This window comes from Gobio gobio (genome assembly GCF_949357685.1).
Source record: "Gobio gobio genome assembly, chromosome: 24".
Lineage (NCBI taxonomy): Eukaryota > Metazoa > Chordata > Actinopteri > Cypriniformes > Gobionidae > Gobio > Gobio gobio.
The window spans coordinates 10596632-10668720 of record NC_137120.1 but is presented as its reverse complement, the minus strand read 5'-3'; the positions used below and the strand labels follow the sequence as shown (position 1 = coordinate 10668720).

At 40.3% G+C, this 72089-nt stretch overlaps 2 protein-coding genes and 1 long non-coding RNA gene across 3 annotated transcripts in view; all 3 read right to left on the bottom strand.

Annotated features, from left to right (window-relative positions):
- The window catches only part of LOC307120150 (CD48 antigen-like), a gene marked incomplete at both ends in the record, with an annotated part of 4280 nt that extends 1070 nt beyond the window's left edge, over positions 1-3210 (bottom strand). The window contains 5 exons of the mRNA XM_079807038.1: positions 196-257; positions 393-545; positions 602-895; positions 1192-1512; positions 3204-3210. Of these exons, the coding sequence (XP_079663164.1) occupies positions 196-257; positions 393-545; positions 602-895; positions 1192-1512; positions 3204-3210 (837 nt within the window). The remainder of the gene's footprint in view (positions 1-195; positions 258-392; positions 546-601; positions 896-1191; positions 1513-3203) is intronic.
- Positions 3211-40477: 37267 nt separating this feature from the next.
- LOC307121186 lies at positions 40478-46516 on the bottom strand. The gene is made up of 6 exons (XR_013815937.1): positions 45478-46516; positions 45066-45290; positions 44572-44853; positions 44346-44471; positions 43357-43424; positions 40478-42740 (listed from the first exon to the last, which is right to left on the bottom strand). It is a non-coding gene; the product is annotated as an uncharacterized lncRNA (long non-coding RNA).
- A 3060-nt stretch (positions 46517-49576) lies between these two features.
- LOC307120562 (CD48 antigen-like) lies at positions 49577-56409 on the bottom strand. The gene is made up of 6 exons (XM_079807661.1): positions 56343-56409; positions 54974-55291; positions 54388-54756; positions 54161-54289; positions 53514-53590; positions 49577-51556 (listed from the first exon to the last, which is right to left on the bottom strand). Exons 1-6 carry the CDS (start codon positions 56386-56388, stop codon positions 51503-51505), a joined length of 993 nt encoding a protein of 330 aa, XP_079663787.1. The 5' UTR covers positions 56389-56409; the 3' UTR covers positions 49577-51502.
- Between the last annotated feature and the right edge of the window lie 15680 nt (positions 56410-72089).

The following is a 72089-nucleotide window of genomic DNA, read 5'->3' as shown; positions in this document are numbered from 1 at the left end:
GAACATTTAATTGTAACGTAAAATTTTAACAGCGCAAGTTTTTCAGAAAAACATGCTTTTTCGAGTCGTTCCCTACTGAAGGTAATTATCAAGGTTGACCATCCACATCTGTTCACTGGCTGTCTGATGAATATACAAAAATTCAAACAGACTGACTGCAACAACTTCTTTGAACACATTTATAAATGATCTTACCTTTTTTCGTGTTTTTGGTTTACTCAATGCTGAATCAGTTCTGTCTTTCTCCTGTGTCTGGGCTGCATTAACAATAACATAACGCAAACATGTTAAAACTACAAAGTTTTCAATCATATATTGAAATTGGTGCCTTATAAAAGATAAATACTTTAACATATGCATTAATTGTTTGATATCCTGACCTAATTTTTTACGTTTCCTGCAGATGCAGAAGATCCCAATGACTGCACCTACAATCAGCAGAGATCCAGCGGCAACAGCAGAGATCAACACTATCAGAGAGTGTGAAGGAAACTGTGTGTCTAGCTCTGTGAATATAAAGAAAGAAGTGACTGCATCAGTCTGATCTACAACAGAAGACAGAGATCAGGTCAGTAAATAATCATCAGCCGTGCTGTCGTACCTGCACATGTGTGACAGAGTTGAGTGATGTCCAGATGTTGAGTCTGGTTGCTGATGGGATTGTTGAGCACACAGCTGTAGGTGTTTTTATCCTGATATTCCACCTCCAGAGGTAGAGAGAGACTGATGCTGAGATCAGACACACTGATGCTGGACAATAAACTGTTTCCTTTGTACCAGGAGAGAGTCACATGACCCACATTCACCGCTGAACACACCAGTGAACAATTTGATGATGATGATGATGATGAACATTGTGAAGAGTTTCTGCTGATGACAGGAACAGGCAGTCGAGCTGCAGAACACGAGAGAATAAAGAGAAAAACTGATAAATACAAAGTTTTGTCATGAAACTCTAGATGGCTCACATTGTTATCTGCAGTGAAGCTGAGCGGTTGCTGTGGCATCAGCATGACAGAAATCTAATGTAAAATGCTTGGTTTATTGCAATGAGTGAAAGTTCACTATAATGACAGTAAGTGTGTTTGTCATCTCACACACTGAAATCTTAAATCATTTAAAAATGTAAATAGTTCTAGTAAAATAAAAAAAGATTATGTGAATGTTTGGACAAATGACGTGTTTACTCACCATAGACAGAAACACTGAATGTTTTTGATGTCAGTTTTGATGCCCTTATCCACAGTTGATAATCTCCAGCATGTTCAGTTGTTATGTTTGTGATGGTCAGAGATCCAGTTTGATGATCCAGCTTCAGTCTGCCTCTGAATCTCCCATCAGGAACATCATCAAATGTGGAGAAGATTTGTTTCATTCCTTTGATTTTTGCTATCAGTGACTTTTCAGCTCCAAATATCCACAGTATGTCTTTATCTCCATGTATTTTAGTAATATCAGTGTTTAGAGTAACAGAATCTCCCTCCATCACTGACACTGACTCACCAAACACACCTGATGAACACAGAGATTTTACACAGATTAATGTTTCTGATGGTTTATAAAAGCTTGACATTAGCTGAAGTGTTTCTTCTGAAGACTTGAGAACAGTCAGGAAAAAAGGTACAAAAGCTGTGACTGGGACGGAAACCCTTTCAAAAGGTCTATGGATCAGGGCCGTGCAGAGAGTTCTTCAGGGGCAGGGGCTCAAATGTAAAAAAGGGGCAATATGTAAATATATATATATATATATATATATATTTATATATATATATATATATATATATATATATATATATATATATATATATATATATATATATATATATATATATATATATATATATATATATATATATATATATATATATATATCCTTATGCTCATCAAGCCTGCATTTATTTAATCAAAAATACAGAAAAAAACAGTAGCCTAATATTGTGAGATTTTATTACATTATGTTCTTTTAAACTTTTTATTAATCAAAGAATCTTGAAAATAGTATCACAGTTTCAATCATTGACATTAAATCCTCATATTAGAATGATTTCTGAATGATCATGTGACACTGAAGAGTGGAGTAATGATGCTGAAAATACAGCTGTGATCACAGGAATAAATTATATTTTAAATTATTTTAAAATAGAAAAACATTATTTTAATAATATTTCACAATATTGCTGTTTTTTATCAAATAAATGCAGGCTTGATGAACATAAGAGACTTTCATAATGCTGCATAATATTCAAAAATGGTAATATAATAAAGTCCTTTCACGTATCTTCACATAATAGGCCTGTATGCCGGTGGCACTTGGTTTTTGTTAACTTTGATAGTTTCATGAAATGGTAAATGGTGTATCAATATACATAAATACAAGTGAATTTAACACTTACCATTAATGCGACGTTTGCTGCTGCTGCTGCTGCTGTGGTTTTGTGCATGGATTTGTTTGTTGTCTGTTAAAATTCATTTTGTCAGTGATACTTTTTTTAAAATGAGACAAACCGCAGGAAATCGTTCCACAAACGTTAGTTCGTCTGTCCATGTAATTTTCAACCGATTTATGAATAAGAACAGAAAATTACCGCTTCACATCGCCCAATGGAATTTGAACTTGCTTTGCCAGATCACGATTGGTTGGTGTATATACATGACAAACGGGCATTGGTGAATTGTGTAATACTTTAAAATATATAATATATAGATTTGTAATTAAATCAACACATTAGCTCTGATTATGGATGAAAAAAAATATTGGTTTACTTTTTTTCCCGTAAGGCCACACACTCTCTGAAAGGACCATATTTGGCTCGAGAGCCGCTTCCGAACAGTGGAAAATCAGCTGTCAATCAAAACGCATGCGATCCATAGCAACGCGTTATGGCAACGCCTCAACAGAAATTGTCCGACTTTTGAGCCGTTCGTTACTATTGTATACATTGTCATGTTATAATAATCACATTTATTTAGTTTTGTTGACCACGATATTATCATTGATATTTGTCTGAGAGGGGCACTTTTGATTCATTTTGAAAAAGGGCAGGGGCTCGAGCACCCAAAGCCCCCCCCTCTGCACGTGCCTGCTATGGATACACATTAGTACCTTTTGAAAGTGTGACAGCTTTTGTACCTTTTTGTGTAGCAGCCACTGTATTACTCTGAAATGGCAAAATATTAAAATAAAAAATATTTTTATAACTTACCAGTCATTTGGCACCAGCACAAACTGGATAAAACGCATGTGAACAACATTTGAGACATTTTCTTCAGTTGTTCAGTGTCTGATCTAATCTGCTGAAAACACTGACGCTGGTGTGAATCCTCCCCCGACAGAGTCTGACCCTCCTATAGTTTCACTTGCTGCATGAGCATGTGATATAATGTTATAGTTCATCTGGTTTTTAATGTTGTTTAACGTAATTTTTAAAAGTATGCATAGTTGTAACTGTGTTTAATGGCTTAAAGCATCTCTAGTGTTTTAACATTGTTGTGCATTTTTATTCAACTCTTAATGTTAGTGTATAACAAAACAAAGTACAGTTAAAAGCGGATCTGATCTCACAGTGCCTGCTTTACTGAATGTTCTTCTCAGTCAAACTGAAACCTGTTGTTGATTCTTTCTTTTTTTTCTTCAGAGATGTGGTTTGATCTGTTGTGTGGACAGACATCTTGCAGGTGAGAGAATTAGCGAGAATCAGTGCATGTGTGTTTAGTTTATAGGTGAAGAGTTTCTTCCTGCCCTGCTTCTATATGAGCTTCTTTGAACTTGAATCTACAGAAACAAGATGAGAAACAAAGCAATAGTAAAACAATGATCATAGATTGTGATTGTACTGGGATGCTTTATAACAGGTGGAATCAGGATGTGAGTTTGTATGATGTTCATTAAGTTGTTCAAGATCATCTATAAGACTTGTGTTTGTGTGAATGTGTGAATCAGTGATGTTCTTCTGCTGTTTGTTTGCATGTGTTACATTAACAGACTGAAGCTGGATCATCAGACTGGATCTCTGAGCATCACTAACCCCAGAAACACAGACTCTGGACTTTACTCTAAGAGCTTCAGTGTGACTGTCGATAGTAAGTTCACTGCATTGTCCTTCAAGGAACGTTAAAATACAGCATAAGACTTGAATACTATATCATTATCATCATCCATTGTACATATCAGATGCATCATTTTCACTTGCTGGACAATAAACAGGTGAAAAAACCCACAGACTATTGAAGGAGGAACGCAGAGTGTGGAATGAGCAGGCAGGGAAGCGAATCTAAGCGCAGGAACATTTAATGACACAACTAGAAAAGAAACAAGGAACTCATAAACCCCATCAATACATAAGTACAACGACTGATAACCCACAGGTGGAACACAAGCATAAATACACAGGGAAAACTAGCTAAACAAGGTAAGGCGTGACAGATAGGAAACACCTGGAGAACTAAATCAGCATGAAAAACTACAAAGAGCTACAAAGCAACGCCCCACAAGACAGGAAATAACGTAAAAGCCCCCCCCCCCCCCCCCCCCCCCAAAGGAAACTTTACAAAAGTCCAGATGGAAGGTGGAACGGAAGCAGAACAGGGGGAGGGATGGAGGGCCGGGACCGTGGAGTGGAAGACGGCCTGTTCGGACGGCCAGAATGGACTAGGCTGAATAGGCAACCAAGGGAAAACTAATCATCATGAAAAACTACAAAGAACTACAAAACATGAATCAGATTTTGTGTGTGTGTGTGTTCACACTCACTATATTGCCAAAAGTTTTGGGACGCCTGCCTTTACATGCACATGAACTTTAATGACATCTCATTCTTAATTCGTAGGGTTTAATATGGAGTTGGCCCACCCTTTGCAGCTAAAACAGCTTCAACTCTTCTGGGAAGGCTTTCCACAAGGTTTAGGAGTGTGGAATGGGAATTTTTGACCATTCTTCTAGAAGCGCATTTGTGAGGTCAGGCACTGATGTTGGTCGAGAAGGCCTGGCTCACAGTCTCTGCTCTAATTCATCCCAAAAGTGTTCTATTGGGTTGAGGTCAAGACTCTGTGCAGGCCAGTCAAGTTCCTCCACACCAAACTCGCTCATCCATGTCTTTATGGGCCGACGCTTTGTGCACTGATGTGCAGTCATGTTGGAACAGGAAGGCCCATCCTCAAACTGTTCCCACAAAGTTGGGAGGGAGTCTGAAATTGTCCAAAATGTCTTGGTATGCCGAAGCATTAAGAATTCCTTTCATTAGAACTAAGGAGCCAAGCCCAACCCCTGAAAAACAACCCCCACACCATTATAACTTTGTTATAATACCACTAGCAGTTGACCGTGGAATATCTAGTAGTGAGGAAATTTCACGAATGGACTTATTGCATAGGTGGCAACCTATCACGGTAACACGCTTGAATTCACTGAGCTCCTGAGAGCGACCCATTCTTTCACAAATGTTTGTAGAAGCGTCTGCATGCCTAGTGCTTGATTTATACACCTGTGGCCATGGAAGAGATTGGAACACCTGAATTCGGTGATTTTGGAGGGGTGTCCCAATACTTTTGCCAATATAGTGTATGCAGTGAATACTATGTGGTTGTGTGTGTATGGGGGGGGGGGGGGGGGGGGGGTATATGTTAATCAGGATGTGAGTTTGTATGTTCATTAAGTTGTGTAAGATCATTCATGAGACTCATGTGTGTTTGTCTGGTGTGTGAATGTGTAAATCAATGATGTTCTTCTGCTGTTTGTTTGCATGTGTTTCATTATGAATCCAGACATATCTCAACTCATAATCTTTATGATCTACATTTTCACAGCACTTTCCTGTATATATTTGTTCCACTATCCAAAAAAGGTTTACACACAATCTGTGTCACCTGTTGTGTAGAGCTGTGATGCTGTTTTTAGCTGCTGGTATTCAAAACCACCAGATGGCGCCACTCAATATCATGAATTTATATTTTATCAAAATAAAAGCTAAGCTTCTAGCTTATATAGAAGAATAACTTGATTTAAGGCATGAATGAAGTGTTTCCTGTTGAGCTCACAGTGATGATGCTGTTCTTCAAAAACACACCAGATGGAGCCATTTATCAGTTAAATTAATATCATACCACTGATGATGTGTAAATATCAAAGGATTCAACTTCTGACCTTTACTCAAGCCAACTAGCAGATCAATTCAGTCCTTAACATGAACCCAGTGTGTAAATAACATTTATTATATGCTTATATTAGATGCTGGAGCTGATTCCTGCTAGAATGCACCATTTCCACTTGCTGGATGATAAACAGGTGAAAAAATCCCACACTAGATGGCGCTCTATGCATCTGTAAGCACACTTTCTATTACATTCATTAACCCTACTGTTAGATTGAACTGCACCATAATGTGGAGGAAAATGTTTATTTATACATTCAAAACTATTCATTTATAGTATTAGCCAATAGCAGTGACTTTTTGGAGTCTCTTAGATGGATGTGACATTTGCATGATACCATATTACAACAGTGAACCATTGAATTTATTCTTTAAATTACAGAATTTATACATTGATTTCAGTCTAAAATTGACAAAAACAGGATATGATCTTTATGAAAAATAGGGTGTGAATAATTATTCTATACTCTTGCTGGAAATAACAACTGAAACCAGCACTGCGTAACAAAGCATGAACAGCTATAGGCTATAAGATCATATGCATATTCCCTTGAATATCAATCTTAATATTAATACTATAGACTCGTTGCAGGAGTTTTCAATAGTGAAATGATCACAGCTGGATCAGATATTAGAGAAACATTTAATCATCTTCTCATGCTGACAGACACATACTCCACGCGAGTCTCCTCTTCAGATTTCTGTAAAACACATCACACAAGATAGAATAAAAAATTAAAACAAATCATCTATATTTATATCAGTGGTCATATAAATCAGTGGTTTTAGAAAAAAAAAGTTAAATCATAACCACAACACAAGCTGAATAGGAACATTTACAATTTTGTCTAGATAACAACAAAAGTGTGAGCGGTATTGTATTAATATTAGCTGGAAGTGAAAAGTTCATGAATGAATACAGTAGAGATTGAGTTTATCTATTGTCCTTTTTTTTTGCACAATTATACAGTTAGTTGCATTAAAATATCCTGCACTCGTTTAGTGTTTCTCAGTTGCTTTAAAACATATTCCAGTACAAATGACTAGTTATTGCTTGCAGAAAAGTATCAGTTACTGTTTCAGTCGATGATTATTGTACAGACAGAAACACAATCACACACTGATCTCCATCTTACTGTATTTTATATGATACAAACACACACAACATAAACAAATGATAAATTATACCCATGTGTGTGTGTTTCTTTCATAGAACGACTGATGATGAAACAGAACAGCAGAAGTTTTCTCATCTTCACGAATCTGAACTGCTCGAACAACAGGAAGAGATTTTTTTAAAAAGTTAAAGTGTTAATGATCACAATTAATAAATATATTTAATGCTGCAATTTTAAAAACTATAACTTTAAAAGCATTAACAAATGTAATATGTTGTACATTATTGCTCTTTCCACACACCAATACTAACAGAGTAAAACATTAAATATACAGAATATGTATTTAAATTATAAATTATAATATGGGCTATCAATTGAATAATGTGTTTGGTGTAGATTTTCTAATAATATTTGCTATAACACTGTATCACTTGCCTTCTTGATTAGTTTTTCTGTGTTTCCTGCTGAACCAGAAGATCCCCCATAAGATCCCAAATCCAGCAACAGTCATCAGAGATCCAGCAGAGATCAGCACTATCAGAGCTACTGGAGGAGGAGAAGGAGACGGTCCGCCCGTTTCTGTAATGATAAAGAAAGAAGTGAGTGCATCCGTCTGATCTAGAACAGAAGACAGAGATCGGGGCCTGTATTCTTAAATATTATAAGAATCCTCTCAGAAAGCTCCTAATTTACCTTAAAACCTTCTACGTAGGAGTCTTAGCTTAAGAGTGATTCAAGACCGATCTGAGAGAAACTCTGAGCGAGGAAAATACAAAAATGTCTATCTTAGTGAGGAGAAGGGGCTGACCCCATTGCTCCGTATGACACAGTCTTTTTAAGACTGTAATTGGTTGGTTGTTCAAAAAAAAAAGTATAGAGTAAGCCTTCACTTTGAAATTGCAGGCGTAATTTTTCCAGTCGCCAAACATGTTAATCAGAGTTAACTGATATCGATTTCGATCTTGATTCAGTATCAACATATAAGGAAAAATAAGTTTGCTTTAGCACTATTTTAAACGTTTCTTGGGTTAAATTATATGTACTCGCATTCATTAAAGGTCCCATGGCATGAAATTTTCATTTTATGAGGTATTTCAACATTAATATGAGTTCCCCTAGCCTGAATATTGTCCCCAAGTGGATAGAAATGTTGATCGGTGTAAACCGAGTTCTGGCTGTCTTTCTCTGCCTTTGAGAAAATGACAGGCCAGACTAGCCAATCCTGAAGTCTCCTGTTATGACGTCCACACAGGAACGGTTTCCTCCCTTTCCTCCGCCCAGAGAATCTGGCACGCCCATGCAAGCACTCGAGAGATCATGGCTTGTGAACGAGTGAACGCTGGCAGTTTCTCAGTGTTTGGATGTACAAATGAAAACAGAAGTCTTTTTTCAGTTCCTTCTGATCTGTGATCAGTGATTTCTGATGTGTAGCTAATTATTTATTATTCGTGCACATGCTGCGGCTTCTCTCTCTCCAGACAGAACGGTGTTTTCGTGTTTTCTATCTTGTGAGTCAGTGTTTTTGTATGTCCTTGTCGCTTCTATCTGTTCTACAATGTGCATACAGTCGTTTCTGCTCAACATCAGCAGAGTCACATCTTTAGAGATAAACCTCACACACGCCGAAGCTCGGGCTGCACTGACCGGTCGGCCTTCAACATCCCCGACCCCCAGTACTGCATCTGGCCCACAGTGGAGGCACCAAACGCGGCGCGAGATTAAGCAGAAGGGGGGTAAGCGTGAGGGTATCCGGCTAGGCTAGCCAGCTATCCCCACAATAAACTGGATTACATTCAATTACTGCTGTTGTGTCTTTGTCAGTGTTGGGCACGTTACTTTAAAAAAGTAATTAGTTATAGTTACTAGTTACTTACAAATAGTAACTGAGTTAGTAACTGAGTTACATCATTATAAAAGTAACTAATTACCAGGGAAAGTAACTAATGTGTTACTTTTTTCTTTTTTTTTAAATGTTCAAATATGTGAAATAACTTGGATGCCCCCAATATTAAATATGTTAAATGAATGAATTGGACACTAAATAGAATAAATTATTATTATAAAACATTGTACATTAATGTACACTATTGTAATGTTGCTGTGGGACAATGTGAGAGGCACCTATCAAATTCAATATATTATTGTAAATATTATCAGTAGACCTACTATAGTGTAAATATTGTGTAAATATTATCAGTACTTCTTTACTACTCCTCTAGTAGTGGAGCTCACGTTATCACCTGGGTTTTTTGCCACTAGTTTTGTGGCGGCATGTGATGTGAGGCTTCATTAGATTAGAAATATAATTACTTGCCACCGCCGTGGAGAGAGACTCTTTCTTCACGTTACATAAACATTCTTACCTTTCACCTCAACGAGGGAAAAGTAGCGCTTATACTTCCAGTTTGCGAAAGCTACCTTTAAAGTCGTTGGACTGCCATCGTTGACTGTACATCTGCGTGTGCGTCATAGGTGTGTGTATGAACTCAAACTATCAACCTCAACCTTGTCTCCCACCCACCAATCATCATCAGTTATGTGTAACACCCAACCCAACCCCCAACACGCATGGCTGGCGCGCACACACACACACACACACACACACACACGCGCGTTGCAGGTCCGACTGACAGAGAGCCTATTCGGATGAAAATCGCTTCAGTGAGCTCAATTATAGTAACGGCGCATTTTTTTTCTCAGTAACGCTAACGGCGTTGTAACGGAAGAAACAGTAATTCGTTTGATTACTCGTTACTAAAAAAAGTAATTCCGTTAGTAACGCCGTTTATCTGTAACTGGAACATATCTAAAAATAATGCTATAATCAACACTTACTCGTAACTCGTTCATCTCGCTGTAATGGTACATTGCATGTGTTACAAAGTTGGTAGAATAAGGATGAAGACGGACTTGACGTGACTGGAACTCGTGTTTATTCAGAACTCTCAGATACAAAAACAATAAACTCGCGCTGACTGACAGCGCTCTCACAACTCAGTAGTTACTATAAATAACTTTGTTAGCAATCACTTCGTCTCCGTGATGTCCGGTTCGCTAACGAATCATTCTTTTGAATCGGTTCTTTTTAGTGAACCGAACCAGTTCACCAAATCGGACTGAATCGTTCTAAATGGTTCGCGTCTCGAGTCAGCGCTGATCCATAATTTACTAAAGTTACTAACTTTCTGACATGAGTGACAGCCCCTCTGACTAGAAATAAACTAATAACCTGAAGTATATTCTAGTAACTACAACAGTTCACTGAACTGAGACATGCTGAGAACTGATGTGAAGTGAACTCAGGTCCATCCGTCTCTCTGGCAGCAGCTCGTGTGCGTCGTAGACCTCGTTAAACCACGCCCCCTCCGCTCATTTCAAATGCAAAGATGTCAGCCAATCACAACAGTGGCCGTTTTTACTGAAGTCTCACAGCAGACACGCCTCTTGAAACAGGACATTCAGCCACAAGGCAAACAGTAGTATAGAAAAAATGCCTTTTATTTCAAAATTATGACATTTTATGATGTAAAAATCATACTAACAATATAAGTACACCTCAGGAAACATTATAAAATAATAGAAAAATGCCATGCCATGGGACCTTTAATATTCACTTGTGTGTGCTTATATAAGTATCATTAACAGGGGCTTAGCACAAAATCCCGGGCCCTATGCATAGGCAGTCCTGATGGGCCCCCATGTTCCATGTTAAAATATATTTCAGACTTTTCAAGGGCCCTCTCTGCCCTTGGGGCCCTGGTAATCAGTACTGGTTTTACCCCCTGATCATTAAAAAATATTAGGATGTAAATTATTAACGTTTCAAAATTTCACATTTAAAGAAATCTAGTGTTTGGTCATATCTAAATATTTATTAAAATGCAAAACTGCAATACTTTTTTGAGCAACTAGATTAGATACATGTATATTTATTAAAAAGCCATAAAGGCACCGGTAATGGCATTAGAAGCGAAAATTTCTACAAAATTTCCCTTATTTGCCTCTTTGCATTGGAATTCTCTTGTTAACCTTAATTACTACACTAATTGTATTATAAATAAGAAAAATATTAGAAGAAAAATATTTTAAGGGGTCATTAATTGACAGTAATTATTGCACAAATAGTATTTAGTACCAAAAGATCTCCTCAAATATTTAATAAATATTATTGAACTAAAATATAGAACATTTATTTAATTGAAAAATAGTTAAGGTGTATGGTCACATTTGACCATCAATGAGTATGAGTGTGAGCAATTAGTAAGGAATACCTGAGGGCTAAATACAAGAAAACAATGTTGGATCTCCATCACTCTCCATAATAAAACGATCATGTAAATATGGTTGACGTAATAATCAATGCACACTATGCTGTACTTTTTACCAAAACTTTCTGCAAACATCTGTAGGCTATAGTGAAACTGTTGTGTATCCGCTTAAGCCATTCAAATGTATTGACACAGCGCTAGAAGTATTGAGAGATCATGAACCACGTGACCGTGTGCGCCACCGGGAGAAGAAAGCATGTCCCAACTCCGTTTTTCAATTCCTCTGGCTTTAAGTGTTATGTACGGTGGCCCAGTAGTGCACAACACAACGAAATATAAAAAGCAAACATAAGTTCACAACACAACAAAAACAAGCCACAACACAATGAAAAAGCTACAGCACAAATAAATCAAGCCACAACTAAAAGTAAACAAGCCACAACACAACGGAAACAAGCCACAACACAATGAAAACAAGCCACAACACAACGGAAACAAGCCACAACACAATGGAAACAAGCCACAACACAACGGAAACAAGCCACAACACAATGGAAACAAGCCACAACAAAACGGAAACAAGCCACAACACAACGGAAACAAGCCACAACACAACGGAAACAAGCCACAACACAATGGAAACAAACCACAACACAACGGAAAAAAGCCCCAACACAACAAAAACAAACCACAACACAACGGAAACATGCCACAACACAACGGAAACAAGCCCCAACACAGCAAAAACAAGCCACAACACAACGGAAACAAGCCACAACACAACGAAAACAACCCACAACACAAAAAAAAAAAAAAACACAACACAACGGAAACATGCCACAACACAACGGAAACAAGCCCCAACACAGCAAAAACAAGCCCCAACACAACGGAAACAAGCCCCAACACAGCAAAAACAAGCCACAACACAACGGAAACAAGCCCCAACACAGCAAAAACAAGCCCCAACACAACGGAAACAAGCCCCAACACAGCAAAAACAAGCCACAACACAACGGAAACAAGCCACAACACAACGAAAACAACCCACAACACAAAAAAAAAAAAAACACAACACAACGGAAACATGCCACAACACAACGGAAACAAGCCCCAACACAACAAAAACAAGCCACAACACAAAAAAAACAAACCACAACACAACGGAAACATACCACAACACAACGGAAACAAGCCCCAACACAACAAAAACAAGCCACAACACAACGGAAACAAGCCACAACACAACAAAAACAAGCCACAACACAAAGGAAACAAGCCACAACACAACGGAAACAAGCCACAACACAACAAAAAAGCCACAACACAACGGAAACAAGCCACAACACAACGGAAACAAGCCACAACACAACAAAAAAGCCACAACACAACGGAAACAAGCCACAACACAACGGAAACAAGCCACAACACAACGGAAACAAGCCACAACACAACAAAAAAGCCACAACACAACGGAAACAAGCCACAACACAAAGGAAACAAGCCACAACACAACGGAAACATGCCACAACACAACAAAAAAGCCACAACACAACAGAAACAAGCCCCAACACAACAAAAACAAACCACAACACAACAAATAGCCACAACACAACAAAAACAAGCCACAACACAACGGAAACAAGCCACAACAAAACGGAAACAAGCCACATCACAACAAAAACAAGCCACAACACAACAAAAACAAGCCACAGCACAACAAAAAACCCACAACACAACGGAAACAAGCCACAACACAAAGGAAACAAGCCACAAGGGAAACAAGCCACAACACAACAAAAAAGCCACAACACAACAGAAACAAGCCCCAACACAACAAAAACAAACCACAACACAACAAATAGCCACAACACAACAAAAACAAGCCACAACACAATGGAAACAAGCCACAACAAAACGGAAACAAGCCACAACACAACAAAAACAAGCCACAACACAAAGGAAACAAGCCACAACACAATAGAAACAAGCCACAACACAACGAAAACAAGCCACAACACAACAAAAACAAGCCACAGCACAACAAAAAAACCACAACACAACGTAAACAAGCCACAACACAACGGAAACAAGCCACAACACAACAAAAACAAGCCACAACACAATGGAAACAAGTCACAACACAACAAAAACAAGCCACAACACAACGGAAACAAGTTACAACACAACGGAAACAAGCCACAACATAGGGCTGCTCGATTATGGAAAAAATCATAATCACGATTATTTTGGTCAATATTGAAATCACGATTATGTAACACGATTATTTCACATGACTTTGGGAATGTGTTGCATTTATTAAAAAAGACGCCTTTCAACAATTCAATTGAAATTGTAACATTTGTTGTACTTTTTTGAACTATTAAAATAAATAATATAACATTCAAATCAAAGTATAAAAGTATTCAAGTAAAAATGATAACTACAAAAAAATAAGATATATAAGAAGATTCGGCTAGATATGCTTTTCAGGTACGTCTAACATTAGTTTTCAGGTACAGAAATGTATTAAATGTAAAATAACATTGCATATTTGAGTGCATAAATTAAAGATTAATCCTATTAAACTTACAAAAGCTATTCAATCAAGTGCAGTGAGTGATGTCCTTGTCTTTTGTTGTTTGACATTAAACACACAGCAGTAAAGGCTACTGCCCCTTTAAGACCTAAAGCATGGATATGCGTCGTCTTTATCGACTGTATAAAGTTTACTTAAGGCATATACAGACAATGTCTGCTAGGAAACTCACCAAGATGGACATGTTGACATACGTTTTGTGTGAGTTTGTCCGTTCAAGAGCTAACCTTGAAAGAGAACTCAATATTTGCGCGCTGTGAGACGTGTGCGCGCTCTCGGATGAGCGCACAGAGACACATTTTCTCACAGTGTGCCCACTTCTCATTAGCGTCTTCTGGCACTAAATCCGGGTGATGAGGGGGAAAATTACTGGTCATATTCCAAAATATGGCAGCACTCGCATGCATTGAACAAAGTTTACAAAGAGAGAATTATTTGAAAAATATGAAGGGAAAAAAAGGATGTTTACACGGCACCCCTGCTCTCGTCAGTTTGTGTTTCTTTATTAGATTGTCATAGGTCACTCTGTGTTTAATTTTCAAGTGGTTAAACAAATTCGTGGTGTTCCCTTGCATTGCAGCCACTACCATGTAGCAAATCTTGCACGTAGCATGTTTCTGCTCGTCGTCTGATTCCTCGAAGCCAAACTGTTCCCAGACAACGGAGTTGGTTTTGCCTTTTTTGCTCACCAAACGCTGCTGTAACTGCCCTCCTTCTGCCATCTTTACTTGCGCCGAGTTTTTAAATTTCAGCGGATGATATGCACACGAGACTCACAAACTGAGAGAGAGTTTGTGGCTTCGGGAGGGGCGGATATGCGCGTGCGCGTTTCATTCAGAACACAAGACATTTAGTCATTTATTTAGCAGACGCTTTTATCCAAAGCGACTTACAGATGAGGGCAATAGAAGCAGCTAGAGCAGTCCAAGGGCAACAATATCAACAAGACAAAATAAGAGTGTTCTTGCAAAACTGAACATGGCAAAATAATCGTTTTTTCTCGATTGTACTATTTTGGTGATCGTTGGGAGCCAAAATCGAAATCGAAATTCAATTAATTGCACAGCCCTACCACAACACAACGGAAACAAGCCCCAACACAACATAAACAAGCCACAACACAACGGAAACAAGCCCCAACACAACGGAAGCAAGCCACAACACAACAAAAAAGACATAACAAAAACAAGCCCCAACACAACGGAAGCAAGCCACAACACAACAAAAAAGACATAACAAAAACAAGCCCCAACACAACGGAAACAAGCCACAACACAACAAAAACAAGCCACAACACAACGGAAACAAGCCACAACACAACAAAAACAAGCCACAACACAACGGAAACAAGCCACAACACAACAAAAAAGACACAACAAAAACAAGCCACAACACAACGGAAACAAGCCCCAACACAACGGAAACAAGCCAACAAAAACAAGCCACAACACAATGGAAACAAGCCACAACACAACGGAAACAAGCCCCAACACAACAAAAACAAGCCACAACACAACGGAAACAAGCCACAACACAACAAAAACAAGCCACAACACAACAGAAACAAGCCACAACACAACGGAAACAAGCCAAAACACAACAGAAACAAGCCACAACACAACGGAAACAAGCCACAACACAACAAAAAAGACACAACACAACAAAAACAAGCCACAACACAACGGAAACAAGCCACAACACAACAGAAACAAGCCACAACACAATGGAAACAAGCCACAAAACACAAAAAAACTTGGTAAAACTTACTTAATAATGCACAATACAACATTGGAATTTGAAAATTTAAAAAAAAGTTAATTTAATTCATACAAATTATGTTTCAACTTGGTGGAATTGGCAGACTTTCCCTTAGTGCCATGGCAGCGGGTCAAAGCGTTCTTGAGTATAAATATGCAGCTATTATGCACGTAGGTGATTCTGAATTGATATTTCATGTCGATATACAACTGCACACTTAAAACTGATCGTAGTGTTTAAATATTTGTAAGATTGACGAATCCATAGAACAATGCAAGGAAAATTAACTTTACCGCACTCCGAGAGTCCCCTAGTGGTCAGGAGCATTTCCGTTGTGATGTGAATTTTTCGTTGTGTTGTGGCTTGATTTCTTTGTGTTGTGGCTTTTTTGTTGTGTTGTGGCTTTATTCCGTTGTGTTGTGGCTTGATTTCATTGTGTTGTGAACTTATGTATGCTTTTTAAATTGCGTTGTGTTGTGCACTACTGGGCCACCGTAGTTAAGGCCAATTTATACTTCTGCGTTGAGTGCACGCAGAAGGTACGCCGTACCCTACGCCGTACCCTGACGCGCACCTCTCCAAAAATGTAACAACGCGTCAATTCTATGCGGACCGCAAGCGCTGTGATTGGTCTTCCAGAACTACCTCAGGTCAATAAATAAATACAAAATCTGCGATAGGAGTGTGTGTGTGTGTGTCCAGAAATGGGATGATAGTTTCATCCTTACATCTGCTATAACACAATATTTTGTAGTGCAGAGATTGTTTATGTTAGTGAATAAATACATAGATCTGCTGAGTATAGTTTATTTATTTTCTCATTAAAACCAAAGATGTTAATCAGTAATTGTATATCAAGAACACTTGGGGTTACTTGACTGTAACCCTGTTCCCTGATAAAGCGGAACGAGATGCTGCATAAGCTTATGCAAATGGGAAATGTCTTTGACATAACCAGCTGTGAAAATAGTGTGAAAACACGTCAATGAAATTGACCCGGAGGTATTTATAGCCTCGGCCGGTGACGTCATAGGCGCACCTGCTGCACGAGGCTATAAATAGATGAGCTTCCGCTGGAGCAAACCAGATCTTCTTTGTTTGAAGACCAGCCCTGAAGCATCATCAGCACGGCCTAGCAATGCAGCATCTCGTTCCGCTTTATCAGGGAACAGGGTTACAGTCAAGTAACCCCAAGTGTTCCCTTTCAAAAGCTACACTCAATGCTGCATAAGCTTATGCAAATGGGAACGAGAATACCCACGCCGCCGTGCTTGATGGTGCCTGGACCCCTTACGGTTGTGTAGGTGTGCACAAGAACGCAAGAAGCCTCAGGCATTAGCCTGTGATGTCGACTCAAGGACATGAGAGCCCAGAGTGGCATGAGCATCCAAGCTATAAAGTCTTAAGAATGTGTGCGGAGAGGACCAACCTGCCGCATCACAAACACTTTGTAAGGGAGCACCCCTTGCTAACGCAGTAGAAGAGGCGACTCCCCTGGTGGAGTGAGCCCTTAATCCTATAGGAGAAGCTTGACCGCGCGCCTCATAGGCAAGAGCAGTAGCATCCCTGACCCAATGTGACATTATTTGATGGTGGCAGAACCTCTGTTACGGCCCCCATGGCAAACAAACAGTTGCTCTGACTTACGCCACTGGCTAGTGCGGTGGACGTAGGCCTGAAGAGCATGGACTGGACACAGTCTATGAAGTTTCTCCTGATCCGGCGTTGTGAACGGCAGAGGGCAGAAGGTTTCAAGAGTGACAGGATGTACAGTCGACAAAGGAACCTTAGGCAGGTAGTCAGGGTGGGGATGCAAAATCACTTTCACCAAACCTGGGGCAAAGTCTAAGCAGGATGGCGATATTGACAGAGCCTGCATGTCCCCAATTCTTTTCAGAGAAGTTATAGCCATAAGAAAAACCATCTTTAGAGTCAGAAGTTCGTCATACGCTGATTCTAGAGGTTCAAAGGGGGTCTCAACCAGACCCTCGAGGGCTAAAACTAAGTCCCATGAAGGGATCTTGGCTCTTAATGGAGGCCACAACTGCCTGGCACAACAAAGTGAGCAGGCAGAAGATGCCTCCCAAGCGGCACCCCATCCACCAGGGCGTGGCAAGCCAAAAGAGCGGCCACATGAACCCTGAGAGTGGAGGGGCAAGCTAATGTTTCAAAGGGGGTCTCAACCAGACCCTCGAAGACTAAAGCTAAGTCCCATGAAGGGATCTTGGTTCTAACAGGTGGCCTCAACCGCCTACCCCACGAATGAAGCGAGCGAGTAGAGGATGTCTCCCGAGCGGCACCCCATCCACCAAGGCGTGGCAAGCCGAAAGAGCGGCCACATGAACCCTGAGAGTGGAGGGGCAGGTGCCTGATGACAACTTTTCTTGCAGAAAATCCAGAACTGAAGTTACCTGGCAGTTGACTGAATCTACATTGTGTCGTACACCACCTTTCAAAGACACCCCATTTATTAGCATAAACTTCCGAGTGGAGGAAGCTCTAGCACTTAGAATGGTCTCAATAACTGCAGGCGAAAGCCCCGTGTCCCTCAGTTGGTGCCCTTCAGGGGCCAAACATGAAGGTTCCACAGGTCGGGCCTGGAATGGAATATCGTGCTCTCTGCCTGAGACAGAAGGTCCCTCCTCGCCGGAATCGCCCAAGGCGAGCCGTTGAGGAGAGACACTATCTCCGAGAACCAAACCCTGTTTGACCAACGCAGCGCTATTGATAAGAAGCAAGACCCTTGTTGGCGAACCCCGGCTAGAACTCCCAGGAGCAGAGCGACTGGAAGGAGGGCATACAGACACATTTTGGGCCATGTATGAACCATCACACCCAGACCCAGCGGGGCTGGGTGACAGAGAGAAGCAGGGACATTGCGCTGTCTGAGAAGAGGCGAAGAGGTCCACTCCCTGTGGTCAGCTCTGTAAAATCTGATCCAGATCTGCTTGACTACTTCTGGGTGGAGTTTCCACCCCCCCCATCTGTAACTCTATCTGGACAGTAAATCTGCTCCTGCCCTTGAATGTACACTGCTCGAGTGACAGGAACTTGTTCTGAGCCCAGAGAAAAATCTGTCTCGCTATTCTGATAGCGTGAGCACAGACCCCCCTGGTGATTATATACAAGATATTTAGCTGTACTGTCCACCCGCACTAGGACATGACAGCCCCTCAATTGGGGGAGAAAGTATTTCAGGGCCAGAAATACAGCCGTCAACTCGAGGCAGTTGATGTGCCAACTGAGTTGATGACCCTCCCATTCCCGTTGGGCTGGACGACCACTTAAGGCCGCACCCCAGCCCGTCAGGGAAGCGTCCGTCGTTAGCAACTTGCGACGACAAGGTACGCCTAGAGTGGGACCCAAGGCAAAAACCGGGGTCTGAACCACATAGTTAGTGTACGAAGCCACATGGCGCGCCACTTTATTTGCCTGAGGATTGGCCCTAAGTCCTCTGGCTTTGAGCCACAACTGAAACGGTCTTATGTGCAACAACCCCAAAGGGAAACCCGTGGATGCTGATGCCATTAGACCTAACACTCTGGTGCTGATGATCAGTAAGATCTTGGTCTAGCCTGACTTTGCTCAGGGAATACTGAATGGTCTTGATTCAAGCGGGAAACCATTGTGCCCACCTTGTGACCAAAAACCGAACAAACCCTAGATAAGTCGTTCTCTGGGCAGGAGAAAGAACACTTTTCTTGGTGTTGAGTCTCAACCCTAGAGAAACTAGATGAGCCAACACACTGTGTTGAAGCACCATCTCATGTGATTGTGCTAATTTTAGCAATCGCCTTTGTAATTCAAAATTTGAATGTCCCGGAATCCCAATGGAGCCAGTAATACATCCATACATTTTGTTTATGTGCGGTTACAAGGCTAGCCAAATGGAAGACCCGAAATTGGTAAGCTTTTGCCCCCAAGAGCGAACCTCAGGAACTTCCTGTGTTGTGGCAGACTTTATATGCGAATACATGCGTCCTTCGGATCAATCGTGCCGAATCCAATCACAATGTTGAATATGCGACACGACCGCCTTCACTGTAACATCTTGACCTTGAGTACTTTAACTGCTTCACGGTTTAAGACTCGAAGATCTGAGATTAGACACCCCCCCCCCACCCTACTGGGGACCAGGAAGTAACTGCTGTCACTTGTGACAGTACGAACGCCAACTCCGCCTTCACGGAAGTGGAGACCACGCCGTTCAAACAAGGAGGATGACAAATAAATTAGTTTACTAATTTTTACTGTGCTTAACACCAATGCAGAAACGCCTGGCAGAAGTTAACACGCTGCCTGAGACTCTGAGAGTGACAATTTTAACACTTCCTGTTGAGGGGATGTTAGCTGTTCTATGTCCTGGATGATAGCAGGATTTAAACACTGAACGTCTAACATTTCACTGGAAACCACTGCCCCCCCGAATCACCAGAGGTGGCGGGGATGGAGTAGTTTTGAGGATAACGGGGTGGGGCGAGCAAATGTTTGACACGCCCTGTCCCGTGGGGGCAGACTGGGCACCAGACCACCGGACTTCTTATATTGATGACAGTCCCGAGGTCTGCCCTGGGAGGTTGTTGAGGATGACGAGCCGGTCTCCAATCTTTACGAGGGAGAGCGCGACTCGCCACACTCTGCTTATTACCCCCCTAAATCTTGAAGGACTGAAGAGAGGTTGTGTGGCTGATAGCCCCTCCCCTTGAGTGCATTGAGGAAGAAACTGAGTGAACACTTCATGTTTCTTCCACTCCTTTAAATCTGGCCACTACAGAGTTAACTGAGTCACCAAATGAACCACTCAAATCCTTCAGAAGGTCAGCCTGATATGCTTGCAAGACAGCCATAGTGTGCAGCGCAGCACCAGCCTGTCCCTTTATATTTATTATTCTTATATAAATCATATACAATATATATTGATATAAAATAATATATTATATATATATATATATATTCCATATAAAATAATATACAATATATAATTCATATATATAAGCTTTGCCCATGACAGCCGATGTTTATTTTCTACATGGCTTTATGGGGAGGTATGTCTCTTTAATGAAAATGCAGACCCAGGCGAGAGATAGCTCGTGAGCGTCTCCCACCTGGGGTATTCTCACATATCCACGCGATTTCGCACCCATGATAGTCGAAAATGTCGACGTCAAGGGTACAAAAACACGTGAAGTAAATGTTTTTTTTTTTTTTTCTAGACAGAAACCTCAAGCTCACTGCGTTCGGGGATCTCTCATTCACGGTACCAGACAAACTGCCCTGGCCACCGCGCGAACAACCACCTCGATAAATTCCTCGTATGGATTCACCATCATGTGAGGAACGATCGCAGGTGGCTGCTCGAGGTCCGCGGACCCAGAGATTCATCATCATTCCCCGCGCGAGCCGAAGAAACGCTGGAGCGCGCTTCGGGATCACGCGGGGAAACATGCATTTGTTGAGCGAGCAAGCGAAAGGGACGGACCCGTCTCTTGCTCGTCAACAAACCCATTCGAGAGCTCCGAAAACTGGTGCGGACTGAAAGTAGCCCAGACGAGCATAAAGCATTCTAACTGTAAAGGCTTGCAATGCTCGCACTCGTCTGACTCAATGCAGCAACCGCATGCTCTTCCCCAAACACACACAGCAATACACGTGTGCATCCAGTTCTGTTTTTTTGAAAGAGAACATGGATATACAGCGTTTTACTCTGCTGACTCGTTTCCAACTGATCAGATTTAACTAGAACTCTTTCCACTTATGTTTCTTTGTAACAGAGATGAGAAAGAGAGAGAAATCTGCACACTGCCATGTTGAAAACTAACTCCTAACAAAGATCTCGAGTTGAGTCTTGAAAGAGAGAGAGAATTTTTTTTTTTTCAGAGACTTTGTAACACACCATAACACAGAGTTGGTCTGAAAACAAAAAGACCTGGTTTGCTCCAGCGGAAGCTCATCTATTTATAGCCTCGTGCAGCAGGTGCGCCTATGACGTCACCGGCCGAGGCTATAAATACCTCCGGGTCAATTTCATTGACGTGTTTTCACACTATTTTCACAGCTGGTTATGTCAAAGACATTTCCCATTTGCATAAGCTTATGCAGCATTGAGTGTAGCTTTTGAAAGGGAACAGGGACACATTTGGGTACATTTCGTGAATGAAGTCTCCACAACAGCAATCGATTGCTCGAGCCACCGCTGCTGAAAACAGCGGCCACGAGCTCTGCATGATTTCACAAACACATTCCAGCGCCAGATCGCCTCTTATTTTACTCTACTAATCAACTAGAGATGCTTAATTTGTATTAGATACAACAACTCAAGCTGCAAGAAAAGCCGCTCTGACGTAGATTGAATGCTTGGTCTTTTTTGAAACGGCATTTAAAGGGGCTGCAAAGCAAACATTCATGTTGACCGGCATTTGTGCTGACTGACCAAAATTAGGGTATAACCGTATAATATAACCTCATGAAATCATTTAAATGTGAAAGTTTAAAAAAAGCAGATCGATGGAAAGAACTTAACAATTATAGTTACATGTTTGCTAACGAAATAAACCAATTAAAAGCCATTTGTGTGGTGGATAAATAATGTTGCACGTCTTCTTATCAAACCCGCCGCACCAGCAGTGATCAACCTCCTTTATTTTGCTTGGGAACTAATGTGGTAGGAACCGAAGTTTACAGCGCTGCGTTCTCTAGAATCATCTCAAGCGGAGCACTACTACATTCCCATTGGTTGCCGCCGGCTGCCGCCGAACCGCGTCATAGCTCATTACCATAAAGTTGACCTGACTTCAACTCTCCTTGACGCCCAAATTGTCCAAGACGCGCCGCGCCGCTCTCGCCGGAGCTCGCCGCCGGGCTCCCATTGAGAATGAATGACTTCCGGCCACTTTGACGCTCTCGCCGGCGGCGGTGTGAACGCACAGTAAATGCTCACAACGGCGTCGGCTACGCACGTAGCCTACGGCGTTCACTCGACGCAGAAGTATAAATTGGCCTTTAAGCCACATTAGCGCCAAAACGCTTTTTATTGTTTGAATTTCGCATTAAAACTTAAAAATGTAAAAGCTTAGATAAAAGCAGGTTTGGTAATTTGGCATGAGATTAAGTTGGGCAGAGTGAGACCGTAAGGCCGAGCCTGAAAGTGTGTGTATCACGCCAAATGCGTGAGAGTTGGCAACCCTGATTCAGACTGTTAATTGTGATTACTTCCATTTCAAGCGCTATGGCATTTCTGCATTTCTGCACTGTGTCGGAGATGTTAGCGTTTCTCTAATAAGATCAGTCACAAATATGATTCCAGCATGTGTAGTGTCTTATTAACTCACTCATGCATTGTGTGCAACACATTTCTTCTCCCTCTTCGAGTTTCGTCCATTTTTTTCTGCTGCTAAAGAAACTCTTAAGCCTCTTAAAAGTCTTCGTCTGTACTCCTAACAATTTTGGACCTTAAAGGGTTAGTTCACCCAAAAATGAAAATTCTGTCATTAATTACTTACCCTCATGTCGTTCGACACCCGTCAGACCTCCGTTCATCTTCGGAACAGAAATGAAGATATTTTAGTTGAAATCTGATGGCTCTGAAAGGCCTCCATTGGCACAATGGCACGGTTCACTTTCAAGACCCTTAAAAGGTACTAAAGACGTCGTTACAAAGTCCATCTCACTACAGTGGTTCTAAAATAACTTTATGAATCGCGATGATAGTTTTTGTGCGCAAAAAAACCCTAAATAACGACTTACATAGTGATGACAATTTCAAAACAAGGCATCATGAAGCTTCGAAGTGCTATGAATCAGCGAGCCGATTCATGAATCAGATAGCGTGTCAAACCGCCAAACTGCTGAAATTTGGCGATTCAAACCGCTGAATCGACACGCTGATTCATAACGTTTCGAAGCTTCATGATGCCTTGTTTTGAAATCATCATCACTATGTAAGTCATTATTTAGGGTTTTTTTGCGCACAAAAACTATTGTCGCCGATTCATAAAGTTATTTTAGAACCACTGTAGTGAGATGGACTTTGTAACGACATCTTTAGTACTTTTTAAGGGTCTTGAAAGTGAACCGTGCCATTGTGCCAATGGAGGCCTTTCAGAGCCATCAGATTTCAACTAAAATATCTTCATTTCTGTTCCGAAGATGAACGGAGGTCTTACGGGTGTCGAACGACATGAGGGTAAGTAATTAATGAAAGAATTTTCATTTTTGGGTGAACTAACCCTTTAAGACCTCTTTTAAGGGTTAAGATGCTTTCTGAATTATTTTCTTCTTTACTAGGATTTTTTCTTTAATTTTAAGAGGAAACCCCCACCTTTCTAAGGATTTTGTCACCAGGAGCTACTCTTTGCATTAAGATTTTTCATTAATATGGACCCAGGTCAGTGAATAAACACATATATCAGTCGTGCTGGCGTACCTGCACATGTGTGACAGAGTTGAGTGATGTCCAGATGTTGAGTCTGGTTGCTGATGGGATTGTTGAGCACACAGCTGTAGGTGTTTTTATCCTGATATTCCACCTCCAGAGGTAGAGAGAGACTGATGCTGAGATCAGACACACTGATGCTGGACAATAAACTGTTTCCTTTGTACCAGGAGAGAGTCACATGACCCACATTCAACACTGAACACACCAGTGAACAATTTGATGATGATGATGTTGATGATGATGATAGAGAACATTGTGAAGAGTTTCTGCTGATGACAGGAACAGGCAGACGAGCTGAAAAACGTGAGAATAATAGGAATACAGATAAATCTAATAAGAACATGCTTGGTTTAATGCGTAAGTAAATGCACTGTAAAAAAATTGACTTCTCTTGTATCTGACTGCACTCTCAGACATTTCTTGTTAAATCTACAGTCTACTTTGACTTTAAGCAATATCAGATTATACTATAACTATATTGCGTTTTTTGGTACTTGCTGGTTTTACCTGCTGAATTTATTTTTGGTTCACTTTTAGCAGTTTGTGTTGTTGGTTTATTTTGTAATGTTGGTATATGTTGTATGTTTTTTTTATTTGCTGTGTTTTTCTTTGTCTGTGCATCATTAAGTGATGCTTACTAGAAAAAAAACCTTCATTACTGTGAAAGACCCATCTACAAACAGTTATGAATATGAAATAAGTTATTGATACATTTTCATAATGCTAAAATAAAATCTTTATATGCATGCTAGTATTTGACTTAAAATAAGATAATTCGCTTTTTTTATATTCTAGCTTTTCACCATTTTTGTAACGATGCTGCAAAATGTTTTTATTTGCCACACTTCACTAGATCAGAAATTTAAATATATGAACATTCAAGGTCCAAGATCCCAAGCAACACTGATCACCATTATGGTGACTCAAAACAATTACTGTGGTAAACCATAGAATTTTCTTACCATACTTGATATAATGTGAATTCAAAGTGAAACAAGAGCAGTAAGTTACTGTGACGTCAGCATCATTCTGCTGTTGATTCAATCGTTCGTAAGAAAAAGACCCAGCATGCATTCATTTCACTGTAAATTTCTGAAAACAGTAATTTATTGTAAAATAATACTCTTTAATCCCGTTAATTACTTCTGTCATCTTGCACACTAAAATCTTTTAAAAAAAAAATAATAATAAAGTTCCAGAAAAATAAAACAAGAATATGTGAACATTTGGATAAATGATCTCTACTCACCATAGACAGAAACTCTGAATGTTTTTGATGATTGTTTCACTCCCATTATCTTTAGTTGATAAACTCCAGCATGTTCAGTTGTGATGTTTGTGATGGTCAGAGATCCAGTTTGATCGTCCAGCTTCAGTCTGTCTCTGAATCTCCCATCAGGAACATCAGATGTGGAGAAGATTCGGTTCTCAGTGCTGATTTTAGCTATGAGGGAGTTTTCAGCTCCAAATTTCCACAGTACGTCTTCATCTTCATGTATTTCAGTAACATCAGAGTTTAGAGTGACAGAATCTCCCTCCATCACTGACACTGAATCACCAAACGCACCTGATGAACATGAACAGAATTTTACACAGATTAATGTTTCTGATGGTTTATAAAGCTTGAAATCAGCTGAAGTTTTTCTTGTTGAGAACATCCAGAGCAGCAGAAACTCAGAACTAAATGAAAGGTGAGATTTATTAACAAACACTCAGGGCTGGTTGCATCACTTAATGTTCAAACTTCATCTACGGTTCATTTGGTCTGCCGCGATGGATTCGCCATTGTAATTAAACAGCAACAATGTTAATATACATTTCCTTTTTGACTGACAACCAGAAACTTTCTCTCTGACATCAGTTGCTCTTAGATAAAGAGAGACTGTCAGAATCAAGCAGAACATATATAATATCTTATAATATATTATTTATCTTAAAGCAGCACTAGGTAGGTTTTGCTCTCGGGGTCCCCCTAGAGTTGGGAAACAGTATTGTCCTCTACTACTGTCGTAAACTCTGTCTTCCTTCATCAGGGGATGCATCGCACGTGCATTTGTTGACATGACAACCATGACGTCGTTTTCACACGGGGCCTCGGCGTCAATGCTTCTCAGCCCGTGTGAATGCGGCGTGATAGCCCTGAACACTGCAGCAGGAGTTCACATGTCTATGGAGTTCACATGCAGGTGTTCTGCTTGCGTCACGTGTGAAATGTCTTTATCCCAGGTATAGTGGCACATGTTTCAGCATGTCATATGAATATAATTTCATGGGTTTTATTTTTTTTCAAACGCCATTTACAAGCCAGCGTCATTATAGTAGCCTAGTCTATTGGTTCCCGTTTTACAGAATCTATATGAAACTTCAATTCAATGTTTGAGTGGTAGGTAATAACCATCGTCAATATTATAATATCAAGCTACCATAGATGAATCTGCAAATTTGAAAAATCGATTTGCATTATAGCTCGAGGCAAGACAAATTAATAAATATCACAGACATGTTAGGTATTCTAAAATATGATTTTGTACGTCTTATTTACTTGCAAGAATGTAGCCCCTCCTTCAGCTCACGCCAACGAGAAAACGCTGGCCCAATGTTGATCCTCGTCCTGCCTTTAATCTGATCACTTTCTCGTTTCCTCTTTTTGCTTTCCTCCGACAAAACCTTTGCTTTCTTATTTTTCTGTGCTGCTTCGGCCATGTCTATAACATTCGGCAAACAAATGATAGTTGGGCTCGCACGTCCTCACGTATTTTAGCTCTTTTCCCGTTGTCTTCCCGTTTTAGTATTTGCCCGTAAAATATCCCGTATTTTTACGTTCTGATTGTGTTAACTCAGAACACGCAACTATCTGTGTCTGTGAAGTGCGCTCTTGCAGCGGGGTTGATAGACCTCCAGTCCAGTAGGTGGCAGTACACAGACAGTAGCTTGGGCCAGTGTTTCCCAACCGGGGTGCCGTCTGACGAGAGCAGGGGTGCCATGTAAAAGTCCTTTAAATATTTTTTTTTTGTTCAAATTTTTCAAATAATTCTCTCTTTGTAAACTTTGTTCATTGTATGCCGTATGTTCGAATATGACCAGTCATTTTTGCCGTCATCACCCGGGTTTAGTGCCAGAAGACGCGAATGAGAAGTCGCGCGCGCTGTGAGAAAATCTCATCCGAAAGCGCGCGCACGTCTCTCAGCGCGCAAATATTGAATTCTCTTTCAGGTCTTGCTCTTGAACGGACAAACTCACGCAAAAAGTATGTCAACATGTCCATCTTGATGAGTATTCTAGCAGACATAGTCTGTATATGCCTTAAGTAAACTTTATACAGTCGAGAAAAGCCGACGCATATCCGAGCATTAGGTCTTAAAGGGGCAGTAGCCTTTACTGCTGTCTGTTTAATGTCAAACAACAAAAGACAAGGACATCACATCACTGCTCTTGATTGAATAGCTTTTGTAAGTTTAATATGATTAATCTTAAATTTATACATTCAAATATGCAATGTTATTTTACATTTGATCAATTTCTGTACCTGAAAACTAATGTTAGACGTACCTGAAAAGCATAGTTTATTTTATTAGTATCTTTGCTCGATAGTATTTTTTTCGTGCTGCTGCTTGAATTAAAATGATTTGTTCTTATTATTTTCTTTTTTTTATTTGACAGTAGTCCTTTTTTCCCTGAACATAGCAAATACTGAACCGTACCGAAACGGTGAACCTAAAACCGTGATACAAACCGAACCGTGAGCAATCTGTACCGTTATACCCCTAGCGTAACGTATGATAAAATGACTGAAAAAAGGTTGGGAAACACTGGCTTAGGCTACTATCGAAGAAGAAGACAGTTGCAGCGGCGGGCGGGAGGAAGAGGGAAAAAGTAGCGCGAAGTAAACTTCAAGGAGAGTATAGTAGATGAGTGTGATGTGCGATGATGGATCAGGACGCTGACGGCCAAAATCAAAATATATTGTGTAGTTATAAACTCTTTAGACTCTTTTTTTTAAGTTTGTGGGTAAGAATCGTGTAAAAAATAAAATCTCTTATTTTGTGGATGGATTCCGGGAAATCTCCCTTATTTTCAATGTTCAATGTTGACAGCTATGGTGGGAGTGGTGGTGGTGGAAGTGACCAGCCTGGTCTCATTGCGAAAATGTACCTCTGGCAACGTTTTTGCAAACCCCAAAATACGTACCAATATGTACATATCACTGCAGTTTCAAAGTGATATGTCCACTGGGTGCCGCCAAAAGCTTCGTTTTTTTCCCGGAACAGATGAGCGTCAATCTGACGTTTTGTGACATTGTTTTTTTAACCTACACCTACACTAAACCCTAAACCTAACCGATAGTGTTAACAAAAGCAAATGTGACAAAAATACAATAGTAACCATGTCTTATTAGCTTGTGTGAACTCATCTTTGAGCTCTTTTATCATGACTCGTCTTTCACGGGATTCGTACCTGAGCTTTCATTATTACAAGTACAAATCTGTACCAGCTGAGCTACTGAGCAAACTTATTATATAAAAAAAGCAGAGCATATGGAGCAGATTATGTGACGCAAACTCCAAAATGTATTCATTTACATGGGGAAAAAAAAAACGATAAAAAGTGCTTGCTGTTTTACTGCCTCTAGTGTTCATTTCACTTTGAAACTGCAGAGATATGTACTTATTGGTACGTATTTTGGCGGTTTGCAAAAACGTTGCCAGAGGTACATTTTCACAATGAGACCAGGTTGGAAGTGACGTATATGCCGTAAAGCAGTCGAATTTTGTAGTTCTTTTTGTTCTCGGGTTACTACCCGAAACCCGAAGTTTAAAAGTACAATTAAAAATGATACAGACCCCGTCAGGCTATGGCAGACGTGTCATTCAACCTATTGTAAGTCGATGTATCATCACAAGAGTCTTGAAAATATATTATAAAGGTTGAAAAGTTACCTAGTGCTGCTTTAAATGTAAATTAAAACCAGAATCAAAATGATGGTGCACGTCTGTAATGTTTAAACAAAGTTTGGAGCAACTGAATTATTAGATAAATCTTTAATATTGAAGTTTAAGTTGTTTGTTGTAACACATCTTTAATCTTTAGTTAGTTTTAGAGTAATCTGCAATCAGTGATTAAAATCAGTGTTTAATCTAAAATCAGTGTTTAAAGAGACGTCATTTATCGAGAACAAACACATAAATACAGCAGATTGAAAGTACAAGTTTAATTGAGCTGGACTTTTTTTATAGGCCTACATTATTTTAAATAAAAATGAGACCTGCACATTTTGACTAATGGATTGTTTTGACTTTTGTGAATGTTTAGGATCACTGCAGAAGTATTTTAATAATAATAATAAATAAACAGAGACATTTACATTCAATGTATAAATGTCCATTATTTTCATGACCTTCCTGGGCCTAGAAATTTAAAGTGGATTTCACAATGTTCATGATTCATTTAATAAATAACAGCAGATGAAAATGATCAGAAAATTTGAACGGTAGTCAGGAAAAAAAGGTACAAAAGCTGTGACTGGAACGGGACCCTTTCAAAAGGTGGACCTATTTATCGCTAAAGGATGCATATTAGTATCTTAATGGTATCCTTTTTTCTGTTTAGCAGCCACTGTATAACTCTGAAATGGAAAAATATTAAAATAAAAAATGTTTTATAACTTACCAATCAGACGGCACCAGCCCAAACCGAATAAAACGCATCTGAAAAACATGTGAGACATTTTCTTCAGTTGTTCAGTGTCTGATCTAATCTGCTGAAAACACTGAAGCTGGTGTGAATCCTCCCCCGACAGAGTCTGACCCTCCTGTAGTTCCCTTACGAGAGTACTCTCGTATTGCGTTTTGCTAAAACGCTATGGGGAATTCCTTTCCTCGAGATATTGAAGCAAATTTTTATCCAAAAATACCATGTACACGCAGTGCAGCTGCACAGCTCTCAGCAGGAAGCAGCTGCGTGCTGATTGGCTGTGCCGCTGCAACTGCAGCAACCTATGGCGAGACCGTGGGGCGGGACGGACCAATCAGGTCCTTCCAAATTCCCGCCACAAGGGGCAACAGAATTTGCATAGCCTAGGGTATATAAGACCCACTCTCGCAAGGTTAGTCAGATTAATTCTTCTTCAGCGACTTGCAATCGTTGAGCTCCGGATCGAAGCCCGCCGTCGACACGCACCCAGCGGAACACGCAGCCTGAGGATGTCGGATTCTCCGCCTTCAGCCTGCCTTCCAGCTGCGCCATCCGGCGTTAAAATATCCTTTATACTATGTATGTGTGTTTATGATATGTGCGTTGCTGCCAACGCCACTTCTAAGAGCTTCTAGCTCTCCACCTCTCTTCTCTCGTGCCGCCGCGTGTTTACGCCGCGAACAGAGAACATTGGTCCTCCGCCGCTTCAAATAAAGCCGAGGACAGACGGAGCGCTCCTCTTCTCTCGTTCCGTCTCGCTAAGGCGCCGCGGACAGAGAATGTGATACCCCACGGAGCTCTCCCTTTCTCTCGTTCCGTCGCGCTGAGAAGCGCCGCGGACGGAGAAGGTTTTCCCCGCTGCACTGATGACGCCGCGGGCATACAGAGTTTCACTCCTTCCTCTCTCATCCCCACCGCTTTAAATGGCCGTGGACAGAGAACATTATATCCCCGCTGCGGACATACAGAGCTCTCCCTTTCTCTCACTCCGTCGCGCTGAAACGCGCCGCGGACCGAGAAGGTTATATCCTCGCTGCGCTGATGACGCCGCAGATATATGGAGCTCTCCACGCGCCTCCCTCTCTCCTCCGCCGCTCTAAATGGCCGTGGACAGAGAATGTTATTCCCGCTGTGCTAATGGCTCCGCGTGCATACGGGGCTTTTCACTCGCTCCTTCTCTTACTCCGCCGCCCTGAAATGGCCGCTGACAGAGAATGTGATACTGCCGCCACGCGGATGGAAGATGTGCACTTCTACACACGAGTGAACTCAACATAAGCTCTCCTCACTCTTCCTTCTCTCTCGCCCCGCCGCCCTGATATGCCGCGGGCAGAGAATGCTTGAGGAGAGACATGCGAACTCAGGCTGCTGGATATACCGAGAACGCGCTTACGTCACAGCCGTTCTCGCTGCAGCGCGCGCTTGCTGCCAAAGGTAAACAGCCTTATATGGCAGCGCGTGCTCTCTGCACAGCGCGCGTTCGCTGACTAGAGCGCGTCATAACACGCGCTCTCCGTCTGAGCATAACGAGGTCATAAAATGGCTGCCAAGCTTGCGCCTTTTTTCCCTCAAATATCACTTCTCCCAGTTCCCCTATTCAGGCGGCTGGAGTGGTTCAACACTGTAGGCAATGTGTCCACTACATAGTGTGCACTCCTGCATAAGCACTGTTAATTCAGTGCCACAAATCACTCAATAAACATGATATTCTCCCAGTTCCCTTAGTTCAGGTGACTGGAGATGTAACATTGCAATAACTAGCCTGTGGCCAAACATGCTCAGTTGCACATTGACGCTGTTATGCGTTTACCACTGTGAATTCGCTCGCTGGCGTACGCCGCGAATACACTAATGTAGTGGCGCCCATTATACAGTGCGCGCCACCACACATTATTTACAATGAATCAGAGCTTTCTAGTGGCTAGGTAGACCCGCGCCTGCAGAGCACGCGCTATCCATTAGCCCTGCCGCTAACGTGCACGTGGACTAATCCGCAAGAATGCGTCCACTTTACAGTAACACTATCTAAACACAGTGTTACGAGTTCGTCTGTAGGCAGGTGCCAACATCAAAGTTGTACCCCTACACTCAAGCACTTCCTATGTTCCCCAGCTCCCTGCACTCAGGCGGCTGGAAACATTATTCCTACAATCGACGAGCCCGCAAACAAACGCGCTCGCCTGTACACATTTCCCCGGCGACACAAAGCGTTCGCCACTATTCTGCGTTCTCCGGCCCCCTGCACTCAGGCGGCTGGGAACACTATTTCCCTATTTACTATTATGAGCCCGTGAGCAACGTGCTCTTCTGTACACAAACACAATCCCCTTGGTAAGCGCCACTTCCAAGGCGACCCAATAAGGCGTGCGTCACCATTCAGTGCACGCCGCCTCTCACAGTGCTACTAGCACAATGCATCCGGGCTACCAGGTCCCTGTTACTCAGTGACCCGCCCCACAAATTAATTCAACCCTTGGCTTTGATAACAAGGTTACTCGCTACAGTTCGCTCGCAGACCACCGTGCTTTCGCACTGTGGTAGAGACAGCGGTGAGAAGTGACATGAGTCACGTGCTTCGAACCGAAATATCAAACTGTTAAATTAAGGGAGCGGTGGAAACCGTGCACCCCTCACAGAGCGAGTCAGGCTTTTACAGTCGCTACTTCCTTGTGCCAAAAGAAGGGTGGTGGTCTCAGGCCATTCTAGATTTCAGACATCTGAACAAAGCCCTTATGAAGCGCCCGTTCAGAATGTTGAGAATGAAACAAATCCTCGCGCACATCCGCCGGGTGATTGGGTTTTCACTGTGGATCTAAAGGATGCCTTTTTCCACATACAAATAGCCCCTCATTACAGGCCATTCTTGAAATTCGCCTTCGAGGGGAAAAGTTTACCAATACAAGGTGCTACCTTTTTGGTCTATCTCTGACTCCCCGCACGAAGTGCATGGAAGCGGCGCTAAACCCGCTGAGGCTTCGGGGAATGAGAATTCTCAATTATCTCGACGACTGGCTTATAATAGCTCCGTCAGAGATACAGTTATTAAACCACAGATCTGGGCTTCTCAACCATTTAGAATGCTTGGGACTCAGAATCAACGTGGCAAGAGTTTATTGTCTCCCACACAGAAAGTTTCGTTTCTGGGAACAGTATTGGACTCACTGCAGATGAGCGTGCGACTGACGTCACAGCGCGCGCTCTCTGTTCAGAACCGAGCGGTTTCCCTCAGGTCCGGTGCACGCAATCCTCTCAAACACTTTCAGAGGATGCTGGGTCTTATGGCCTCGGCGGCGCTAGTTCTCAGACTGGGTCTGTTGCACATGCGCCCCCTACAGCACTGGCTGAATCGCCACGTTCCAGCTCACGCATGGCTCTCGGGCCGATTGCAAATTAAGGTAGACCACAGCTGTGTGTTGGCTCTGGCTCCTTGGAAAAATCCCGTCTGGTACCAGACGGGCGTGAGTTTGGGCACTGTTACGAAGTGGAAAGTTATCTCGACAGATGCATCCAACCTAGGTTGGGGAGCCCTTCACGAGGGCAGGCCAGTCTCCGGTCTCTGGTCAGACTCGGAGAAGAGCCTTCATATAAACTGTCTAGAGATGAAAGCGGTCACGCTATCGCTAAGAGCTTTTCTTCCGTACATAAAGCACCACCATGCCCTGGTCCTAACGGACAGCAGGTCGGTGGTAGCCTATATAAATTGCCAAGGCGGTCTGAAAATAATCGATCTGCACACAATGGCGTAAGAAGTCCTAATATGGGCAGAGCACAATACGCTGAGAGCGACTCATGTGCCAGGCATTCTGAATTTGGGTCCGGACATGCTGTCCAGGTGCAATTCAGACAATTGGGGCAGTTCTTGGAGAGGCAAAAGTGGATCTTTTCGCCTCACAAGGCTATGCTCAATGCCGAATATAATTCTCCAAGCACAAGGATGCGTTGGCCCACGAATGGCCCAACCTTCTTCTTTATGCTTTTTCCCCAATCTCAATGTTACCTCAGGTCATAGAGAGGATTAGGGAGAGCAGATGCGCTGTGCTTTAATAGCCCCGCTTTGGAGAAATCAACCTTGGTTCTCACTACTGAATCAGATGTCGGATACATATTCGTGGCCGGTCCCGCTGAGGAGAGACCTCCTCATGCAGGCGGGACGGCAGATCTGGCATCCCCGTCCCGATCGATGGGCGCTTCATGTCTGGCCCATCAGCGGGTACATGAGAACCTCTCTGAAAAATTATTGAATACCATTACTGAAGCTAGAGCCCCCGCGACCAGGCGGCTCTATTCAGACAAATGGTCAGTCTTTTCGGACTGGTGTAAAGCGCGAAGTCTGACCCCACAGGATTGTGAAGTGTCAGAAGTGCTTACATTTTACAAGAGCTTCTGGACGCGGGTCGTTCCCCCTCCACGCTCAAAATTATGTGGCTGCTATAGCAGCGTATCACATTCAAGTGAACGGACTAACATTGTTCGCTTCCTTTAAGGGGCTAGAAGGCTTCACCCACCTCGCCCCCTCTTCAGTCCTTATATGGGACTTGTCCAGTGTCTTGGATGTCATGAAGAGCTCTGCACTTGAGCCTCTGCATTCGGTGAGCTTAAGCTCCTGTCACTAAAGACCGCTTTTCTGCTGGCGATCGTCAGTTAAGCGAGTGGGTGATCTGCACGCGCTCTCTGTGAGCGCCTTCGTGTCTGGAATTGGGCCAAACGACTTCAAGTCGTCCTCAAACCAAGACATGGATATGTACCTAAGTGCTTTCAACTCCGTTCAGAGCACAGGTCATTTCACTCTCAGCACTTTCATCACCGATAGATGAAGAAGATGCTAATTTGCTCTGTCCTGTCAGAGCGCTGAGGATATACATGGAGCGTTCCGCTGCTTAGGCAACTGAACAGCTCTTTGTATGCTTTGGCGGCTGCACCTTAGGGTGCGCGGTTACAAAGCAGACCTTGTCACGATGGATAGTAGATGCTATCTCGCTGGCTTATGAGTCTAAAGATCTCAGCTGCCCTTTAGGCATTAAAGCCCATTCTACTAGAGGCATGGCCTCTTCGTGGGCTTGGTCTATTGGCATTTCTCTAAATGATATCTGTGTGGCGGCAGGCTGGGCCTCCCCGTCCACTTATCAGATTATATTAGATGTCCCGGCCTTATAGGCTGGGCTTCTTGCTGTGTACAGTTTTAACCCCTTAAGGCTCGAAAAGTCCGGTCTGGGTTAAGTATTGTTTAAGTCATAGCACATTCCTTATACGGCTCGAATTATCTGGCCATTCATTATTCCTGGCCCGACTATGTCCGGTCTATATATTATATTACACGTATATCGTGTTCATTCTCATTAAAGGCTTGACTCAGGTCTGGCTCATTTTGGGACTTCTTGATATCATATTACGGGCCCACCTAGGTTGGCCTGGGTTTGGTGTCGTCGGCGTTAGAGCCGTTAAGCAAGCACGGCGTTTTGCATTGGTCCCCCATAGCGTTTTAGCAAAACGCAATACGAGAGTACTCTCGTAAGGGAACGTTTCGGTTACTAACGTAACCTCGGTTCCCTAAGATGAGGGAACGAGTATTGCGTTTTGCTTGCCGTGCTTGCTCACTTGCTCAGGAGTCGCTTCAGTCGATTAACCTGACTAACCTTGCGAGAGTGGGTCTTATATACCCTAGGCTATGCAAATTCTGTTGCCCCTTGTGGCGGGAATTTGGAAGGACCTGATTGGTCCGTCCCGCCCCACGGTCTCGCCATAGGTTGCTGCAGTTGCAGCGGCACAGCCAATCAGCACGCAGCTGCTTCCTGCTGAGAGCTGTGCAGCTGCACTGCGTGTACATGGTATTTTTGGATAAAAATGTGCTTCAATATCTCGAGGAAAGGAATTCCCCATAGCGTTTTAGCAAAACGCAATACTCGTTCCCTCATCTTAGGGAACCAAGGTTACGTTAGTAACCGAAACGTTTCACTCACTGCATGTGCATAGCATGGTATAGTTCATCTGGTTGTTAAGACTTTAACTGTTCTGAGTCAAACTGAAACCTGCTGCTGTTTGTTTTGTTTTTATCTCAGAGATGTGGTTTGATATGTTGGGTGGACAGACATCTTGCAGGTGAGAGAACGGGTATCAAGAGCATGTGTGTTTATGTTTAGTAGGTGAAGAGTTTCTTCCTGTCCTGCTTCTCTGAACTTCGTCGAACTTGAATCTACAGAAACAAGATGAGAAACTGCACAGAGACAGAAAATCAATAGAAACACAATGATCATATTTAACACTGTCATTCACAAGTTTAGTCTGTATTTATTATTTTGTTTTAAAAATGAATAATTTGATATCAACTTAGTAAAAAAAACACGCTCACATTCTAGAGATTGTACTGGGATGCTTTATTACAGGTCATTTCAGGATGTGAGTTTGTTGTTCAAGATCATCTGAGACTCATGAATGTTTGTCTGATGAGTGAAAGTGTGAATCAGTGATGTTCTTCTGTTGTTTGTTTGCATGTGTTACGACTGAAGCTGGATCATCAGACTGGATCTCTGAGCATCACAAACACCAGAAACACAGACTCTGGACTCTATAAACTACTGATCAACAGCAGAATCATAAAGAGCTTCAGTGTTATGTCGATAGTAAGTGTAATTTAGTCATTCACTGCATAAGACTTGCATACTGTCACGAATGGTTGCTGGCAAACAGACGAGGAAGACAAATAATATCCACTATGAAGTTATATTAACAAAGATCCAACAGAATGCGAACGGGGAGCAACACACACACACACACACACACACACACATGTTGGCGCACCTATTATGAGGACATTCCATAGACATAATGGTTTTTATACTGTACAAACTGTACATCCCATCCCCCCTACGACACTACCCCTACCCCTAAACCAAACGTTCTGCATTTTTAATAAAACATTGTTTAGTATGTTTTTAAAGCCATTTTAATTACGAGGACCAAGGAAATGTCCTCATAAACCACGTTTACATCATAATACCAGTGTAATACCATGCCATTTTACAAATGTGTGTCCTCATTAATCATATAAACAAGGACACACACATGTTCCAGACGTGAAGTCTCATTTTGAACACCAGATGGCGCTCTATACAGCAGGTAGCACAGTTTCTGTTACATTAATCCCTGCTGTTAGATTGAACTACACCATTGTGTGTAGTACTATTTCTACAATCACAACTTTATAGTATTATAGCATATGTCTCACCAGTGATTCACCTGCAAATAAAAAAACACATGATTTATGAACACATATTATCAAGCAGACATATTTAAAGGGTAACTAAACCCTAAACCAACTTTTTTTTAGTTAATGATCTGTAATACTGGGGCTTTATTAATGCTGTTAAATGATTCGAGACATTGGTGTATAAAGTGTTTTAATTCTATAAAATATGGTGTAAAACTGCCAAAGTGCTGCCCTCTTAAGGTTGAACGGTGGGTACTGCAGTTGAATTTTCCTGTTGGACGTTGTGGTACATCATGATGTATGATGGCACTTCCAACGGCTCACTACCCACGCCCTCAGAAATGTTTTCCCCAATCACAGGATGAGAACGGCTTCACTCCAGTATGAACTGTCATATTACATGAAGTAGAAACATTATGAATGAAACTCACTTGACACTTGCTTTAACATTGTAATGAAGAAAATGCGGTTAAATAATGCAGTTGTCAGTACACGTCAGGCTTTTCTTGCGATATTATTGCCGCCCGTCATGTGTACAGATAAGTTTCATACCTGAGACGCACTTTCAAACCCTGACACGCAAGTGGTTGCCGCGGTAATGAACAACAATAGCCTACTGTAACGTGCTGGCATATAGTCTTTTATTTGAGGAAATCTGTTTATAATAGGCCTGGACTTATTGGTCCTGCGCGCTGCTTATTGATTCAGTTAATTTGAATGAAAATACTTCGTATGTATATCAGATATCTGATCTATTTTTAGTGGCATTCAGTATAAGGATTTGACTGTTCATAGATTAGGTCAGTTCTCTTGCGCTGCTGCTTCACTATCATTGTCGGCATCAGGAGTTAAGGCAGTTTGAGCCAGCGGCTCGCATTGATAAGGCTCTGGGTCTGTGTCTACAGACAATTCACCCTCCTCCACTTCAGGTGAAGGTGGGAGAATGACCGCTCTGTTGCAAAGCTACTGGCGTCACTCCAGTCATTCTCCATCTTTGCAAATCGCGAGTCAGACAGCTGTGGGTCTCAGGCACTCACGCCAGTGTTGCCAACTCTCGCGAGACAAATAAGCAACCGCAGCTTCAAAAACAAGCCCAAAACAAGCCCAATATTATTATATTATTTATTATCATCAATATTATTTATAATAAATAACTTTTTATCAAAAAATGAGCCTGCAACATATTAAACTGAAACCTCTCGGAGTTTGAAAAGCAAAAACAGATGTGATTTTACAAAAATCATCAAATTGCAATAAAGGACACGCAATATCCTCCGATCAGCTGTGAACAGAAGAGGTTTGGAGATGGAAAAAGAGAAAAAGTGACATGAAGGCCAATTATGATAATAGTCTGAGTTGGTGCACACATATTAGGGGGAGTAAGTAGTGAACACACACACTGCAAACCTTGAAAAAGACAAGCCCTACATTTCAATGTGCACACTATCTGCCCTAAATAGTATTGAAAATTACTAATGTCACTTACTATTTAGGATGGATGGTATGCAAATTGGGACACAGGCAAGCACTAATGGAGCGCTTCAATATAGCCACATATTTATAATAAAATAAATTCGAACCATACCTACTGTTATTATTAGTAGACTTGTTTTTTTTATAATAGCCTGTAATTTTAAATACATTACAAAAATATAAATTAGGTGCCTCTGCTCCCTGTTTCCTCTCCATCTCTGTACATCTCTGCTGGTGGCATTGTTTGTGAAAATGTATACGTCTATTTACGTCTACTAACGTCTACGTACATTTATAACCTCACATACCTGCACGTTGAATGCGATTTTTCTTCAATGAAGGGGAGAAGGAAGCGGGATATAAAAGGACGGATTACTACAGCACTTGTATCGTTGCACTGAATGCCTATTAGCTGTGAGAAGACGGTGTCAGTCAATGTATTGGACAAAACAGCGACCATAAATGTAAAGAAACGAAGTTGCTTATTATATTTTCCTAACAAGCAACCACATTTTTTTAAATAAGCCTAAAAAAAACGCAACCCGCGACTCGTGATTTTTTTAACGCGACTTGCCAAAAAAAGAAGCCCAAAGTCGCGTGTTATACGCTGACTTGGCAACTATGACTCACGCCCTCCACTCAGCCCCGCCCTCGGTTCGTCCCCTCTGTCTCCGCTGGGCTCTGCCCACTTTTCCAGCATTTTTCAAAAATTGCCAGTGGGTGGAGTTAAAGGGTTAGTTCACCCAAAAATAAAAATTATGTAATTAATAACTCACCCTCATGTCGTTCTGCACCCGTAAGACCTCCGTTCATCTTCGGAACACAAATGAAGATATTTTAGTTGAAAGCTGATGGCTGAGAAAGGCCTCAGATAGGCCTCCATTGGCATTCAGTACATTCACACTCACAAGACCCATAAAAGGCACTAAAAACTTTGTTACAAAGTCCATCTCACTACAGTGGCTCTACAATAATTTTACGAAGCGACGACAATAGTTTTTGTACGAAAAAAAATCTAAATAATTATTTTCTTGGAACGCAAGTATTACCAAACCATCACATCAAGTTATCATGTCAAATTATTATCAAGTTATCATATCCATCTTTAATCTCACCCTCACTCTCTCCCTGTCCGATTGTCACTATGACCTCATCTTCCTCATCAAAGTACGACACCTCATCCTCATCAACAGGCAGTTGTGTTTTATACCTTTTTTTGTGCTATAGAAAATTTGCAGATAATAATATGTGCAGTTACTATTCTTATACATGCATTACAAAATCATGCAAACATGCAAATATATTTAGAGAATTCTTGTTCTTTTCCTTACAAATGAACTATATTTGTACCAGTGTGTCTGGTATGGCCTTATGCGATTCCATTATGGTACAATGTTGCCTGGAGGCAACACAGTCTTTTGTTATTTACTCTAAAACATTTGATGATGAATAATGCAAAGTTCTTTACTTACAAGTGAAGGTGACTCGTATTTTTTGTGGGTGATTAACTGGATGCAAATTAGTGAAAAATGCACTTTTCATTGGAGAAAATATGGAGCCATGTGACCTGTGCACATGTGCTGAAACAGGACACAAAATGGACCCCTGTGGGTCATGTGACCACTTCTTTGCACTTTCAGTGATTATTAATTGAGTTCTTCTTCCCTGAGATAGGTTTGACCAATAAATTGGTGTGTCATTTGATTAAAAATAAACTAAAATAGACTGGAGGCAACACCGCATAGATGGTTAAACACCTTATAAAAAACTGACACATTTTTTCTTTGCATTTTATTCCTTATTAACTATAACAAACAAGCTGTCACAATAACATTGAGTGTTTAGATAGTGTACATTTAGTGTTTATTATGTTTTCTGCCTTTCACCTCGTGCGAGTCCTCTTTTAAAATATGTGGCCACACCCACCAGTGTCATATTGCATCAAACAAAATTGTCATTGGCAGAAAAAACAGGATGTGACCTTTATAAGAAAAAAAGGTATCAAGAATAGTTGTGCTTACAAAGAACTGTTGAGCTGGAAATAACTACTGAAACCATCAGTAGTAATGATCTCTATCAAAATAGAGAGAGCTTTGGTGAGAACTAAACTAATATATAATTACTACATTAATAATTTCTCGCTAGAAATGACATCAGATGTGCAATGTTGGTAAAAAAAAAAAAAAAAAAACTGACCAGCAAACGCAACTTTTTAGATTCGGACGTGCCTTGAAATGTGTCCTCCAAAGGCAGCATTTTCCAGGTTTCGGACGCAGCCTTTGTCCTCAAAGTTGATGTGTTAGAAGCATGAAAAATGGACAAGAGTAAGGATTTGAGCGAGTTTGACAAGGGCCAAATTGTGATGGCTAGACGACTGGGTCAGAGCATGTCCAAAACTGCAGCTCTTGTGGGGTGTTCCCGGTCTGCAGTGGTCAGTATCTATCAAAAGTGCTTCAAGGAAGGAACAGTGGTGAACCGGCGACAGGGTCATGAGCGGTCAATATGGAGGGAAGGCTGGCCCGTGTGGTCCAATCAAACAGATGAGCTACTGGAGCTCAAATTGCTCAAGAAGTTAGTCCTGATAGAAAGGTGTCAGAATACACAGTGCATCTCAGTTTGTTGCGTATGGGGTGCACAGTCAGGGTGCCCATGCTGACCCCTGTCCATCGCCGAAAGCGCCAACAGTGGCACATGAGCATCAGAGCTGGACCACAGAGCAATGGAAGAAGGTGGTCTGGTCTGATGGCCACCTTGTTTTGAGGAGCACAACAGCGAGTTTGAGGTGTTGACTTGGCCTCCAAATTCCCCATATCTCAATCCAATCGAGCGTCTGTGGGATGTGTTGAACAAACAAGTCCGATCCATGAAGGTCCCACCTCACAACTTACAGGACTTAAAAGATCTGCTGATAACATATTGGTGCCAGATACCACAGCACACCTTCAGGGGTCTAGTGGAGTCCATGCCTCGACGGGTCAGGGCTTTTTTGGCTGCAAAAGGGGGACCAACACAATATTAGAACGTGCGATGCACTGTGTATTCTGTCAAACATCCGCATTGATGGGTTCAGATGTCGTGTTATAAAGTGGTTTCACTGTTGAGCAGAAGTCAGATGGTTTCGTGTGAACAGGAATGGAAAAAACATCTTCAACCGCACGCTATTGACGCAATCACAAACAGACATCAAACTACAAGCGTCCAGCAGCAGAAATGTGCACATGCACAAGATGTTCACCAAACCACATTTCTGTACAGACATAAATGAGCCCTCAGCAGGGTCTCCATCACTTTAGTTTGCATGTGTATTTAGCACTTTTGACTTTAAGAGTAAACAATGAAAACGCTCCAATTGACAATAAGCCTAAATTTCAAGGTAAAGTCTTTTGAAGATGAAGTTTTTCCCCTTTCCACTGCTCAAGGTCGCTATACATGGTACATTACGCATATATTGCACACACATAAGGCCACATGCAGCCACATTATTGAACATACATGTCAAACAGACAAAATGTTATGGAGAGCGAGGGGTAGTGAGTTCTATAGTTTAGGAGCAGTAACACAAAATGACCTTTCATCTTTGAAGTTTTTAGGAGATCTTTTAATGAATAAATCTTTAAACCCCTTCAGGATGATCCTGCTCGATGTCCGCTGTGATTTCCTGATGAAACATGTGATGATTCTTACAGAGCCACGCACATGACATGCAGGAATAAACCAGTAGGCTAAATCGTGCGCACAATTTATAAATCGAGGGAACTAAATAGTAAATTGTGCAGTTTTTTTGTGCAGGGCTCTGTAGATTCTCACAATTTCAAAACTCAACTATTGACTGAGTCTGAGGTTGTTGCAGGACAATATGGTGTAACGGTTTTGGGTTTTGTTTGTGTTCAAGTCAAGTCTGTTTCAAGTGAAGTCTGTTCAATTCAAGTCCTTGTTTGTGTTTGCCTCCAGTGGATCAGTACTTTACATATGGACAGAAAAAGATTGAAGTTTGATCATCTTCTCATTGTGATTAGTGCATAATCCACACAATTCTCCTCTTCAGCTTTCTGTAAAAAAAAAAAAAATGTAATAAGATGAAATAGTAATAATAATATTAATAAATGTTATATATAGTTTTTTTTCCCAGAAGTAATAAGGCTTTTATAAACATCTGATGGTGCTGTGTTTGAGATTTATGTGATAGACCATTATGATAAGGAAACCCCTTTCCACCACATAAGAAAAAAATCATGCTCTGGTAAATAATAATTAAGACATAAGTCAAAGTTGTCATAATTTCAACATAAGTCCCAAAAACATTTTAAGTCATCATTTTGATTTTTTAATATCACCATTATGATTTACCATTGTAATGTATAAGCATTTCATTTATTCTGTAATGACGTCAGACGTCGATGCACACACGCACAGTGTACGATGTAAATAAAGTTGGAAAAGTTATCCAATATCAAAATCTACTGGCATCATTATGAATGGCTCTACAACCATATGCCTGTAAGAGTGATAACAACAGGGAGTGACATTACAACCATCATTTGTATTTCTTATCTGGTAGAACTGGGCTTCAATATTATACAGAAAAAATCAATAGCACACACTACATCTGATTCACTGCTGAAATTATGCAAATAATCAAAAAATTCTAAATTCAAAAAATCTTACCAATTTCTGTGCGTTTCTATTGTAGAATGCCGTCTCAGCGAAGGTGATCTCTTCTGTACAAGTGTCATCTGTTCAAACAATTATAGAAACATTAAAACTGCAAAATTCTATCACAATTAGGGATTTTTAGGGATTTCAAATTTAATGAAATAAATGTTAAAATTACATTAACAAATTTAATTTACCGGCCTATAACATTTTCCACACACAAAAAGATCCTAAAAAATATGTTTTTGTCATAAAATGTAGAGAGACATTCTTTACACATAAATCAAACCAATTGGGATGTTTAACAATAGTCAAGTCATTTACATTCTCTGTATTTAATCAGCTTTTAGGCTCAACAAGCAACACTAAAGTCACTATTTAAGGGACGGCAGTGGCTCAGTGGTTCATGTAGGTTGTCTACTGGCTGGAAGGTTGGTGGTTCGATCCCCGGTTCCACCTGACCAAGTGTCGAGGTGTCCATGAGCAAGACACCTAACCCCAGCTGCTCCTGACGAGCTGGATGGCGCCATGCATGGCTGACACCGCCATCGGTGTGTGAATGGGTGAATGTCAGGCAATATGTAAAGTGCTTTGGATGGCCATGGGTCTGTTGAAAGCGCTATATAAATGCAGTCCATTTACCATTTCTTTTTTATTTGAGAACCAGCTGCATGTAAGATTGTTTACACACAATTTTTAAATTAAAAATAGACATTTCTGTTTTTGCATTTTCAGTATTGAGGCAGAATCTGTTTTTGTGCGAATGAGACAAATAAAGAGCGACGTTCATTGGTATTATATAGAAATAGACACACATTCTGATATGAGTGTAATCTAAAAAAATAACGACACATTCGTTTGGTTTCGTATAAAGGTTAAGTACAAAATTATGAGAGTAATTTTAATTAAATGACAAAATAGGGCCATCAGTTGACTGGTTTAGAGCATATTTTCAAAGTATTATTTGTTATACTTGTTTAAAATCAGCAGGAAACACTTGCCTTCAATTTTCCTACATTTCTTGCAAAGGCAGAAGATCCCAAATCCAGCTACAATCAACAGAGATCCAGCAGAGATCAGCACTATCAGAGAGACTGAGACTGGAGGAGGAGAAGGTCCGACCGGTTCTGTGATGATAAAGAAAGAAGTGACTGCATCAGTCTGATCTACAACACAAGACAGAGATCAGGTCAGTCAATAAACACAAATATCAGCACTATAGCGTACCTGCACATGTGTGACAGAGTTGAGTGATGTTGGGATGTCTGGTCTGGTTGCTGATGGGATTGTTGAGCACACAGCTGTAGGTGTTTTTATCCTGATATTCCACCTCCAGAGGTAGAGAGAGACTGATGCTGAGATCAGACACACTGATGCTGGACAATAAACTGTTTCCTTTGTACCAGGAGAGAGTCACATGACTCACATTCACCACTGAACACACCAGTGAACAATTTGATGATGATGATGAAGAACAATCTCTGCTGATGACAGGAACAGGCAGATTAGCTGGAAAACACGATAGAACAAAGATATTTATAAATCTACACAACAATCAGTCTATTTTTGTTGTGAATTAGTGAATCAGTGTGATATATTTTGTGTTGAGTGAGTGTTTAGTGTGTTTACAGTCTCTGGATGTGCCTGTCATCTCAAACTATATACAATTATTTCATGTATGTAAATAGAATTTGTACATGTTTAGATAAATGTCATCTCACCATAGACAGAAACTCTGAATGTGTTTGATGATTTTTTCGCTCCACTTATCTCTAGTTGATAATCTCCAGCATGTTCAGTTGTGATGTTTGTGATGGTCAGAGATCCAGTTTGATTGTCCAGCTTCAGTCTGTCTCTGAATCTCCCATCAGGAACATCAGATGTGGAGAAGATTTGTTCTTTTTCTTTATTTTAGCTATCAGAGACTTTTCAGCTCCAAAAATTCACTGTACGTCTTCATCTTCATGTATTTCAATCGGTGTTTAGAGAGACAGAATCTCCCTCCATCACTGACACTGACTCACCAAACACACCTGATGAACACACAGGTTTTTACACAGATTACGGCCTCTGATGGTTTACAAAGCCTGAAATCAGCTGAAGATAATATAATTTACATGTAAAGTTGAGAACATCCAGAACAGCAGCAGAAACACAAAACACAATGAATGGACAGACAAACACTTAGCACTGGTTGGACCAATTTACTTTTGCATTAAATGTATATCTTCTAGCTGTATATCACTGTAATTTGGACATTCCTTTGACACAGATAAATAAAAACAAATGAGTAAAATTCTGTCTTTATGAACTTCTACTGTAAACTAACCACTAATGTTACGGAGAGACTGTCAGAATCACACAGAGAAAACACTGAAGCAGCGCTTATGTGATTGCCTGGAAATATATTTAAAGTAGCAATAATATGGCATCATCATTTATGAAAAAATAAGGGATAATAGCTTAATGCTACTTTTCTTATTCAAGAATTATTGTTATATTATTATGTTTACAAATGTCAATTTTAATCAAGCTAATAATGACCCAACAAACAGTAACACGTCGGATTTTCAAACTAAATATTCAAGGCTATTAAATATAAATGCATTATTTCAGATATGAACTCAAAGCAAAGGTTTCCAAAAATAGCCAAAACATTTGCAGTCATGCGACTTCTTTAAGGAGTTTAATAGGGTCAAAGTTAATCTATCTTAAATGTAAAGGAACGCCGGGATCAAAATGATGGTTTAAATGTAAATCTGCTTATTTCAAAGTTTGAAGTTTGATGCAACAGATTGATCAGCTAAACCTTGATCCTTATGGTGCAACACATCCTTAATATTTAGTTTGTTATCTGCTGTAGAGGAAAATCTTTAATCAAAAAACATTATAGAGTAACATGATCATTGTTGCAGATTGAAAGTACAAGTGTAATCATGCTTGATTTAAAAGTTAGTGGATTTCACAAAATTGATGATCCATCAGGTACATAACAGCAGATGAAAATAATCTCATTTGAGCAGCAGCTGCCGCCTTATTACTCTAAAATGGTCAAAATTAAGCCATAAAAATGTTTTTATAACTCACCGATCAGATTCCACCAGCATAAACAGAAGACAAACATGTGACACATTTTCTTTAGTTGCTCTGTGTTTGATCTAATGAAACTATCAGCTAAACATACAGCAGAACTGCAGATGTGTGAATCCTCCCACGGCAGCCACAGAGTTTGACCCTCCTAGTTTCATAACCATGCATTTGCATGAAATAATCAGTTCATCTCGCTGTTATTAAGATTTTGACTGTTCTTAATGGGCAAATATTCCTTATTTTTGTCATTTATTTAGCATTTTTGTGAGGTAGCCTACTCTCAGAAAAAAAAGGTACAAAAGCTGTCACTGGGGTACCTTATTTACCCATAAGGGTGCATATTAGTATCGTAAATTACATATAAGAGCCTAAAGCACAGACTGAAGTTTGGACTCTTTTCAAAGACGACAATTGGCAGATTATTTTTTGTGAAGTGAAAAAAAACCTTAAAGTTACAGCATTTTGTTTATTGTTATGAAAAATGCACAAAAATACTATTTTCATTTTTTTTTTAGAAACACGTTTTACTCTAAAACTGCAAGAAAATCAAAGCCATAAAACTAAAAAAGTTGTGTTCCAAATTTGAGCTTGAAAAAAAGAAAAAGAAAAAGAAAGAGCTTTCAGTGAGATTTTGTTTGGGCGCAGTACCAAAGGTTTCCACTAGATGCAATTCGTCTCCCATTAATTTCCAATGTGCTCATTTATGACCGTGAACAATACAAGTGTGACTATTTTTTCAGGTGCATTTAACCTTTTCAAATTAAGACCATGATTATTTTTTTTTTGTGTGTGTGTTTTAGTGCCAAAACCTTAACCAAGTTTCGTACCATTCCGATGAAGTAAAACAACAACAAAAAAATATTTGGCTTGCTGTCCACGGTGGAGAGGCTCGAGGAAGCCGCTTCTACTCAAGCTTAGATTTACCCCCCAGGGACTACTAGTGCTAGGGAGAAGAGAAAGGTAAACATGAATGTAAGTAGATGGAGTTGGGGAGGTGGAGGGATGCAAAACGACTGATGCCTGAAGGAGGTAGGAGGCTGCTTATATGCTTATATGCTTATATTAGCAGTTGATTGAAAGATTAGATGGGTTCACACTTCCCGAATTTGCATTTGTGTACGTTGCTAATTGAAAGATTAGATGGGTTCACTCCTCCCGAAATTATGTTGTGAACTTCACTTAAAGCAGCACCAGGTAACTTTTCAACCTTCATAATATATTTTCAAGACTCTTGTGATGATACATCGACTTACAATAGGTTGAATGACACGTCTGCCATAGCCTGACGGGGTCTGTATCGTTTTTAATCGTACTTTTAAACTTCGGGTTTCGGGTAGTAACCCGAGAACAAAAAGAATCCCCTGATGTAGAATGACAGTTTACGACAGTAGTAGAGGACAATACTGTTTCCCAACTGTAGAGGGACCCCGAGAGCAAAACCTACCTAGTGCTGCTTTAAAGGGTAACTTCAGTGCTTTAGCATTAAGCTTTGTATCAGTAGAAACCCGGTAGTATATTCAAATTATGGTACTTTCCCCCCTCATATCCCCCTGAGACGAGAGAATTATGTATTTTATTTCTGGAAAAATTCCTCCGATGACGCAAATATCATCATTTTGCGTCATCTGAGGATTTTTTGGCCAGAGGCAAAGACTACAGCCACTAGATGGAGCTGTTCCGCATGTTATCAACCCGCCCATAGGGGAGAGATCTCACTCACAGAATGTAGACACAGACGGCCGCACGGACAATCATAACGGAGCGTAGTAAAGTGAGTGTTTCAACTTTTCGATGAATTCCTGTAATAGTTTAGCTTTCATATGCGATCTGAAAACGTGCCAGACTGGCGCTTAACGTTACCTCAGCTCTGCTCAGCTCTTCGTGAGGAATGAAATCTGACACTGCTGCATCTGTGACGTGACTTTCGTTCGGCTCACTCACACTTTATTGAAAACACACGTTCAGTTTTTAATTGTAGTGTTTATTCTCTAACTGAATGAAATGATTGTATTACTATGAAGATCAAAACGACGGTGTACGGAGTGGCCTCGTAGGGCAGTGAAGCAAGTGCATTCTGGGAGTTGTTGTCTTTCATCCACATGAGACAAAAATACATTTTCTGTCTTTTCTCAGTCTAGAAGGCACCAAATTCAAAAATAATTTCACATTTCTACTACATAAATGACCCAGTTTAAATACAAAGCTTAAAGGGTTAGTTCACCCAAAAATGAAAATTCTGTCATTAATTTCTTACCCTCATGTCGTTCGACACCCGTCAGACCTCCGTTCATCTTCGGAACACAAATGAAGATATTTTAGTTGAAATCTGATGGCTCTGAAAGGCCTCCATTGGCACAATGCACAGTTCACAATCAAGACCTTTAAAAGGTACTAAAGACGTCGTTATATAAGTCCATTTCACTACAGTGGTTCTACAATAACTTAATGAATCGGCGAGAATAGTTTTTGTGCGCAAAAAAACCCTAAATAATGACTTATATAGTGATGACGATTTCAAAACACGGCATCATGAAGCTTCGAAGCGTTATGAATCAGTGAGTCGAATCAGTTTGGCAGTTTGGATCGCCAAATTTCAGCAGTTTGGCGGTTTGACACGCGACTGATTCATAACGCTTCGAAGCTTCATGAGGCCCGTGTTTTGAAATCGTCATCACTATATAAGTCGTTATTTAGGGTTTTTTTGCGCTCAAAAACTATTCTCGCCGATTCATAAAGTTATTGTAGAACCACTGTATTGAGATGGACTGTGTAACGACGTCTTTAGTACCTTTTAAGGGTCTTGAGAGTGAACCGTGCCATTGTGCCAATGGAGGCCTTTCAGAGCCATCAGATTTCAACTAAAATATCTTCATTTGTGTTCCGAAGATGAACGGAGGTCTGACGGGTGTCGAACGACATGAGGGTAAGTAATTAATGACTTAATTAATGAATTAATAAGTGATTAAATTTTTGGGTGAACTAACCCTTTAATGCTAAATCACTGAAGTTACCCTTTAATGAAGGTAATTACTGATCATTACTGAAGGATAAAAGTTGCCCTGAATCCCACTTTATCGAACACATTCCGCCAAAGTGGGCCAGCAATAAACACCTTACAAAAAACGGACACATTTTTTTCTTTGCATTTTATTCCTTATTAACTACCAACAACAACAACAAACAACAAGCTGTCACAATAATATTGAGTGTTTACATATTGTACAGTTTACATTTAGTGTTTATGTTCTGCCTTTCACCTCGAGTGAGTCCTCTTTTGAAGTGTGGCCACACACACCAGTGTCATATTGCATCAAACAAAACTATTTATACAGTCATTGGCAGAAAAAAACAGGATGTGACCTTTATAAGAAAAAAAGGTATCAAGAATAGTTCTGCTTAGAAAGAACTGTTGAACTGGAAATAACTACTGAAACCAGCACGGCTTAACTGCAGAGTCACTGCATGAGTATACACTGATCAGGCATAACATTATGACCGGTGAGGTGAATAACACTGATTATCTCTTCATCACGGCACCTGTTCGTGGGTGGGATATATTAGGCAGCAAGTGAACCTTTTGTCCTCAAAGTTGATGTGTTAGAAGCAGGAAAAATGGGCAAGCGTAAGGAAGGAACCGTGGTGAACCGGCGACAGGGTCATGGGCGGTCAAGGCTTCTTGATGCACGTGGGGAGCGAAGGCTGGCCCGTGTGGTCCGATCAAACAGACGAGCTACTGGAGCTCAAATTGCTCAAGAAGTTAATGCTGATTCTGATAGAAAGGTGTCAGAATACACAGTGCATCTCAGTTTGTTGCGTATGGGGTGCACAGTCAGGGTGCCCATGCTGACCCCTGTCCACCGCCGAAAGCGCCAACAGTGGCACGTGAACATCAGAGCTGGACCACGGAGCAATGGAAGAAGGTGGTCTGTTCTGATGGCCACCTTGATTTGAGGAGCACAACAGCGAATTTGAGGTGTTGAATTGGCCTCCAAATTCCCCAGATCTCAATCCAATCGAGCATCTGTAGGATGTGCTGAACAAACAAGTCCAATCCATGAAGGTCCCAACCTCGCAACTTATAGGACTAAAAGGATCTGCTGCTAACATATTGGTGCCAGATACCACAGCACACCTTCAGGGGTCTAGTGGAGTCAATGCCTCGACGGGTCAGGGCTTTTTTGGCTGCAAAAGGGGGACCAACACAATATTAGAACGTGCGATGCACTGTGTATTCTGTCAAACATCCGCATTGATGGGTTCAGATGTCGTGTTGTAAAGTGGTTTCTCTGTTGAGCAGAAGTCAGATGGTTTCGTGTGAACAGGAATGGAAAAAACATCTTCAACCGCACGCTATTGACGCAATCACAAACAGACATCAAACTACAAGCGTCCAGCAGCAGAAATGTGCACATGCACAAGATGTTCACCAAACCACATTTCTGTACAGACATAAATGAGCCATCAGCAGGGTCTCCATCACTTTAGTTTGCATCTAGCACTTTTGACTTTAAGAGTAAACAATGAAAACGCTCCAATCGACAATAAGACTAAATTTCAAGGTAAAGTCTTTTGAAGATGAAGTTTTGCACCTTTTCACTGCTCAAGGTCGCTATACATGGTACATTACGCATATATTGCACACACATAAGGCCACATGCAGCCACATTATTGAACATACATATCAAACAGACATAGCTGGGTCTTGAAAGTAGACAAAATGTTATGGAGAGCGAGGCGTTGTGAGTTCTATAGTTTAGGAGCAGTAACACAAAATGACCTTCCATCTTTGAAGTTTTTAGGAGATCTTTTAATGAATAAATCTTTAAACCCCTTCAGGATGATGCTGCTCGATGTCCGCTGTGATTTCCTGATGAAACATGTGATGATTCTTACAGAGCCACGCACATGACATGCAGGAATAAACTTGTAAGGTAAATCGTACACACGATTTATAAATCGAGGGAACGATTTTCTTTTTCTTGCACGTCATGTAGATTCTCACAATCCCAGAACTCAACTATTGACTGTCATTGCAGGACAATATGGACAGAAAAAGACTGAAGTTTGATCATCTTCTCAGTGCGATTGGTGCATAATCCACACAATCCTCCTCTTCAACTTTCTGTAAAAAATGCATGACATGAAATAATAATAATAATAAATGTGATTTTTTTTTTCTCTCAAAGTAACAAGGCTTTTATAAACATCTGATGGTGCTGTGTTTGACATTTATGTGATAATATGGAAACCCCTTTTCACCACATAAGAAAAAAATCATGCTCTGGTATATAATAATTAAATGGTTAGTTCATCCAAAAATGAAAATTAGCCCGTGATTTACTCACCCTCAAGTCATTCTAGGTGTATATGACATTCTTCTTTCAGAGGAATACAATTGGAGTTATATTTAAAAAGTCCTGGCTAATCCAAGCTTTATAATGGCAGTGAATTGTTGTCTCGTTTATGAAGTCCATAAAAGTGCATCTATCCATCATATAACTGCTCCACACGGCTCCGGGGGGTTAATAAAGGCCTTCTGAAGAGAAGTGGCGCATTTGTGTGAGAAAAATATCCATATTTAAGACTTTATGACTAAAATAGCGAACTTCCGGTGGTCAGCGGTGCGCGAGTTGACTTGCGCTAAAAGAGTAACCCGACGCTACGTTTTGTTTTGCTCTATCCTCTGCGCTTCTGCATTCGTCAATACACATGCGGTTACACAAGGGTTCAAGGGTCAAGGGTCAAACAAGGGTTACTCTTTCGCCTTAAATTGATGCGTATGGCAGTCACGATGTGTTTGGGTTTTGTTTCAGGTTCATGTTCACTGTCATGTTTCCTGGTTTTTGTCATGTGATCCTGCCATGTGCTCCATTGTCATGTTATTCTCTAGTCTCTTGTGTCATGTTGTCATTGGTTGATTTAGTCATGTGGGTTCTTAGTTCAGTTCTGTCATTGGTTCATTGTCTTGATTGTTTGCAGGTGTGTCTTGTTTAGTCATTAGTCTTTGTGTATTTATACCCTCATGTTTGCCATGGTCCTTGTCGAATATTGTTTGTTGTAACCCGCTGTTGGTGAGTGTTGGTTCATCAAGTCCAAGTCCAAGTCCAAGTCCAAGTCCAAGTCCAAGTCCAAGTCCAAGTCCAAGTCCAAGTCCAAGTCCAAGTCCAAGTCCAGCATTTCTGTTTGCTCACTTTGGATTTTTGGATTTCTGTTTGCACATTTTGGATTCAGTAAAACTGCACTTGGGTTCATCACTACAACTTGCCTCCAGTGGATAAGCATTACGACGGCAATCCACCGGAAGTTAGTTATTTGAATCTATAAAGTGTTAAATATGGATATTTGTCTTACCGCTCCGCTTCAGAAGGCCTTTGTAACCCCCTGGAGCCGTGTGGAGCAGTTATATGATGGATAGATGCACGTTTATGGACTTTATAAACGAAACAATCATTCACTGCCATTATAAAGCTTGGAAGAGCCACGACATTTTTTAATCTAACTCTGATTGTGTTTGTCTGAAAGAAGAATGTCATATACACCTAGGATGACTTGAGGGTGAGTAAATCATGGGATCATTTTCTATTTTTTTGTGAACTATCCCTTTAATTAGGCAAACAGGTTTTCATGAAATGTCACATAAAGAAACAAAACACAAATTTAAATGAATAAAGAAAACATTAAACTGTTAACATCCCAGACATGTGTTTAGTTAATAGTGAAAATTGGACCCTAATCTAAAGTGTTTCCAGAAATTCTTTAATATGCACCTAGGATGACTGGAGGGTGAGCAAATCATGGTCTAATTTTCATTTTTGGGCGAACTAACCCTTTTTTAAGACATGTCAAAATTATGTCATAATTTCAACATTATAAGTAACAAAATTCATCATTTAGATTTTTTTATATCACAATTATGATTTTAATGATAATTTAATCTTTTTGTCATCTTATCGTGGTAGAAATGTGCTTCCATATTACACAGACAACATCAAAAGTGCACACGGATCTACATCTGAATCACTGCTGAAATTATGCAAATACTCAACAAATATACAATATAAACTTATAAACTGTCTTACCAATTTCTGTGTGTTTCTTTTGTAGAATGTTGTCTCAGCGTAAGTGACCTCTTCTTCACGAGTCTCAACTCTTTGAACTATAATAGATACATTAAAACTTCAAAATTCAATCTTAACTAGATGGTTCTTCACAATATTTTTGTTATTGTTATATATATATTTATATATATATATATATATATATATATATATATATATATATATATATATATATATATATATATATATATATATATATATATATATATATATATATATATATATTAAAATGGCATTAACAAATTGAATTTACCGGCCAATAACATTTGCTACACACAAAAAGTTCCTAAAAAAATATGTTTGTCATAAAATTTAGAGAGACATTTCTGTTTTTGCATTTTCCGTGTTGAGGCAGAATCAGTTTTTGTGCGAGTGAGACGAGTAAAGATCGACGTTCAGTGTCATTATATAGAAATAGACACACATTCTGATATGAGTGTAATCTACAGAAAATAACGACACATTTGTTTCGTATAAAGGTCAAGTACAAAATTATGACAATAATTTTAATTAAATGACAAAATAGGGCTATCGGTTGACTGGTTTAGAGCATATTTTCAAAGTATTGTTTGTTATATTACTTGTTAAAATCAGCAGGAAACACTTGCCTTCAATTTTCCTAAATTTTTTGCAAAGGCAGAAGATCCCAAATCCAGCAATCATCAGAGATCCAGCAGAGATCAGCACTATCAGAGAGACTGAGACTGGAGGAGGAGAAGGAGACGGTCCGACCGGTTCTGTGATGATAAAGAAAGAAGTGAATGCATCCGTCTGATCTACAACAGAAGACAGAGATCAGGTCAGTGAATAAACACAAATATCAGCGCTAGCGTACCTGCACATGTGTGACAGAGTTGAGTGATGTCCAGATGTTTAGTCTGGTTGCTGATGGGATTGTTGAGCACACAGCTGTAGGTGTTTTTATCCTGATATTCCACCTCCAGAGGTAGAGAGAGACTGATGCTGAGATCAGACACACTGATGCTGGACAATAAACTGTTTCCTTTGTACCAGGAGAGAGTCACATGACCCACATTCAACACTGAACACACCAGTGAACAATTTGATGATGATGATGATGATGATGATGATGATGATGATGATGATGATGATGATGATGATGATGATGATGATGATGATGATGAAGATGAAGATGAAGAACACTGTGAAGAGTTTCTGCTGATGACAGGAACAGGCAGACGAGCTGAAAAACATGAGAGAATAAAGAGAAATACTGATAAATCTACACAACAATCAGTCTATTTTCAGTGTTGTGAATCAGTGTAATAAACGTTGTGTTGAGTGAGTGTTTAGTGTGTTTAAAGTCTCTGAATGTGTCTGTCATCTCAAACTATACAATTATTTAATGTATGAATATGTAAATAGAATTTGTACATGTTTAGATATAAATTACATCTCACCATAGACAGAAACTCTGAATGTTTTTGATGATTTTTTCTCTCCACTTATCTCTAGTTGGTAAACTCCAGCATGTTCAGTTGTGATGTTTGTGATGGTCAGAGATCCAGTTTGATCGTCCAGCTTCAGTCTGTCTCTGAATCTCCCATCAGGAACATCAGATGTGGGGAAGGTTTGGTTCTTTTTCCTCAATTTAGCTATGAGAGACTTGTCAGCTCCATATTTCCACAATATATCGTCTTTTTTGTGTATTTCAGTAAGATCAGTGTTTAGAGTGACAGAATCTCCCTCCATCACTGACATTGAATCACCAAACACACCTGATGAACACACAGGTTTTTACACAGATTACGGCCTCTGATGGTTTACAAAGCCAGAAATCAGCTGTAGATAATATCATTTACATGTAAAGTTGAGAACATCCAAAAGCAGCAGAAACACAAAACACAATGAATGGACAGACAAACACTTAGCACTGGTTGAACCGCTTAACATTTGCACCAATAAGGTTTAAATTAAATCTGTATCTTAGCTATATATCACTGCAATATGGACATTCCTTTGACACAGATACAAAAAAAAAAGTAAAATGTCAACTGTATTCGTAAACTTCTACTGTAAACTACTAATCGCTACCGTTACAGAGAGAATCAAGCCGACAGAAAAAAACATTACAGCAGCGCTTATGTGATTGCCTGGAAATATATTTAAAGTAGCAATTAATGAATAATATGGCAGCATCATTTATGAAAGCATTTATGGCTTAATGCTACTTTTCTTATGCAAGAGTTATTGTTATTATTAATTTTACAAATGTAAATTTTAAACAAGTTAACGACCCAACAAGCAGTAAAACATTGGATTTTCAAACTAAAACTATTCCAGGATGCATTATTCCAGATATGAACTCAAAGCAAACAGGTTTCCAAAAATAGCCACAACGTGTGCAGTAATGCGACTTCTTTAAGGAGTTTAATAGGGTCAAAGTTAATCTATCTTAAATGTAAAGGAACACTAGGATCAAAATTATGGTTTAAATGTAAATCTGCTTATTTTGAGGTTTGATGCAACAGATTTATCAGCTAAATTTACTATTAATCCGTATGGTGCAACACATCCTTAATATTTTGTTTGTTATCTGCTGTAGAGGAAAATTTTTAATCAAAAAACATTATAGAGTAACATGATCATTATTGCAGATTGAAAGTACAAGTTTAATCGTGCTTGATTTAAAAGTTAGTGGATTTCACAATATTAATGATCCATCAGGTACATAACAGCAGATGAAAATAATCTCATTTGAGCAGCAGCTGCCGCCTTATTACTCTAAAATGGTCAAAATTAAGCCATAAAAATGTTTGTATAACTCACCGATCAGATTCCACCAGCATAAACAGAAGACAAACATGTGAAACATTTTCTTTAGTTGTTCCGTGTCTGATCTAATAAAACTACGTGCTAAGCAGAACTATTGATGTGTGAATCCTCCCACAGCAGCGACAGAGTTTGACCCTCCTAGTTTCACAACCCTGCATTCGCATGATATAATCTTATACTTCATCTTGCTGTTATTAAGACTTTAACTGTTCTTAATGGGCAAAATATTCCTTATTTTTGGTTCTCTCAGAAAAAAAAGGTACAAAAGCTGTTACTGGGGTACCTTATTTACCCATTAGGGTGCATATTAGTATCGTAAATTACATATAAGAGCCTAAAGTGTACATATTACTACACAAATGGTACATATTAGTACCTGATTGGGTGTAAAAGGAGCATCTCAGTCTTTGCAAGTAAAGATTGGTCATGGCTCATCACTTTGTTCCAAATATCATAAGAGAATTGTCAAACAATTCAAAATTCACGTCTAAATGCAAGATATCCATCCACCATACATGATATTGTGAAAAGATGAGAAATCTCACTCTATGTATGGCAAGGTTGAATGTGCGGTTCTCTGTTGAATGTGCGTGACCTCTGACCCCTTAGATGGTATTGCATGAGAAACCGTCTTGCAGCTGTGTTAAATATAGCCATATGTGCTTAGGAGCATCAAGAAATGAGAGGAGAAAGATATACATCTATTTTATGCAGAGATGACACCGAGTTCTCTCAGATGAGGGGCTTTCACACAGGAGGAACCTTGTTATAGTTCCTAGAACTAATGGCGGAAGCATCCGCTTTTTGCGTGTTTGCACCGCAGGAACTGGGAACAATTGTAGTTCTAGGAACTGCTTTTGGGGGAACTAAATTAGCTTCAGAGTAGAGTCTAACTCAACACAATGAACTACCAGTGAGCGCTGTGTGTGCGCTGATTGGCCGAACACATGCAAAACACCAGCACCTGCCGTCTGCACACACAGATTATAGCTTCTATACTCCACAAACTAACTCTACGAACATAGAAAACAGTGATAGACGGACTTCTCAGCCTTTACACTAAAGAAAAAATCCAACGCAAATTTGAGATGTTTTTCTGCTCAGCTAGTCACATTAGGTATCAACCACATGGCAAACGCTAATACTTTTTCATACACTGTCTACTTTCTTTGTAGAACAGCTCTATCTAATAATGTATTAGACAGGACTGTTAAATAGATCGTAATCGTAGAAAGCCCCTCACGGACGACTGCCACGCACGCACATAAGAAAACATAAACAAAACACAACGTAAACTCCAGTGCTGGTCCTCCCTTGTCCTTCACTGTCGTCGCTCCTCCTTTTATGCTCTGTCACTCCTCCGTGAGAGATCCAAGACCGGTGGCGCTCATCATCCAATTACTCACCGGCTCAACCTTACTCTCTCATGGCTCTCGCTCGTCCTGCTCATCACATACTCCCATCCCCCCTCGCAGGCCAGGGGGGTACCCACGAGACTGCGCTCTACTCCCCCCCGGGGTCAGACGAGATGAGAGAAAAGGAGCTGGAAGCATGAGGAGCAACATAGACAAGAGAGGGAAGAGAGAGGAGAGAAAAAAATCCTGGTCCGGTTCCTGGACACACTGCCACTCGGTCCTCAGCAGCCAAGAGGCTCTTTTCTCGCGGTGCCATGGTACTGGACGCTCTGTGGACGGCGGTGGCTCCTCCTGTTGAGGGCAGCCGGCAGTGAGTCCCGTGCTCCCTGCTCCTCCACATCATGTCGGACGGCAGCAGTTCTCTGGCCCACGGCAAATGCCGGCGACTCCTCCGCTCCCTCTCGGATGGCAGACACCCCATCTCGACCCAGGGGCGCGGCAGCGAGCTCTCCGTCCCACCGGTCTTCATTCGCTCCAGGCAGCCACTTGTGGTCTTCTCTCTTCCATGATGCCCGATCCCCCTGAGCAGCGAGGGCTCTTCGACAGCATGTCCCTCCTTCCTCCCGGGTTTCGGCACCAATGTAATGAAGTTCTTAGATATGGGAAGTAAACAAAACACAACGTAAACTCCAGGCCTGGTCCTCTCTCGTCCTTCACTGTTGTCGCTCCTCCTTTTATGCTCCGTCACTCCTCCATGAGAGATCCGAGACCGGTTTTCTTCAGTGGAAGGTAGTAAAGACTTTTTAAAAAATTTTTTACGATCTATGCTTCAGAGTTCTTACTGGCGGTGTGAATGCAACCAAAAAAAAATTGTCCTAGGGGAACTTTTAGTTCTCGGGGAACCACCCAGGTGGCTAGTTCCTAGAAAGAATTTCCTAGAACTACCCGGTGCGAAAGCGCCTATGGTCTAAAAAACTGTGGAAATCTGTGCTGTGGTCAGATGAGTCCATGTTTCAGCTTGTTCTTGGGAAAAACGAACATTGAGTTATCAGTCCCAAAGACGAAAGGGACCGTCCCGACTCTCATCAGCGACAGATACAATAGCAAACATCTGCCTGTGCCTGTGTGAAGGTACCACTGAAGTTAAGGCGTGTATTGGTATTGTACAGAGACATAAGCTGCTATCAAGATACCATCTTTCCTGGGAGGCAAGACAATGCCAGGCTTCATTCTGCACTTGCTTCTTCAGAGTGGTTTTCTAGACACTCTTCATCAGTGGATGTACTCGACTGCCTGCCTGAAGTCCAGATCTGTCTCTCTCTCTTGTTGAAAATGAATAGCTCATCTTGAAAAGGAGAATCAGACGATGACCACATGACTGTCTTGTATAAAGCGAGATTGGGTAAAAATTCTACTTGCAGAACTGCAATATTATAGTATTCTCAATTCCCGAAAAGTGTAGTTAAAAGGAAAGGTGATGTGACACTCTGGTTAAAATGTCACTTTTTTTGAGTGTGATCGAAAGCGATCAAAATCAAAATGTGTTTATATCTACAAAATTCAGTAAAGCTGGTCAATGAAAGCAGATGAAATCTTTTCTTTGTACTTTTGTCAGTTAAATGCAGATGAAGGAGATACAAATCAGATTCTTGACTTTATCTACATTTTACACCATGTCCCAACTTTTCTGGAAATGGGGTTGCAAAGTTTAACTAGTGATTTTAACATGATTTATATTTATTCTACATTTTAGTGAATGGAAAAACCCAAGTACATAGATAAAGTCTGCCACCTCACAGTGCGAGTTTTACTGTAGTACATCTGAGTCGAACGGAAAGCTGCTGCGGTCGGTTTTCTACAGAAATGTGGTTTTGTCTGTTGGGTGGACAAACATCTTGCAGGTGAGAATGTATTCAGTGCATGTGTGCACATTCTTCCGGTCCTGCTACTACAAACAGATTTTGAGCAAAACAAAAACAAGATGAGCAACTGTTTGACACAGAGGGAGAGAAACAGTAACAAAATGTCATATTTAACTGTTCAGAAGTTTAGAATGTGTTTTTATTTTCATTTTCTACCTAAGTCAGTCAGAGCTTGGGTGGAAGGAGATGGTTGAAGTGAAAAAAAAAATACTCTGTGAGATACACGGGTGCAGTAAAACCTGAGACGGGTCTACAGTATATTTACACAGAATAAACACGACACCAGTGAACCAAATGGGTAACTAAAGAACTAAAGAAAACACAGGAAGAGGGAGGATTGTTGAATAACTTCAACACAACACACAAAAACAGGTGGAGCCTAAGAAACTGTTGTTAATGAAACAGGATGTGGTTTATATGACCTTCATTAAATTGCACAAGATTATCCATTAGACTCATTTACATTTGTCTGATGAGTGAATGTTCTTTTTGTTGGTTTGAATGTGTTACATTATGAATCCAGACATATTGCTCTACCTACAACATTTAGGATGTGTAGAAAAAAAGGTCACAGTTCTTTCCCGTTGTGTATATACTGATCAGGCATAACATTATGACAACTGGGTCAGAGCATCTCCAAAACTGCAGCTCTTGTTGGGTGTTCCCGGTCTGCAGTGGTCAGTATTTGTCAAAAGTGCTCCAAGGAAGGAACCGTGGTGAACCGGCAACAGGGTCATGGGCGGCCAAGGCTCATTGATGCACGTGGGGAGCGAAGGCTGGCCCATGTGGTCCGATCAAACAGACGAGCTACTCTAGCTCAAATTGCTCAAGAAGTTAATGCTGGTTCTGATAGAAAGGTGTCAGAATACACATTGCATCGCAGTTTGTTGTGTATGGGGCTGCATAGCCGCAGACCGGTCAGGGTGCCCATGTTGACCCCTGTCCACCGCCGAAAGCTCCAACAGTGGCACGTGAGCATCAGAATTGGACCACGGAGCAATGGAAGAAGGTGGCCTGGTCTGATGAATCATGCTTTCTTTTACATCACGTGGATGTAGTTAAAGGGTAAGTTCACCCAAAAATGAAAATTATGTCATTAATTACTCACCCTCATGTCGTTCGACACCCGTAAGACCTCCGTTCATCTTCGGAATACAAATGAAGATATTTTTGTTGAAAGCTGATGGCTGAGAAAGGCCTCAGATAGGCCTCCATTGGCATTCAGTACATTCACACTCACCAGACCCATAAAAGGCTCTAAAAACATTGTTACAAAGTCCATATCACTACAGTGGCTCTACAATAATTTTACAAAGTGACGACAATAGTTTTTGTGCGCAAAAAAAAATCTAAATAACGACTTTATTCAACACGTCCTTGTTTTCGTTTTGGCCTCTGCCATGAACTCACGAAGCACCACGACGCATGCGCGAGAATATGACGTAGCGCCGGCATTCGGGAATCCTTGAAATGCACACTTTAGTCCCATTTTGAGCAATACGCCGAGACCTATAAAGCACGATCAATGTAGAATTCAACAGCTTAGATACGGCGCGTCTTCCTCTGCTTGTAAATAAATCTCCTCCCCCTTCTGGGTCATGTGTCCGAACGCCGGATCTGCGTAATATTCTCGCGCATGCGTCGTGGTGCTTTGTGAGTTCACGTCCAAGGCATACACGGAAGACAAGAACTTGTGGAATAAAGTCGTTATTTTGATTTTTTTTGCGCACAAAAACTACTCTCGTCGCTTCGTAAAATGATTGTAGAGCCACTGTAGTGAGATGGACTTTGTCACAACGTTTTTAGTGCCTTTTATGGTCTGGTGAGTGTGAATGTACTGAATGCCAATGGAGGCCTATCTGAGGCCTTTCTCAGCCATCAGATTTCAACAAAAATATCTTAATTTGTGTTCCGAAGATGAGCGGAGGTCTTGCGGGTGTCGAACGACATGAGGGGGAGTAATTAATGACATAATTTTCATTTTTGGGTGAACTAACCCTTTAAGACACTGCATACTTATGAATAATTATTCATAATTTGTTCAAGCAATCAATTATAGTCACGTTAATAACGTTTGTAAGAAACCAAACCATTTGTAAATCCATCAAGATTTCAGCGAGATAAGAGTATTTGTGTTTGTGCAGATCACTCACCTTACATCAGGTAGCACAGAGCCCGCCAGAAAGCTTGCCTGTGACAAGATGGCCACTGGTGATGACGTTAGAGACTCCGCCGTAAGACATCTAGCCCTTATTATGTATATCTATGGTCTGATCGCGATATATCCAGCTGCAGCCCCGCAGCACCCATAGACCCCATAGACTTCAACGAAGCACTCACTTCCTGATGGCTGAGCGTACTGCGCAGTCTCAGACTGAGCTTGACGACGTAGATGTGACGTGAGCAACCAGTCTGACAGTTGTAAACATAGATATACATAATAAAGGCTAGATGTCTCGTCCGCGCTGCAGGCCAATGGAGGTCGACGTCCTCACCTGGCGGCCATCTTGTCACAGTCAGCTCGCTCACTCGTAACATTGTGTTTTAATGGTGCGTGTACTTTTTAAATGACAATAACTTGCTCAATTGTCTACCGATTTTCAAACTGTTTGGTTTGTTATAAACGTCAGAGATGTAGTTATGACACTACATACTTATGAATAATTATTCATAATTTGTCCAAGCATCCAGAATTATAGCAACGTTAATAACGTTTGTAAGAAACCAAACCATTTGTAAATCCGTCAAGATTTCAGCGAGATAAGAGTATTTGTGTTCATGCAGATACCACAATGGCCGCCGTAAGACATCTAGCCTTTATTATGTATATATGGTTGTAAATAGTTGTGCAAAGTGAAATCTGAATCACGTTGTTGAAACATTTTTTCCCGTTGCTTTTGGCTCTCTATGGGCTTCTCCCCATGCTTCTCCCTTGACTTTATCGGACTTTAAGCCTCCACGTCCCCCCGATTGCCTCATAGACAGCAAAAGATTGCCTGAGAGCTTCTCCACCTGTTTATACGGTAATTTCTCTACTATGCGATAGGGAGACGCGTGGTTACTATACACCGTTTTTATAAAAAAAAAAAAAAAATGAATATGTTGTAACAGTGTTTCCCATTTGACTGTAGATATACACTACCGGTCAAAAGTTTTAGAATGGTAAGATTTTTAAGTGTTTTTAAAGAAGTCTCTTCTGCTCACCAAGGCTGCATTTGTTATTAAAATACCCCAAAAAATTTTATTTAATTTATTCCTGTGATCAAAGCTGCATTTTCAGCATCATTACTCCAGTCTTCAGTGTCACATGCTCCTTCAGAAATCATTCTAATATGATCATTTGCTGCTCAAGAAACATTTATGGTTATTATCAATGATGAAAACATTTGTTTATTTATTTATTTTTTTTTTTTCAGTTATCATCTGATCACAGGAATAAATTGCATATATTCAAATAGAAAACAGTTATTTTAAATTGTAAAAATATTTCACAATATTTCTCTATTTCTTTAAAAACATAACAAATTCTTATTGGTCTGCAACTTTTGACCGGTATAGTGTAGCCTATGTTAGTATTATTTCCTTCATGTTACAAATAATACTGACACAAAGTATGAGGAGACTTAATCATATTATTTCATAATATGAAACATGTTAATGTTGTTACAAATAATACTTAAACACAGAGAATGTGATATATTTAAAATTTTCAAATAAAAATAACAATTTAATACAAGGGACAAGTGAAACGTGTTTCTCTGAATGAAAACAAAGAGGACATTTATAAAGTATTTCTAAAATAATAGGTTTAAAATGCCGTAGTATTATTGTTCCAGACGTGAAGTCTTAATTTGAACACTAGGCGGCGAGACTCTATGCAGCTGGAAGGATAAGGAGCTAGCTGTAGCCTGCAGAATGGGGCGGGGCTACACATTTCGCTCCACCCCACACGTATTCTGATTGGCTCGGTTGTCTTTCATAGGTCTATAAGAAATGTGTTTCGGACTTCGGAGTTGTCTTCACTGGAATGCACAGACAATACAACATACATCCTGCAATGGCAAGATTAATTAGTTATGAAATATTTATTCGTGGTGGACGGTGTGCACATGTAGTGAAACACTAAGAAATAAAATATAACTCCAGTAAAAGTGAGGTTTCTAATGCTCAGTTTGACATTATTAAGTATTATTAGGAGCTGAAAATATCTAGTCCTGGTGTTATACCGGATGTCGACTGCCTGCCAAATTATTGTTCCCCCTCGTTGAAGTCACTACCTGACTTCCTGGCTCATTTCATTTATCATACAACTGCACCCAACATGGCTTATGAAAACCATCTTCTGTAAAAGAAGTGTGTCTTGCCATGTCATTTAGAACGATACTGATAGGCCTACATCTTTTTAATTTCCTTTCTCATACTATGGTGATATGAAGTAATCACATTTCGTGAATCATTTAATAACCTAAATATCTGACCCTCCTGATGTGGATAATCAACCAATACATTTGTTTAAATGCTGTGGCCGGCGGACCTTTGTATCTACCAATAATAAGACCATCTGGATCCAGTGTTTTTACCAGATCCTAATGAGCAGGGTTCATTGAAAATATACTATATTGCCAAAAGTTTTGGGATGCCTGCTTTTACATGAACTTTAATGACATCCCATTCTTAATCTGTAGGGTTTAATATGGAGTTGGCCCACCCTTTGCAGCTAGAACAGCTTCAACTCTTCTAGGAAGGCTTTCCACAAGGTTTAGGAGTGTGTTTATGGGAATTTGTGACCATTCTTCTATAAGCACATTTGTGAGGTCAGGCCCTGATGGATGAGAAGGCCTGGCTCGCAGTCTCCGCTCTAATTCATCCCAAAGGTGTTCTATCGGGTTGAGGTCAGGACTCAGGCCAGTCAAGTTCCTCCACACCAAACTCGCTCATCCTTTATGGACCTTGCTTTGTGCACTGGTGCACAGTCATTTTGGAACAGGAAGGGGCCATCCCCAAACTGTTCCCACTAAGTTGGGAGCATGAAATTGACTAAAATGTCTTGGTATGCTGAAGCAGAGTTCCTTTCGCTGGAACTAAGGGACCAAGCCCAACCCCTGAAAAACAAACCCACAACATAATCCCCCCTCCACCAAACTTTACACTTGGCACAATTGGCCATCGGATTGCCAGACAGAGAAGCGTGATTTGTCACTCCAGAGAACACGTCTCCACTGCTCTAGAGTCCAGTGGCGGCGTGTTTTACACCACTCCATCTGATGCTTTGCATTGCCCTTGGTGAAGTAAGGCTTGGATGAGCTGCTCGGCCATGGAAACCCATTCCATGAAGCTCTACACACTGTTCTTGAGCTCATCTGAAGGCCACACAAAGTTTGGAGGTCTGTAGCGATTGACTCTTCAGAAAGTTGGCGACATCTGTTCACTGGGTCCTCAGCATGCGCTGACCCCGCTATGGGATTTTATGTGGCCTACCACTTTGTGGCTGAGTTGTTGTTGTTCCCAATTGCTTCCACTTTGTTATAATAACACTAACAGTTGACCGTGGAATATTTAGTAGTGAGGAAATTTCACGAATGGACTTAATGCACAGGTGGCATTCAATGATTTGGAGGGGTGTCCCAATACTTTTAGCAATATAGTCTATGTAGTGAATACCATGTGGTTGTATGTGTATGAGGAGGGGGGTATATATGAATCAGGAGTTTGTATGATGTTCATTAAAGAGTTTTTGTCACATTAAAAATAATGAGATAACAAGAAGGGTGGGGTCCAGAAAGAAGACAGAAGATGTCCTGACTCTTCCAAGCTTTATAATGGCAGTGAATATTTGTTTCATTTCAAGTCCATAAAAGTGCATCTATCCTTCATATAACTGCTCCACACGGATCCGGGGGGTTAATAAAGGCCTTCTGAAGAGAAGAAGCGCGTTTGTTTAAGAAAAGAAAAAACATTTAAAACTTTACAAACTGTAATCTCTAACTTCTGCTAACTGTCGTCCGCGCGTTTACCAGCTACTGGCGTTTCAGCATATGAAGTTGGACGCAGGCTAAGTTCTGGTGACGAACGCGGAGCGCAGGGGATAGAGAAAACAAAACACCGGTCGCCAGTATCTCATGAACGCGTCGACAACAGTTAGCGGAAGTTAGGGATTAAAGTTTACAAAGTTTTAAATATGGATATTTTTCTTACACAAATTCATCGTTTCACTTCAGAAGGCCTTTATTAACCCCAGGAGATGTGTGGAGCAGTTATATGATGGATAGATGCACTTTTATGGACTTCAAAAACAAAACAGCCATTCACTGCCATTATAAAGTGTGGAAGAGCCAGGACATTTTTTTATATATAACTCTGATTGTGTTCGTCTGAAAGAAGAATGTCATATACAACTAGGATGACTTGAGGGTGAGTAAATCATGGGCTAATTTTCATTTTTGGGTGAACTATCCTTTTAAGTTGTTTAAGATCACGATTTGTTTGCATGTGTTACATTATTAATCCAGACATATCTCAACTACAATCTTTATGATCTACATTTTCACAGCACTTTCCTGTATATATTTGTTCCACTATCCGAAAAGGTTTAAACACATTCTGTGCCACCTGTTGTGTAGAGTGGTATCATGAATATCAATATCATGAGTGGCATGAATTTATATTTTTTTTCAAAATAAGAGCATAAGCTTCTAGCTTATATAGAAGAATAACTTGATTTAAGACATGAATGAAGTGTTTTGGTAGTTTTGAATATGACATTAACTGCTGTGCTAAGTTGAAAGAACTGTGTGAAGAGTTTTGAAAATGTGACCTAAGTATTGAGAAACGTGCCCTAGCAATTGTAAAAAAGAAGAAAAAAAACCCACTGTAAATCATGTAAATATAGTGTTTGTGATGAGTCACATATATAATATAGTCAGAACACCGGCAGGATAATAGTCTGTTTCCTGTTGAGCTCACAGTCAGTGATGATGCTGTTCTTCACAAACACACCAGATGGAGCCATTTATCAGTTCAATTAAATTCAAAACCACTGATGATGTGTAAAAATCAGAGGATTCAACTTCTGACCTTTACTCAAGCCAACTAGCAGTTCAATTCAGTCCTGAACATGAACCCAGTGTGTAAATAACATAACATATTATCCTTATATTAGATGGTGGAGCTGATTCCTGGTTATGATACTAGATGATGTTGTAGTATGCAAACTATATTATCATTGATTGTGTACATCTCAAACGCACCATTTCCACTTGCTGGATGATAAACAGGTGAAAAAATCCCTCAGACTTGCATTGAAGGAAGAACACGAGCGATATCTAGTGACCAGAAGATCACAGAGACCTTTTGACCGGTAAACAAACACCCTGAGTGCGCTAGTATTATCGTTCCATTATTGCTGGCCCTACCTAATAAGCGATATAAGCGGTTGCCTAGAGCCCTCGTGGCCACCAGCGGGCCCCACACCAGGCGTTAAGACAGTAATGCGTGATAATAAGTTTGATAAAGTTTGCTTGTGCCAGTCGTGTGCATTAATGTTTGAAAATGAAGAGGCTGCATTTTTTTAGAGTGTATCAATCTGGTGCAGAGAAGAGGAAAACAGGGGAAAAAGTGAACAAGATGAGAGTGTTACATTTTAAAAAGATATTGTTAAAATGGCGGTTGCTGCATCAATGTCTTATTGGTTTAATTCGGCATTCACGAGCGCTTTAAAGACGATGTACCACGGAATCAGTGTCTTGCATGGCATTTTTATCATGGGCACTTCAAAATACGTTAATAATTCCAGATAGCCTACCTTAATATCCAAATTCTTTAGATTTTAGGAATGCATATCAGCTTCCAATGCAATTCACTGCGTGTTTGCTGCGTGTAAATTCGATCTGGTTTTCGCATTGATCATCTGAACAAGCTGCAGACGGGCTGAATAAAAATGCAAGTTCACTCTCAGGATGTGGCGCTTATGGAGCAGAATACGGTGGTTACCATGGTTACCCCTGTACACAAAGCAGCTGCGAAAGCGCGACTTTCTGTTTCTGCTCGTAACGGAGAGGAAAAGCAACCAGTATTTACGTGTTCAAACAGCCATTCAGATTTTTGTATTTGCTTTAGTGTTTATCAAACAACGCAAAATGATTTAAATAGGCCAAATACTTTTCAAACATGTGTTTTTACACTTATAAAGTTCTTCGCAATGTAATCTAAAACATGCCAGCTCAGAACAGTAGCCTATTTATTCTCTATTATTATAATTATTATTAATATATTATTCTCTATTGTAAATTTAATAACCCATTGGCAGGTGTTTTTGCTTTATTTACTAACCAATGTTGATACATTTATCTAAAAGCAATCGATAAAGATATCTTCATATTATATCTTGAAAGATAAATATATTTAGTAAGACAATGTGGTCAAACTTTACAATAAGATGTCAGTGTAGGACAGTGGATCTGTTGGATTAGAAATCTCGTGCAGGCCGCTGGGGTGCTGGTGGTGTGGATTAAATCGCCTCAGGTAGAAATTAGAAATCGCGTTCGCGAGGGCACTGGGGCGATCGAAAAGGGCATTTTCACTTTCACTTTCACAGGGGCAGGGGCTCAAGACCCCCCATTACACCCCTTGTGCATGCCACTGGTGTAGGATGTGTATGTTGGAATGGGTTGGGGGTGGTTAGGTGAAACTGTAGGTAGTGGGAGCCCCTTTTGGAAATCTGCTTAGGCCCCTAAAAATGCTAGGGTCGGCCCTGGATCCAGACGTGAATTCGCATTTTGAACACTAGATGGCGCTCTATACAGAGAGAAGAGCAGTTTCTGTTACATTAACCCCTGCTGTTAGATTGAACTACACCATTATGTGGAGGAAAATTACTATTTCCACATTCATAATTATACATTTAGCTTATAGTAAATCGCAGTGACTTTTTTTTGGAGTCTCTTAAATTGACTTTTTGCTGCTGGAAGGGTGTTTAAAATACCGTGATCAGTCATGTGACATTTTCATGATACCATGTTACAACAGTGAATCATTGGATTTATTCTTTAAAATGCTGAATGTGTACATTGATTTCAGTCTAAAATCTTTAAATAGGGTGTCAATAATTCGTCTGCTACACTTGCAGGAAATAACAACTGAAACCAGCACTGCGTATCAAAGCATGAATAGCTATAGGCTATATAAGATCATATGCATAATCTTAGTATTAATACCATAGACTCGTCACAGAAATTTTCAATAGTGAAATGATCACAGCTGGATCTGATATTAGAGAAACATTGAATCATCTTCTCATGCTGACAGACACATACTCCACATGAGTCTCCTCTTCAGATTTCTGTAAAACACATCACACAAGATAGAATAAAAAACTAAAACAAATCATCTATATTTATATCAGTGGTTTTAGAAAACATTATCAAGTATTGAAATGTTGTAATATTAGCATGAATTGCACAGGCCTAACAATGTTAAATCACAACCATAACGCAAGCTGAATAGGAAAATGTACAATTTTCCGTCCATTTCTCACTCCGCGTAGTTCTGCTATTCTTGTTCATTCGCTTATCACCTCTCGCATTGATTACTGTAATTCTCTTTTATCTGGTTTACCACACAAATCTCTTCATAAACTTCAACTTATTCAAAATTCTGCTGCACGAATAATAACCCGGACTCCATCAGTTCAACATATTACTCCATCACTTCAGCAGCTTCACTGGCTTCCTATCAAATCCCGGATTGAATTTAAAATTCTTCTCCTCACTTACAAATCTCTTCATAACCTTGCTCCATCCTACCTTTCAGCTCTCTTACAGCCCTACACCCCTTCTCGAACTCTTCGCTCTTCCTCATTGGGTCTTCTCCATGCACCCCCGGCTCGTTTAACCACTATGGGTCATCGGGCTTTTAGCCGTGCTTCTCCTCGCCTCTGGAACTCTCTCCCAGTCAGCATCCGCAATTCTGATTCATTACCTCAATTTAAAACCAGACTTAAAACCCATTTATTTAGACTAGCTTTTCATTCGTGATTACTGTGTGCACTCACTTTTAGCACTTTGTGTTTGTGATGGTCATGTTTGTAAATGTTGATTTCTTTATGGTTTATTGGTATTGCTCATTACTGTTCATTTTTTATTGTATTTTTTAATTTATTTTTATTGTTGCTACTTTGATGTGTGGTGACCTTGAGTGTTCTGAAAGGCGCCTTAAATAAAATGAATTATTATTATTATTATTATTTTGCCTAAAGAACAACAGAAAGTGTGACCATTTTTTTTTAAATATAAGCCTGAAGTGAAAAGTTTCATGAATGAATACAGTAGAGATTGAGTTTATTTATTGTCCTTTCTTTTTCACAATTATTTGTGTTAGTTGCATTAAAATATCCTGCACTCGTTTAGTGTTTCTCAGTTGCTTTAAAACATATTCCAGTACAAATGACTTATTGCTTGCAGAAAAGTATCACAATCACACACTGATCTCCATCTGACTCACTGAAATGATACAAACACACACACACAACAGAAACGAATGATAAATGATCTTACCCATGTGTGTGTGTTTCTTTCATAGAACGACGGATGATGAAACAGAACAGCAGAAGTTTTCTCATCTTCATGAATCTGAACTGCTCGAACAACAGGAAGAGATTTCTTTTACAAGTTAAAGTGTTAATGCTCACAATTAATAAATATATTTAATGCTGCAATTTTAAAAACTACATTAACAAATTAATATGTTGTACATTATTGCTATTTCCACATGTGCTACTAACAGAGTAAACCGTAAACACAGAATCAGTGTTTGTGAGACGAGTAGACCTGTTCCAATTAGTGCAAAAAATAATAACCAACATTATTTATGGACTAAATGGTGTTACCTACATGCATATTAAAATATTAAATTATAATATGGGCTATCAATTGAATAATTTGTTTGGAGTAGATTTTTCAATCATACTATTATTGTAATAATATTAATTAATATTTATTATAATACTTGTTAAAAGCTGTAACACTTACTTTCTTGATCAGTTTTTCTGTGTTTCCTGCAGATCCAGAAGATCCCAAATCCAGCAACAATCATCAGAGATCCAGCAGAGATCAGCACTATCAGAGAGACTGGAGAAGGTCCGACCGGTTCTGTGATGATAAAGAAAGAAGTGATGTATGTGTGAATAATCACACATGAGATACGGCAGCTGTGCTGCTGTACCTGCACATGTGTGACAGAGTTGAGTGATGTCCAGATGTTGAGTCTGGTGGCTGATGGGATTGTTGAGCACACAGCTGTAGGTGTTTTTATCCTGATATTCCACCTCCAGAGGTAGAGAGAGACTGATGCTGAGATCAGACACACTGATGCTGGACAATAAACTGTTTCCTTTGTACCAGGAGAGAGTCACATGACTCACATTCACCACTGAACACACCAGTGAACAAGATGATGAAGATGATGATGATGAAGATGATGATGATGAAGAAAATTGTGAAGAGTTTCTGCTGATGACAGGAACAGGCAGACGAGCTGGAGAACACGAGAGAATAAGAGGGAAACTGATAAATACAAAGTTTTGTCATGAAAAACATTTTGTGCATGTTTGACAAATGAAGTCGCTTCTCACCATAGACAGAAACACTGAATGATTTTGATGATGATTTCACTCCACTTATCTCTAGTTCATAAACTCCAGCATGTTCAGTTGTGATGTTTGTGATGGTCAGAGATCCAGTTTGATCGTCCAGCTTCAGTCTGTCTCTGAATCTCCCATCAGGACCATCGGATGTGGGGAAGATTTGCTTCTGTCTTTTGATTCTAGCTATCTGAGACTTTTCAGCTCCAAATCTCCACAGTAAATCCTTGTCTTCATGTATTTCAGTAACATTAGTCTGTAGAAGAACAGAATCTCCCTCCATCACTGACACTGACTCACCAAAAACACCTGATGAACACACAGATTTTTAGAACAGATGAATGTTTCTGATGGTTAATAAAGCTTGAAATCATTTGTAGTTTTTCTTCTTTATATGTGAAGTTGAGAACATCCAGAGCAGCAGAAACTCAGAACTAAATGAAAGGTGAGATAAGAACAGACAAACACTCAGGGCTGGTTGCAGCACTTAATGTTAAAACTTCATCTACGGTTGGATTTGATGGATTCACCATTGTAATTAAACAGCAATGATTTTAATATTACATTTCCTTTTTGACTGACAACCAGAAACTTTCTCTCTGACATCAGTCGCTCTTAGATAAAGAGAGAAACTGTCAGAATCAAGCAGAACATATATAATATCTTATAATACATGATCTTAAATGTAAAGTAAAACCAGGATCAAAATGAGGGTTTAAAAGTAAGTCTGTAATTTTTTAAACAAAGTTTGGAGCAACTGAATTATTAGATTAATCTTGATTTAAACTATATTGAAGTTTAATTAGTTTGGTGCAACACATCCTTAATC

Bases quoted from the DNA above. Each gene is read 5' to 3' on its own strand.
- LOC307120562 (XM_079807661.1), bottom strand. From the start codon at position 56,388: ATGTTTCACATGTTTGTCTTCTGTTTATGCTGGTGGAATCTGATCG. The intron at 54,290-54,387 runs GTACGCTAGCGC...TTATCATCACAG, and splicing joins ACTCTGTCACACATGTGCAG to AACCGGTCGGACCGTCTCCT. The intron at 51,557-53,513 runs GTAAGACAGTTT...CATTTTTTACAG, and splicing joins AAAGAAACACACAGAAATTG to AAAGTTGAAGAGGAGGATTG.